At 46.9% G+C, this 72089-nt stretch overlaps 1 long non-coding RNA gene across 1 annotated transcript; it reads left to right on the top strand.

Annotated features, from left to right (window-relative positions):
• The first annotated feature begins 22475 nt into the window (after positions 1-22475).
• On the top strand, positions 22476-36673 carry LOC142922914 (uncharacterized). The gene is made up of 3 exons (XR_012940415.1): positions 22476-22927; positions 26193-26319; positions 36590-36673. It is a non-coding gene; the product is annotated as an uncharacterized LOC142922914 (long non-coding RNA).
• Positions 36674-72089: the final 35416 nt, after the last annotated feature.

Genomic DNA, 72089 nt, shown 5'->3' with positions numbered 1-72089 from the left:
TAAAAGTGTTGTGGTCAGATGAGACCAAAATGGAGCTCTTTGGCATCAATTCAACTCGCCGTGTTTGGAGGAGGATGAATGCTGCCTATGACCCCAAGAATACCTTCATCACCGTCAAACATGGAGGTGGAAACATTATGCTTTGGGAGTGTTTTTCTGCTAAGGGGCAGGACATCTTCACCGCATCAAAGGGACGATGGACAGGGCCATGTACCGTCAAATCTTGGGTGAGAACCTCCTTCCCTCAGCCAGGGCATTCAAAATGAGTCGTGGATGGGTATTCTAGTATGACAATGACCCAAAACACACGGCCAAGGCAACAATGGAATGGCTCAAGAAGAAGCACATTAAGGTCCTGGAGTGGCCTAGCCAGTTTCCAGACCTTAATCCCATAGAAAATCTGTGGAGGGAGCTAAAGGTTCGAGTTTCCAAACGTCAGCCTCGAAACCTTAATGACTTGGAGAAGATCTGCAAAGAGGAGTGGGACAAAATCCCTCCTGAGATGTGTGCAAACCTGGTGGCCAACTACAAGAAACGTCTGACCTCTGTGATTGCCAACAAGGGTTTTGCCACCAAGTACTAAGTCATGTTTTGCAGAGGGGTCAAATACTTGCTAATCAATTCATAACATAAATGCTAATCAATTCATAACATTTTTGACATGCGTTTTTCTGGATTTTCTTGTTGTTATTCTATCTCTCACTGTTCAAATAAACCTACCATTACAATTATAGACTGATAATTTCTTTGTCAGAGGGCAAACGTACAAAATCAGCACGGGATCAAATACTTGTTTCCCTTACTGTATATAGTAAAGTGAGTATATGGGCAGTGTTGGGTCTATGGTGCAGTGTTGAGACTATGGGCAAGTGTTGAGTTTATGGGCAGTGTTAAGTTTATGGGCAGTGTTAAGTCTACGGGCAGTGCTGAGTCTATGGTGAAGTGTTGAGTTTATGGTGCAGTGTTGAGTCTATGGGCAGGCTTGATTTTATGGGCAATGTTGAGTCGATAGGCAATGTTGAGTCTATAGGCAATGTTGAGTCTTTAGGCAGTGTTGAGTCTATGGGCAGTGGTAAGTCTATGGGTCTCTGTGTGAGGCAATGGGTCTGTGTGAGTCTACGGCGTTTCTGCATGAGTCTATAGGCCTCTGTGTGAGCTTATGTTTGCGTGTGAACTTCTACGGAGCCAACCATGGGTAATCGGAGGTGTCGGGGACGGCGTGGGAGGACAATACATTAGACACGACAATAACAAGCAGCAGTTCTAAAGCAATGACTTTGTGAATCTAGATCAGTGGTTCTTAACCTTGTTGGAGGTACCGAACCCCACCAGTTTCATATGCGCATTCACCGAACCCCTCTTTAGTGAAAAAAAATGTGATTTTTTTCAAATTCAAGACATAGATATGTTTTTTACTGGTACACAAAATGAGCCGTGCATGAACATTACCTTGTTCAAAGAATAAAACCAACACAATGCATAAACTCACAACAAATTACATACCTGGAAATCAATGTGACTTCTGCTGTTGCCTTTGAGAGATCAGTTCAGATATGCGTGGCTTCACCTTGGCAAGTGCCACTCTCATGTCATTTTCACAGCAAAGTCTGTTCCTTTTCTTCGTTTTTATGTCCAGCATCCTCGAAAAGGATTGCTCACAAAGATATGTTGTAACAAATGGTATAAAAAAATCCAGGGCTTTCTTAGCAATAACTGGATACTTGTTCATTTGTCGACACCAAAACGTTGAGAGCGTTGTTGTTCTGAAGAGTTGCTGTTGAACCTGGCTCTGCTGAATTTCAATTATTTCGTCGAGGAATTCATCATTGACATCTGCTGTTTCAACAGCAAACGTGAACGGCTGTCTCACCCATGCTGGATATGACTCTCTTGTAGGGAAATATCCGTCGAGAGACTTTGCAAGCTCATCTAAGTGCGTGGCAATTGTTTGCTTCAGTTCCGTGGATACAGAAATATCTCCGATTCCAGACACATCTTCGATCTTACTTACACAGTCGTCCAGAAGCAGGAAGTTTGCGAAGTTATTGTTCTCTGTTCGTCGTTTCCATAACGGTAGCTTTTTTTGAAAAGCCTTCAGGTGTTCTTCCGCTTCCATGATATTGACTCCACCACCCTGCATCTGCTGATTGAGATGATTGAGAGCTGCGAATATATCAGCCATGTACGCTAAAATGAGAATGAACTCAGGATTTTTGAAGCAATCTGCATGGCAGTGTTGGTGCTCTTGCAAAAACAGGGCTAATTCCACACGCATGGCAAAAACACGATTCAGCACCTGTCCCCGGGATAACCACCGAATATTAGAATGGAGCAGAAGTACCTCAAATTCAGAGCCCATTTCTTTACACAGCTCACTGAAGATGCGGTGCCTCAGAGCACTTTTTCGCACATAGTTCACACATTCCACCACAGTTTTTAATACTTCTGCCATTTTTGGAGGTAAGGTTTTTGTTGCCAACGCATGCCTGTGCAGAATACAATGCGTCACAATGATGTGTGGTGCATCGGCCTTTACTAGCGCACCAAAACCAGACTTTCTTCCCAGCATGACTGGAGCTCCGTCCGTACAAACTGCAGAAACCATATCCCATGAAAGATTGTTGTCTCTGAAGAAGTCATCCACAAGCTTCTTCACATCGGCTGCCTTCGTTGTTGTTGTAAGAGGCTTACAAAATAAAAACTCTTCTTTTATCATGTCGTCTTTCACATAGCGTACAAAAACAGCAAGCTGGCTTAGATCAGAAACGTCTGTGGTTTCGTCAAGTTGAAGGCTGAATTTTGCCGGGCTTGAAATCAGATCTGCGACTACTTGAGCCAAGATGTCTTTACTCATGTCTTCTATTCTGTCACTGACGGTGTCATTTGAAAGGGGAATTTGGGATAATTTACCTTCGGCCGCTGTTCCGAGTATCAGATTCGCCATCTTTAATGCAGCTGGTTTCACAAGTGTTTCACCAATGGTGTGTGGCTTGCCCTGCTTTGCAATCAGGTAAGCAACTTTGTACGATGCTGTCAGGATCGGTTTGTTAACAGGTACAAATCCAAGAGCAGGCAGAGTGGCCCTTTCATCGAATCTGGCTCTCTTCATCCTGAATTCAGCAAGTGTTGTGTTCTTGTATTCCCCATCTCCATGCAGCTTCAAGAAGTGTTCCTTTAGTTTTGCCGGTGCAAGACTAGAGTTGCTCAACTTGGTGTTGCAAATCATGCAGATAGGACGCTCACTCCCATCACGTTCCGTGATACATGAGAATCCATGTTGTACATATTCGTCCGACCACTTTCTTCTTTTGCCCGACATAGTTAGTATGGATAAAATATTAAAGAAATCACACGACGTACGACAACAACAGTCACACGTTGACTACTGAGTACGCACTAAATTCCCCGCAGCGCTGATTGGCCAAGCAGTGTAGCATGATCATCTGCAGCCAGTGATGGCCAAGCGGGCCGTGTGTGTCATCACAAATTTACACAATAATTCAAGTGTGTCCGGACCTCCGTGGCGGGGGCTCTGCCGAACCCCTGAGATCGACTCACCGAACCCCTGGGGTTCGATCGAACCCAGGTTACGAACCACTGATCTAGATGATGATTTACAAGTGCATGTCAGTCGTGAAACAGTGGATGGTGAGACACTGGGTAGTGAGACACTGGGTAGTGAGACACTGGGTAGTGAGACACTGAATGGTGAGACACATGTAGTGAGAGACTGGGTAATGAAACACTGGTAATGAGACACTGGGTAGTGAGACACTGGTAGTGAGACGCTGGGTAGTGAGACACTGGGTAGTGAGACACTGCTAGTGAGAAACTGCTTGTGAGACACTGGGTAGTGAGACACTGGGTAGTGAGACACTGGGTAGTGAGACACGGGTAGTGAAACACTGGGTAGTGAGACGCTGGGTAGTGAGACACTGCTAGTGAGACACTGGGTAGTGAGACGCTGGGTAGTGAGACACTGGTAGTGAGACTGGGTAGTGAGACACTGGGTAGTGAGACACTGGGTAGTGAGACACTGGGGTAGTGAGACACTGGGGTAGTGAGACACTGCTATTGAGACACTGCTAGTGTGACACTGGGTAGTGAGACACTGGGTAGTGAGACACTGGGGTAGTGAGACACTGGGTAGTCAGACACTGGGGTAGTGAGACACTGCTAGTGAGACACTGTGTAGTGAGACACTGGGTAGTGAGACACTGGGTAGTGAGACACCGGGGTAGTGAGACACAGGTAGTGAGACACTGGGGAGTGAGACACTGGGTAGGGAGACACTGCTAGTGAGACACTGCTAGTGAGACATTGGGGTAGTGAGACACTGGGTAGTGAGACACTGGGTAGTGAGACACTGGGGTAGTGAGACACTGGGTAGGGAGACCCTGGGTAGTGAGACACTGCTAGTCAAACACTAGTAGTGAGACACTGGGTAGTGAGACACTGGGTAGTGAGACACTGGGTAGTGAAACAGTGGGGTAGTGAGACGCTGGGGTAGTGAGACACTGCTAGTGAGACACTGGGTAGTGAGACACTGCTAGTGAGACACTGGGTAGTGAGACACTGGGTAGAGAGACACTGGGGTAGTGAGACACTGGGTAGTGAGACACTGGGTAGTGAGACACTGAATGGTGAGACACATGTAGTGAGAGATTGGGTAATGAAACACTGGTAATGAGACTCTGGGTAGTGAGACAGTGAGACACTGGGTAGTGAGACAGTGAGACTCTGGGTAGTGAGACAGTGAGACTCTGGGTAATGAGACAGTGAGACACTGGGTAGTGAGACACTGGGTAGTGAGACAGTGAGACTCTGGGTAGTGAGACAGTGAGACACTGGGTAGTGAGACAGTGAGACTCTGGGTAGTGAGACAGTGATACTCTGGGTAGTGAGTCAGTGAGACTCTGGGTAGTGAGACAGTGAGACACTGGGTAGTGAGACACTGGGTAGTGAGGCAGTGAGACTCTGGGTAGTGAGACAGTGAGACACTGGGTAGTGAGACACTGGGTAGTGAGGCAGTGAGACACTGGGTAGTGAGACACTGGGTAGTGAGACACTGGGTAGTGAGACAGTGAGACTCTGGGTAGTGAGACAGTGAGACTCTGGGTAGTGAGACACTGGGTAGTGAGACACTGGGTAGTGAGACACTAGGGTAGTGAGACACTGGGTAGTGAGACCCTGGGTAGTGAGACACTGGGTAGTGAGATACTGTTAGTGAGAAACTGGTAGTGAGACACTGGGTAGAGAGACACTGGGTAGTGAGACACTGGGTAGTGAGACACTGGGTAGTGAGACACTGGGTAGTGAGACAGTGCGACTCTGGGTAGTGAGACACTGGTTAGTGAGGCAGTAAGACTCTGGGTAGTGAGACAGTGAGACACTGGGTAGTGCCACTCTGGGTAGTGAGACACTAGGTAGTGAGGCAGTAAGACTCTGGGTAGTGAGACAGTGAGACACTGGGTAGTGAGACACTGCTAGTGAGACACTGGGTAGTGACACACTGTGTAGTGAGACACTGGGTAGTGAGACACTGGGTAGTGAGACACTGGGTAGTGAGACACTGGGTAGTGAGACAGTGGGTAGTGAGATACTAGGGTAGTGAGACACTGGGTAGTGAGACACTGGGTAGTGAGACACTGGGTAGTGAAGCAGTAAGACTCTGGGTAGTGAGACAGTGAGACACTGGGTAGTGAGACACTGGGTAGTGAGACACTGGGTAGTGAGACACTGGGTAGTGAGGCAGTAAGACTAGGCCATATAGTGGTCTGCTGTTGTCTCTGGATATACCATTATTACTCTCATAGCCATGTGTTTGTTTGCGTGTTCACCACAAGTACCGTGTGAGGTTAATGTTGTTTCTTGATTTCTTGTGAAAGGTTATCATCTATGTTGGTGTTTGAACACCTTAAAACCACTCTTGTTGTTTTGCCAGAAAGGGTGCAAACCTATTGTTACTTTGGAACTGGCAAAAAAAATGTGTCTCATGATACCCATCATTATTTTCATTGTTCTTGTTTCATAACTTTGATACTGGGCACAACAAAATAGAATGCCCCACGGACATCAACTGCTGCTCTCTCCATTCTCATTTCAGTCGTCAACGAGAGCCTGGCCGACACCACCGCCGCCAACACCGCCGCCAACACCGCCGCCAACACCACCACCAACATCGCCAACACCGCCACCAACACCGACGCCGCCAACACCACCACCAACATCGCCAACACCGCCACCAACACCGACGCGGCCAACACCGCCACCAACACCGCCACCAACACCGCCGCCAACGCCACCAACACCGCCGCCACCAACACCGCCAACACCACCGCCGCCAACACCGCCAACACCGCCAACACCGCCACCAACATCACCGCCAACACCGCCAACACCGCCGCCAGCGACACCGCCACCAACACTGCCACCAACACCACCACTGCCAACACCGCCGCCAACACTGCCACCGCCAACACCGCCGCCGCCAACACCGCCACCAACCCCACCGCTAACACCGCCACCACCACCACCACCAACACCGCCACCAACACCGCCACCAACACCACCACCAACACTGCCACCAACACCGCCACCAACACCACCGCCGACACCACCACCGCCAACACTGCCACCAACACCACCGCTAACACCGCCACCACCACCACCGCCAACACCGCCACCAACACCGCCACCAACACCACCACCAACACTGCCGCCAACACCACCGCCGACACCACCGCCGACACGACCACCGCCAACACTGCCACCAACACCACTGCTAACACCGCCACCACCACCGCCAACACCGCCACCAACACCGCCACCAACACCACCGCCAACACCACCAACACCGCCGCCGCCAACACCGCCACCAACACCACCGCCAACACTGCCACAGTCAACACCGTCACCGCCAACACCACCACCAACACCACCGCCAACACTGCCACCACCAACACTGCCACCAACCCCACCGCCAACACCACCGCCAACACCACCGCCAACACCACCGCCAACACTGCCACCACCAACACTGCCACCAACCCCACCGCCAACACCACCACCAACACCACCGCCAACACCACCACCAACACCACCGCCAACACTGCCACCACCAACACTGCCACCAACCCCACCGCCAACACCACCACCAACACCACCGCCAACACCACCGCCAACACTGCCACCAACCCCACCGCCAACACCACCGCCAACACCACCGCCAACACTGCCATCAACCCCACCGCCAACACCACCGCCGCCAACACCACCACCACCGCCACCACCGCCAACACTGCCACCACCAACACCACCGCCAACAGCACCACCGCCAACGGCACCACCACCGGTGAGGCTCTGTCGCTGAGTAAGTGCCAGCGACTAATTGTCGACGAGCGGCTTCCCGCATCGACGCCGGGCACACGAATGCGGGCCGGAGGCCGTCTCCGTTTATTGCTACAAACGACGCCCTGTCTCGATCATGGCACCTCCTTTGCCAGTGCCACAATATAACAATAGGGTTTTTCCCCCTCTTTTTTCTGGCAACGGAACTGAAACCTTTTTGCAAGGAATCATGTCACTGCATTAACCACAATACTCGTGGTCTGAATGGAGACAAAAAAACACTGATCATATATGCATTATATTTTTTTAAAATAAAAATAAAATTTCATTTTTTTAAAGTATTTTTTTATTTTGTATTTTTTTTTTAATTTGTTGTTTTTTACGTGACTTTACCGAATAGATCCAAAGAGTATGGATCCTTGCAGTCGCAAAAGCTGTAAATCTAGAATTTAAATCTCGAATGCATTATATTGTTGGTTCTTTCGGTAAAGTCACGTATAAAGGAAACAATAAAATAATAACAAAAAATATAACACGATAAAATTCTCACGACGTTTGGACTGCAACACAAGCAGCAATCATCATCAGGTGTGAAAAGCACAGCAAGAAAATTTGAAAGGATTTTCTTTGCTGTCGTTTTCACACCCGATGGTGATTGCTGCTTTGTGTTGCAGTTGTAAACGTCGTCATAATTTTATCGTTTTATATTTTTTATTATTTTATTGTTTCCCTTCTACGTGGTGACTTTACCGGAAGAACCAAGAATAATAATTTTATTGTTTTACAATAATTTTATCTTTTATATTTTTATTATTTTAGTGTTTCCCTATCTACACAGTGGTGACTTTACCGAAATAACCAAGAATAATAATTTTATTGTTTTACAATAATTGTATTGTTTTATATTTTTATTATTTTATTGTTTCCCTTCTACGTGGTGGTGACTTTACCGAAAGAACCAAGAATATGAATCCCTGCAGTCACGAAAGCTTTAAATCAAAATGTAATAAATGCATTGTCCTTGAAACTGATTGGTCCACACCAGAGACGGCTTTCTTTCGAGCCTCGTCTCAAACGGTGTTAGACCAGAAGGACGCCACAAGGCGAACAGCTCATTACTCTGATAGTGGCGTTGTCTTTTTAGCTGTTCGCCTTTTTTGGCGTCCTCTGGTCTAACCCCGTTTGAGACGAGGCTCGAAAGGGAGCCGTCTCTGGTTGTGGACCAATCGGTTTCAAGGACAATGCCACATATATTATCATAGTATGTTTTTTGTTTGTATTTTGACCACAAGTATTGTGGTTAATGCAGTAACATGATTCCTCGCACAAAGGTTTCAGTTTTGTTGCCTGAAGAAAGGGGGGAAACCCCTATGATTTTATGAGACATTTACATTTACGTGATATAACCCCAAAAAAAAACCTGTATTATGGATCCTGCAAGGAAATGGTGAAGACTATTTGGCCAAAACGTCCCCCATGCACCCTGTAGAACGTGGGATGAGCCCGCCCAATGTTGAGCACTTTCTTGCTCGACCGTCTGGTCGAGCACCAATTGGGTCGAGGCTCAAAAGATAAGCCGTCCCTTGGTGTGGATCAATCAGTTTCAAGGACAATGCCACATATATTATCATAGTATGTTTTTTTTTTTCGATTTTAAGCTTTCGTGACTGCAAGGATTCATCTTCTTCGGTTCTTTCGGTAAGGTCACGTAGAATGAGAATGAAATAATTAATTAATAATAAAAAAAATAACACAATAAAATTCTCACGACGTTTCGGCCACAACACAAGTGGCCTTCTTGTGATGAATATAATCTAGGGTGGGATACAGAGCACAGACCGCTATAGTGCGTGAGACGATGCGTAACGCCGGGCCTCAAAAAAGACCGAGTAGCATCGAAAAGCATCCAGCAGCATCCCAGTGCCTCATGTGACGATGACGACGACGACGATAATAATGGCTAGGAGATGTTAACTACCTCGCCTGGTATGCAGGAGGTCGTGGGTTCGATCCCGACCCTGACGATGCCTGCTGCTGCTGTTTATGTAGAGTCTGTGTGTTTCTCTCTCTCATAATCACGGTGGCTATGAGATGTTAACTACCTCGCCTGGTATACAGGAGGTCGTGGGTTCGATCCCGACCCTGACGATGCCTGCTGCTGCTGTATATGTGGAGTCTGTGTGTGTCTCTCTCTCATCATCACGGTGGGTAGGAGACGTTAACTACCTCGCCTGGTATACAGGAGGTCGTGGGTTCGATCCCGACCCTGACGATGCCTGCTGCTTCTGTATATGTGGAGTTTGTGTGTGTCTCTCTCATCACCACGGTGGCTAGGAGATGTTAACTACCTCGCCTGGTATGCAGGAGGTCGTGGGTTCGATCCCGACCCTGACGCTGCCTGCTGCTGCTGTATATGTGGAGTCTTTGTGTCTCTCTCTCATCACCACGGTGGCTAAGAGATGTTAACTACCTCGCCTGGTATACAGGAGGCCGTGGGTTCGATCCCGACCCTGACGATGCCTGCTGCTGCTGTATATATGGAGTTTGTGTGTCTCTCTCTCCCGGTGGTCGCGTGGATTTTTCCCCGGGTCTCCTCCGGTTTTTCCCTTCCACATTTAGAATCAACGTCGCTACGCGTTGAGAGGGTTTCCACGCGATGATGACAGCGATGATGATGATGAAGCCCACTTCATTGAGCTATCATTTGTGAAAGCCAGGTCGCTTCTGATAAAGAGCGACTACACAGCGGCTCGATGGTGTCCTCACCTGGTTAAATATCAACATCGTTTTAGTTTAATCTGTTGCTGCTACTGATATTGTTGTTGTTCAGATACCTCAATGCCGACCACTGCTCCCGCTGTTCTATCGACCGTCGCGAGTTGGGACTGGAGTGAGTCGCCTCTCGCCACGCCTTGAGCCAGAAAGCAAAACCTCGAGAGATGTTAAGAATAAGAAACAGTGACCGTTGTATGTACGCGTGTGTGAGTGTCGATTTAAAGCTTTCGCGACTGCAGGGATTCATCTTCTTGGTTCTTTCAGTAAAGTCGCCACCACGTAGAAGGGGAGTAATAAAATGATACAAATATTAAACAATAATAACATAAAATTCTCACGACGTTTCGGCCACAACGCAAGCAGCCGTCCTCAGGTGAAGAAACAGAGCTGTCGGGAAGACGGCGCTCCAATGTCGTGAGAATTTCCTTTTATTATGTTTTATATTTTGATTATTTTATTATTTCCCTTCTACTTGACTTTACCGAAAGAACCAAGAAGATGTGTATGTGTGTTGAACCCCTTTCGCACCGGACGTGGCCAAGCATGGCTAATCTGAGGTTCGGGGGAGGGACAACAAACTATGGGTCTTTGTGTGAGTCTATGGGTCTTTGTGTGAGTCTGGGTCTTTGTGTGAGTCTATGAGTCTCTGTGTGAGTCTATGAGTCTCTGTAAGGCTGTAAGCCTCTGTGTGAGTCTATGGATCTCAGTGTGGGGAGTCTATGGGTCTGCCTGAATCAATGGGTCTCTGCGTGAGTCTATGGGTCTCCGCGTGAGTCTATGGGTTTCTGTGTGAGTCTATGGGTCTCTGCGTGAGTCGATGGGTCTCTGTGTGAGTCTATGGGTCTCTGTGTGAGTCTATGGGTCTGTGTGTGAGTCTATGGGTCTCTGTGTGAGTCTATGGGTCTCTGTGTGAGCCTACTGGTCTTTGTGTGAGTCTATGGGTCTTTGTGTGAGTCTGGGTCTCTGTGTGAGTCTATGAGTGTCTGTGAGGCTGTAAGCCTCTGTGTGAGTCTATGGATCTCAGTGTGAGTAGTCTATGGGTCTGCCTGAATCTATGGGTCTCCGCGTGAGGCTATGGGTCTCCGCGTGAGTCTATGGGTTTCTGTGTGAGTCTATGGGTCTCTGCGTGAGTCTATGGGTCTCTGTGTGAGTCTATGGGTCTCTGTGTGAGTCTATGGGTCTCTGTGTGAGTCTATGGGTCTCTGCGTGAGTCTATGGGTCTCTGTGTGAGTCTATGGGTCCTCTGTGTGAGCCTATAGGTCTCTGTGTGAGTCTACGAGTCTCTGTGTGAGTCTATGAGTCTCTGTGAGGCTGTACGTCTCTGTGTGAGTCTGTGGATCCTAGTGTGAGGAGTCTATGGGTATCTGTGTGAGTCTATGGGGCTCTGCATGAGTCTATGGGTCTCTGCGTGAGTCTACGAGTCTCTGCGTGAGTCTACAAGTCTCTGTGTGAGTTTATGGGTCTCTGTGTGAGTCTATGGGTCTCTGCGTGAGTCTATGGGTCTCTGCGTGAGTCTACGAGTCTCTGCGTGAGTCTATGGGTCTCTGTGTGAGTCTATGGGTCTCTGCGTGAGTCTACGAGTCTCTGCGTGAGTCTATGGGTCTTTGTGTGAGTCTATGGGTCTCTGTGTGAGTCTATGGCTATCTGTGTGAGTCTACGAGTCTCTGTGTGAGTCTCCGAGTCTCTGTGTGAGTCTATGGGTCTCTGTGTGAGTCTACGAGTCTCTGTGTGAGTCTCCGAGTCTCTGTGTGAGTCTATGGATCTCTGTGTGAGTCTACTGGTCGATGTGTGAGTCTATGAGTCTCTGCGTGAGTCTACTGGTCTATGTGTGAGTCTATGAGTCTCTGCGTGAGTCTTCGAGTCTCTGTGCGAGTCCACGAGTCTCTGTGTGAGTCTATGGGTCTTTCTGTGCATCTATGGGTCTCTGTGTGAGTCTGTGGGTCTCTGTGTGAGTCTGTGGGTCTCTGTGAGTCTATGGGTCTCCGCGTGAGTCTATGGGTCTGTATGTGATAGGCTATGGGTCTGTGTGTGAGTCTACGAGTCTCAGCGCGGGTCTCCGCGTGCGATGTGTGTGCGTTTGAACTTCTCGTCTCGCCGAATCACCGCGCCGCCTCTGTCTCAACCCGCCGACCCCTGATCTCCCCGGACCCCCCCCCCCCCGCGAACCGTCCACGAAGACCCCCAGGTTCGACTCAGCGGCAGCGGCAGCGCGACGCCGTGCCAGGGCCTCCTGGAGCTGCTCCACGGCGGCTCGTGGGGCACCGTCTGCGGCGAGCGCCTCCCGGCGCTGGCCGACGTCGCCTGCCTTAAGCTCGGCTGCGGTCGCTTGGGCCGCCTGCTCAACGGCAGCGACGCCGGCGGAGGCATCGGCGTGGCGCCCGTGGCGTGGTGGAGCATCTCCTGTGCCCGGTGGCAGCCGGCGCCCACCCACTGTGCTGTGACGTCGGCGGGGGCAGATTGCGGCGGCGGCGGAGGCGGCGCGGCGATCGTCCAGTGCACGGGTGAACGAACGTTGGGGTGGGGGTCGCGGTGGGGGTGGGGGCGTGGGTGGGGGTGGGGTGGGGTTGAGTTTGGTGGAGTGGGTGGCGTGGGTGGGGTGGGTGGGGTGGGTGGGGTTGAGTTTGGTGGAGTGGGTGGGGTGGGTGGGGTGGGTGGGGTTGAGTTTGGTGGAGTGGGTGGGGTAGGATTGGGGTTCATTTTGTTGGGCTAGGGCTGGGGTGGATTGGGTTGCGGTGGGGTTGGGTGGGTGTGGTCGGGTGGGTAGGGTGCAGTGGGGTGGCTAGAGTGGGTAGGGTGTTGTTGGGTGGCTAGGGTGGGTAGGGTGTTGTGGGGTGGCTAGGGTGGGTAGGCTGTTGTGGGGTGGCGAGGGTGGGTAGGGTGGCTGGGATGGGTGTGGTGGGTTTTCTGGGTGGGGTTTGGTGGCTAGGGTTTGGGTGTTCGATTTTGCAAGCTTGGACAAGGCTCCAGCAAGCAAGAAGACCACGCCACGATGCACACCCCACATAGCACAGTAGTAGCAGCAGTAGTTAGGCCCTGAGTACAATGACATTGCTGGACCTTGCTCCGCATCTACATCGGCTGTGATAATTCCCACGCGATGATGATGTTGATGCCGATGTTGTTGTCGATGATGGCGATGGGTGATGTTGATGATGTTGTTGATGATGCTGTTGATGATGCTGTTGATGATGTTGATGACGGTGATGATGCTGGCGGGTGTATGTTGGTGATGATGCATGCCGATGCTGTTGACGTTGTTGTTGATGATGCTGACGTCGTTGACGCTATTTATTACGTTGGTGCTGATGTTGTTGACGCTATTTATTAATGTTGATGTTGTTGACGCTGCTGCTGCTGCTACTGTTGTCTCCCATCGCCTTCTCTATCCTCCCCACAGGCGCCGTGCTCCGTCTCTCCGGTGACCCTGGCACTTGCTCGGGCTCCGTGCAGTATTTCTCCAACGGCTCTTGGCACGACGTCTGTGCCTCCTCCTCCACTCCCTCCTCCTCCTTCTCCTCCACGTCCTCCTACACCTCTTCCTACCCCTCCACACCTCCCACCACCACCACCACCTCGAACCTCACGGCCAAAAACTCCACGACCACCACCACCTCATCACCCGCCTCCACCTCCTCACCCACCGGCGCCTCCTCCTCGAACCTCACGGCCGAAAACTCCACCACCACCACCGCCACAACCACCTCATCATCATCCTCCACCTCCTCCACCACCTCCACAACCTCGAACCTCACGGCCGAAAACTCCACCACCACCGCCACCACCACCAACACCACCGCCACCACCCCATCCTCCACCACTACCACCTCCACAACCTCGAACCTCACGGCCGAAAACTCCACCACCACCGCCACCACCTCATCATCCTCCACCTCATCATCCTCCAACTCGAACCTCACGGCTGAAAACTCCACCACCACCGCCACCACCACATCATCCTCCACTTCGAACCTCACAGCCGACAACACCACCACCACCAACACCGCCACCACCCCATCCTCCACCACCACCAACACCACCACCACCACCACCACCCCATCCTCCACCACTACCACCTCCACAACCTCGAACCTCATGGCCGAAAACTCCACCATCACCGCCACCACCTCATCATCCTCCACCTCATCATCCTCCACCTCGAACCTCACGGCCGAAAACTCCACCACCACCGCCACCACCACCAACACCACCGCCACCACCACATCATCCTCCACCTCGAACCTCACGGCCGACACCACCACCACCCCATCCTCCACCACCTCCACAACCGCGAACCTCACGGCCGACGTGGTCTGCCGTCTGCTTGGGTGCGGCAGCGGAGCTTGGAGCGTCGTCGACTCCCGACCTTCGATGGCCAACTCCTCGACCTCCTCGTCAGCCCGACCCATTGGGCTCTCCTGTCGGGGTGACGAGAGTAGCGTATTCGACTGCCAACTCGGCGGCCAGGACAAGTGCCCGGGCAGTGGCGCCTTGCACGTGGTGTGCGCAGGTGAATGCCTCAATAGTGGCTCGGACGGTAGCAGCAGCAGCAGCAACACCAGCAAGGTGTGACATTTTGAAACGTTTACGAAAGGAAGAATGGAACGGCATGGGGAGAGGGAGAGATAGAGAGAGAGAGGGGCAGACGTCAAATATACAGCAGCGGCGGGCATCGTCAGCTGTCGGGATCGAACCCACGAACTTCCTTCATACCGTATCTTAGCCACTGTAATGAGAGAGACACACACACAGAGTTCAAATATACAGCAGCGGCAGGCATCATCAGGGTCTGGATCGAACCCACGAACTTCCTGCATACCGTATCTTAGCCACTGGTAATGAGAGAGACACACACACAGACTTCAAATATACAGCGGCAGGCATCATCAGGGTCTGGATCGAACCCACGAACTTCCTGCATACCGTATCTTAGCCACTGTAATGAGAGAGACACACACAGACTTCAAATATACAGCAGCGGGCATCGTCAGCTGTCGGGATCGAACCCACGAACTTCCTGCGTACCGTATCTTAGCCACAGTAATGAGAGAGACACACACACACAGAGTTCAAATATGCAGCGGCAGGCATCATCAGGGTCTGGATCGAACCCACGAACTTCCTGCATACCGTATCTTAGCCACTGTAATGAGAGAGACACACACAGACTTCAAATATACAGCAGCGGGCATCGTCAGCTGTCGGGATCGAACCCACGAACTTCCTGCGTACCGTATCTTAGCCACAGTAATGAGAGAGACACACACACACAGAGTTCAAATATGCAGCGGCAGGCATCATCAGGGTCTGGATCGAACCCACGAACTTCCTGCATACCGTATCTTAGCCACTGTAATGAGAGAGACACACACAGACTTCAAATATACAGCAGCGGGCATCGTCAGCTGTCGGGATCGAACCCACGAACTTCCTGCGTACCGTATCTTAGCCACAGTAATGAGAGAGACACACACACACAGAGTTCAAATATGCAGCGGCAGGCATCATCAGGGTCTGGATCGAACCCACGAACTTCCTGCATACCATATCTTAGCCACTGTAATGAGAGAGACACACACACAGACTTCAAATATACAGCGGCAGGCATCATCAGGGTCTGGATCGAACCCACGAACTTCCTGCGTACCGTATCGTAGCCACTGTAATGAAAGAGACACACACAGAGTTCAAATATACAGCAGCGGCAGGCATCATCAGGGTCTGGATCGAACCCACGAACTTCCTGCATACCATATCTTAGCCACTGTAATGAGAGAGACACACACAGAGTTCAAATATACAGCAGCGGCGGGCATCATCACGGTCTGGATCGAACCCACGAACTTCCTGCGTACCGTATCTTAGCCACTGGTAATGAGAGAGACACACATAGACTTCAAATATACAGCTGCGGCGGGCATCGTCAGGTGTCTGGATCGAACCCACGCTCTCCTGTATACCTGGCGAGGTAGTTAACATCTCCTAGCTACTTACCTGTTGTATGGGAAAAAAGTGAAGCGGTGCATTTGGGAATGGTCGATGATCCTCTGTCATCCATAAGAGAGGAGGTTTTGTTGGGTTAGATCACATGAATATTAATGTTGTGTCGTTAAACCCGCCGCAGCCAATCAGTGACAGGTTTGTCACTTAAACAACACGTGACAATTCGTTACTTAGTTCAGCACGAACCGGTGCGTGTGTGTGTGTGTTGGAGAGTAAACCCACTACAATATTTAAATAGGAAGGGTTCGTTAAGTAAATAGAACGTGACAATTAGTTTATTAGTTCTTCATTAACCAGTGTGTGTGTAGGAGAGTAAACCCACTACAATATTTACAATCAGAAAGGGTTTGTCAAGTAAACAGAACGTGACATTTAGTTTCTTAGTTGTTCACTAACCTGTGTGCGTTTGTGTGTTGGAGAGTAAACCCACTTCAATATTTACAATTAGGAAGGGTTTGCCAAGTAAACAGAACGTGACAATAAGTTTCTTAGTTGTTCACTAACCTGTGTGTGTGTGTTGGAGAGTAAACCCACTACAATATTTACAATCAGGAAGGGTTTGTCAAGTAAATAGAACGTGACAATTAGTTCCTTAGTTCTTCACTAACCTGTGTGTGTGTGTTGGAGAGTAAACCCACTTCAATATTTACAATCAGGAAGGGTTTGTCTAGTAAACAGAACGTGACAATTAGTTTCCTAGTCCTTCACTAACCTGTGTGTGTGTGTGTGTTGGAGAGTAAACCCACTACAATATTTACAATCAGGAAGGGTTTGTCAATTAAACAGAACGTGACAATAAGTTTCTTAGTTGTTCACTAACCTGTGTGTGTGTGTGTTGGAGAGTAAACCCACTTCAATATTTACAATCAGGAAGGGTTTGTCAAGCAAACAGAATGTGACAATTAGTTTCTTAGTTGTTCACTAACCTGTGTGTGTGTGTGTTGGAGAGTAAACCCACATCAATATTTACAATTAGGAAGGATTTGTCAAGTACACAGAACGTGACAATAAGTTTCTTAGTTCTCCACTAACCTGTGTGTGTGTGTTGGAGAGTAAACCCACTTCAATATTTACAATCAGGAAGGGTTTGTCAAGTAAACAGAACGTGACAATTAGTTTATTAGTTCTTCACTAACCTGTGTGTGTGTTGGAGAGTAAACCCACTACAATATTTAAAATTAGGAAGGGTTTGTCAAGTAAACAGAACGTGACAATAAGTTTCTTAGTTGTTCACTAACCTGTGTGTGTTGGAGAGTAAACCCACTTCAATATTTACAATCAGGAAGGGTTCGTTAAGTAAATAGAACGTGACAATTAGTTTATTAGTTCTTCATTAACCAGTGTGTGTGTAGGAGAGTAAACCCACTACAATATTTACAATCAGGAAGGGTTTGTCAAGTAAACAGAACGTGACATTTAGTTTCTTAGTTGTTCACTAACCTGTGTGCGTTTGTGTGTTGGAGAGTAAACCCACTTCAATATTTACAATTAGGAAGGGTTTGCTAAGTAAACAGAATGTGACAATAAGTTCCTTAGTTGTTCACTAACCTGTGTGTGTGTGTGTTGGAGAGTAAACCCACTACAATATTTACAATCAGGAAGGGTTTGTCAAGTAAATAGAACGTGACAATTAGTTCCTTTGTTCTTCACTTACCTGTGTGTGTGTGTGTGTTGGAGAGTAAACCCACTTCAATATTTACAATCAGGAAGGGTTTGTCTAGTAAACAGAACGTGACAATTAGTTTCCTAGTCCTTCACTAACCTGTGTGTGTGTGTGTTGGAGAGTAAACCCACTACAATATTTACAATCAGGAATGGTTTGTCAATTAAACAGAACGTGACAATAAGTTTCTTAGTTGTTCACTAACCTGTGTGTGTGTGTGTGTTGGAGAGTAAACCCACTTCAATATTTACAATCAGGAAGGGTTTGTCAAGCAAACAGAATGTGACAATTAGTTTATTAGTTCTTCACTAACCTGTGTGTGTGTGTTGGAGAGTAAACCCACATCAATATTTACCATTAGGAAGGATTTGTCAAGTACACAGAACGTGACAATAAGTTTCTTAGTTCTCCACTAACCTGTGTGTGTGTGTTGGAGAGTAAACCCACTTCAATATTTACAATCAGGAAGGGTTTGTCAAGTAAACAGAACGTGACAATTAGTTTATTAGTTCTTCACTAACCTGTGTGTGTGTGTTGGAGAGTAAACCCACTACAATATTTAAAATTAGGAAGGGTTTGTCAAGTAAACAGAACGTGACAATAAGTTTCTTAGTTGTTCACTAACCTGTGTGTGTTGGAGAGTAAACCCACTTCAATATTTACAATCAGGAAGGGTTCGTTAAGTAAATAGAACGTGACAATTAGTTTATTAGTTCTTCATTAACCAGTGTGTGTGTAGGAGAGTAAACCCACTACAATATTTACAATCAGGAAGGGTTTGTCAAGTAAACAGAACGTGACATTTAGTTTCTTAGTTGTTCACTAACCTGTGTGCGTTTGTGTGTTGGAGAGTAAACCCACTTCAATATTTACAATTAGGAAGGGTTTGCCAAGTAAACAGAACGTGACAATAAGTTTCTTAGTTGTTCACTAACCTGTGTGTGTGTGTGTGTTGGAGAGTAAACCCACTACAATATTTACAATCAGGAAGGGTTTGTCAAGTAAATAGAACGTGACAATTAGTTCCTTAGTTCTTCACTAACCTGTGTGTGTGTGTGTTGGAGAGTAAACCCACTTCAATATTTACAATCAGGAAGGGTTTAGTTTCCTAGTCCTTCACTAACCTGTGTGTGTGTGTGTGTTGGAGAGTAAACCCACTACAACATTTACAATCAGGAAGGGTTTGTCAATTAAACAGAACGTGACAATAAGTTTCTTAGTTGTTCACTAACCTGTGTGTGTGTGTTGGAGAGTAAACCCACTTCAATATTTACAATCAGGAAGGGTTTGTCAAGCAAACAGAATGTGACAATTAGTTTCTTAGTTGTTCACTAACCTGTGTGTGTGTGTTGGAGAGTAAACCCACATCAATATTTACAATTAGGAAGGATTTGTCAAGTACACAGAACGTGACAATAAGTTTCTTAGTTCTCCACTAACCTGTGTGTGTGTTGGAGAGTAAACCCACTTCAATATTTACAATCAGGAAGGGTTTGTCAAGTAAACAGAACGTGACAATTAGTTTATTAGTTCTTCACTAACCTGTGTGTGTGTTGGAGAGTAAACCCACTACAATATTTAAAATTAGGAAGGGTTTGTCAAGTAAACAGAACGTGACAATAAGTTTCTTAGTTGTTCACTAACCTGTGTGTGTTGGAGAGTAAACCCACTTCAATTTTTACAATCAGGAAGGGTTCGTTAAGTAAATAGAACGTGACAATTAGTTTATTAGTTCTTCATTAACCTGTGTGTGTGTGTTGGAGAGTAAACCCACTTCAATATTTACAATCAGGAAGGGTTTGTCAAGTAAACAGAACGTGACAATTAGTTTATTAGTTCTTCACTAACCTGTGTGTTCGTGTTTGAGAGTAAACCCACTACAACATTTACAATAAGGAAGGGTTTGTCAAGTAAACAGAACGTGACAATAAGTTTCTTAGTTCTTCACTAAACTGTGTGTGTGTGTGTTTGTTGGAGAGTAAACCCACTACAATATTTACAATTAGGAAGGGTTTGTCAAGTAAATAGAACGTGACAATTAGTTTCTTAGTTGTTCACTAACCTGTGTGTGTGTGTTGGAGAGTAAACCCACTACAATATTTACAATCAGGAAGGGTTTGTCACGCAAACGTTGACACGACACAACATTTTGTATTTACACGATCTAACCCAAAATCCTCGATTGTCGATCTTGTTAAGTTGTTACATTAACTTAAAACCCACAGCCTTTCACAGCCAGTACAAGGATGCATATTTGTGTGTGTTTGGTAGTAAAGTGATAAGACTGAATGATAAACATTTGGTTATTGTTAAGTTATTAGATTTAAAGCTTTCGTGAATGCAGGGATTCATATTCTTGGTTCTTTCGGTAAAGTCATCACCACGTAGAAGGGAAATAATAAAATAATAAAAATTAAACGTCGTGAGAATTTTAATTGTTTTATATATTTTATTATTTTATTGTTTCCCTTCAACGTGACTTTAGCGAAAGAGCTAAGAATATGAATTACCGCAGTCACGAAAGCTTTAGAATCAAAATTCAACGTACATTGTCGTCGTCATTTTTAAGCGACGAAACCGGTGGGCTTCTCCACGGTTCTGGCTGTCGCCTGATGAAGCTGGTTGCAATCACTGGCGAAACGTCGTTACTCGGTTTGTAAACGTTGTCGCTTGGCTCTCGAACACACAACCGGTTATCGCGCTGTGCGAGTAACGACTTGGCCGCATTCTGTTTGCGTGAAAACCCTTATATCCTTAGCTCTTTCGGTAAAGTCACGTTGAAGGGAAACAATAAAATAATAAAATATATAAAACAATAAAAAATTCAATATATATTTTATTATTTTATTGTTTCCCTTCAACGTGACTTTACCGAAAGAGCTAAGAATATGAATTACTGCAGTTACGAAAGCTTTAAATCAAAATGAAAACCCTTGCTTAGTTGGCGGTGTGGTCGGGTGGTGGCGGGTTTACCGACACATTTATATATTTACACGATATAACCCACCCCCCCCCCAAAAAAACCTTACATTATGGATATCGGTCACGAAAGCCTACGTGATAAGCTTACTATCTATCGTGTTTGTGCGTAGAACTGTATGTTATAATCTTAGCTCTTTCGGTAAAGTCACGTTGAAGGGAAACAATAAAATAATGAAATATATATATAAAACAATAAAAATTCTCACGACGTTTCGACCATAACACACACCTGATGACGACCGTTTGTGTTATGGTCGAAACGTCGTGAGAAATTTTTTTGTTTTATATATATATTTTATTATTTTATTGTTTCCCTTCAACGTGACTTTACCGAAAGAGCTAAGAATATAAATTACTGCAGTCACGAAAGCTTTAAATCAAAATTGAACTGCATGTTGTTGTTGTAACGTCCTTACCCCATGGCCCCTGAACTGGACATCCGTGACAAAAGGGCTTTACAGCTCTTCGGATTCTATAAATGCTCCGATTCTGATCCAAACATCCGATTATGCACTGCCCTCAATGTAGGAGAAGTCGTGAGGCCTGCCCAACACTTTCTTACAGACGTCTCGGCGGTGTGCCATAGACTAGCAGTGGTACGCAGACCCCTAAGGGGTACACAGACCCCTAAGGGGTACACAGACCCCTAGGGGGTACACAGACCCCTAGGGGGTACACAGACCCCTGGGGGTACACAGACCCCTAGGAGGTACACAGACCCCTGGGGGTACACAGATCCCTAGGGGGTACGCAGACCGGAGACCCCTAGGTGTACGCAGACCCCTAGGGCTACACAGACCGGAGACCCCCTAAGGGTACACAGACCCCTAGGGGGTACACAGACCCCCTGGGGTACACAGACCCCTGGGGGTACGCAGACCCCTGGGGGTACACAGACCCCTAGGGGTACGCAGACCCCCTGGGGGTACACAGACCCCTGGGGGTACACAGACCCCTAGGGGTACGCAGACCCCTAGGTGTGCACAGACCCCTGGGGGTACGCAGACCCCTGGGGGTACACAGACCCCCTGGGGAGTACGCAGACCCCCTAGGGGGTACACAGACCCCTGAGGGTACACAGACCCCTGGGGGTACACAGACCCCTAGGGGTACACAGACCCCTGGGGGTACACAGACCCCTAGGGGGTACACAGACCCCTGGGGGTACACAGACCCCTAGGGGTACACAGACCCCCTATAGGGTACGCAGACCCCTGGGGGTACACAAACCCCCTAGGGGGTACACAGACCCCTAGCGAGTACACAGACCCCTAGGGGGTACACAAACCCCTAGGGGTACACAGACCCCTAGGGGTACACAGACCCCTGGGGGTACACAGACCCCTAGGGGGTACACAGACCCCCTGGAGGTACACAGACCCCCTAGGGGGTACACAGACCCCTGGGGGTACACAGACCCCTAGGGGGTACACAGACCCCTGGGGGTACACAGACCCCTGGCGGTACGCAGACCCCTGGGGGTACACAGACCCCTGGGGGTACGCAGACCCCTAGGGGATACGCAGACCCCCTAGAGGGTACGCAGACCCCTGGGGGTACGCAGACCCCTAGGGGGTACACAGACCCCTGGGGGTACACAGACCCCTAGGGGGTACACAGACCCCTGGGGGTACGCAGACCCCTAGGGGGTACACAGACCCCTAGGGGGTACACAGACCCCTGGGGGTACGCAGACCCCTGGGGGTACACAGACCCCTAGGGGTGCACAGACCCCTAGGGGTACACAGACCCCTGGGGGTACACATTACATACGTACAGCACTATACGCTACGCTGCAATACACGACGCTATGAAACACCGCGCTACTATACACGAGGCATTACATTGTAATACACTACACTGGACATCGGTGAAAAAGAGCTTCGAAGCTCATCGCATTCCTCCTGAAAGCCTTAATGAAGGTTCCCATTCTGTGGTCGTTGCTGAAATGGAATGCGCACATCGTTCTGTTTGCTAAAATATATCTATTTTTAAAATCGGTTGCTTCAGGATTTCCGACCGTTGCTACGACGCCTCTGCCGCCGACGACGTCACCGACGACGTCACCGATGACGTCATCGACGACGTCACCGATGATGTCACCGACGACGAGAACGAGTGCTCCTCCGTCGCAAGTGCCCACGAGCTACAATATCCGTGAGTGGATGTTGGTCTTCTATCACCCCCCCCACCCCCGCGGTTAGACACGGTGTGGCTACGTGCAGCGGTGCAATGTACACGCTACACTATACACTACACTATACACTACACTATACACTACAGTATACACTGCACTATACACTACACTACTATAAACTACACTATACACTACACTATACACTACTATACACTACACTATACACTACACTATACACTACACTACACCACTATAAACTACACTACTATACACTACTATACACTACACTATACACTACACTATACACTACACTACACCTTACACTATACACTACACTATACACTACACTATACACTACACTACACCACTATACACTACTATACACTACACTATACACTACACTATACACTACTCTATACACTACACTACACACTACACCACTATAAACTACACTACTATACACTATACATTACACTTTACATTACACTATACACAACACTGTACACTACACTACACACTACACTATACAATATACTACTATACACTACACTATACACTACACTATACACTATACAGTACCCTATACACTACACTATACACTACACTATACACTACACTTTACACTACACTATACACAACACTGTATACTACACTACACACTACACTATACAATATACTACTATATACTACACTATACACTACACTATACACTACACTATACATTACACTATACACTACACTACACACTACACCACTATAAACTACACTACTATACACTACTATACACTACACTATACACTACACTATACACTACACTTTACACTACACTATACACAACACTGTACACTACACTCCACACTACACTATACAATATACTACTATACACTACACTCTACACTAATATACACTACACTATACACTACACTATACACTGCACTATACACTAAGCTACGAATACCACTATACACTACACTATACACTACACTATACACTACTATACACTACAGACTATACACTAAACTATGCACTACTATACACTACACTATACACTACACCACTATACACTACTATACACTACACTATACACTACACTACTATACACTACACTATACACAACTATACACTACACTGTACACTACTATACACTACACTATACACTACACTGTACACTACTATACACTACACTATACACTACTACACTATACACTACACACTACACTATACACTACACTATACACTGCATTATACACTACTATACACTACACTATACACTACATTATACACTTCACTAAACACTACACTATACACTACACTATACAGTGAGGGAAAAAAGTATTTGATCCCCTGCTGATTTTGTACGTTTGCCCACTGACAAAGAAATGATCAGTCTATCATTTTAATGGGAGGTTAATTTTGAACAGTGAGAGGCAGAATAACAACAAATACATCCAGAAAAATGCATGTCAATAATGTTATAAATTCATTTGCATTTTGTTGAGGGAAAAAAGTATTTGACCCCATCTCAAGCAGAACAATTTCTGGCTCCCAGGTGTCTTTTATACTGGTAACGAGCTGAGATTAGGAGCACACTCTTAAAGGGAGTGCTCCTAATATCAGCTTGTTACCTGTATAAAATACACCTGACCCCAGAATCAATCAGTCAATCAGATTCCAAACGCTCTACCATGGCCAAGACCAAAGAGCTCTCCATGGATGTCAGGGACAAGATTGTAGACCTACACAAGGCTGGAATGGGCTACAAGACCATTGCCAAGCAGCTTGGTGTTAAGGTGACAACAGTTGGTGCGATTGTTCGCAAATGGAAGAAACACAAAAGAACTGTCAATCAACCTCGGCCTTGTGCTCCATGCAAGATCTCACCTCGTGGAGTTGCAATGATCATGAGAACGGTGAGGAATCAGCCCAGAACTACAAGGGAGGATCTTGTCAATGATCGCAAGGCAGCTGGGACCATAGTTACCAAGAAAACAATTGGTAACACACTACGCCGTGAAGGACTGAAATCCTGCAGCGCCCGCAAGGTCCCCCTGCTCAAGAAAGCACATATACATACCCGTCTGAAGTTTGCCAATGAACATCTGAATGATTCAGAGGACACCTGGGTGAGAGTGTTGTGGTCAGATGAGACCAAAATGGAGCTCTTTGGCATCAACTCAACTCGCTGTGTTTGGAGGAGGAGGAGGAATGCTGCCTATGACCCCAAGAACACCATCCCCACCGTCAAACATGGAGGTGGAAACATTATGCTTTGGGGGTGTTTTTCTGCTAAGGGGACAGGACAACTTCACCGCATTAAAGGGACGATGGACGGGGCCATGTACCATCAAATCTTGGGTGAGAACCTCCTTCACTCAGCCAGGGCATTGAAAAGAGTCGTGGATGGGTATTCCAGCATGACAATGGCCAAGGCAACCAAGGGATGGCTCAAGAAGAAGCACATTAAGGTCCTGGAGTGGCCTAGCAAGTCTCCAGACCTTAATCCCATGGAAAATCTGTGGAGGGAGCTGAAGGTTCGAGTTGCCAAACGTCAGCCTCGAAACTTTAATGACTTTGAGAAGATCTGCAAAGAGGAGTGGGACAAAATCCCTCCTGAGATGTGTGCAAACCTGGTGGCCAACTACAAGAAACGTCTGACCCCTGTGATTGCCAACACGGGTTTTGCCACCAAGTACTAAGTCATGTTTTGCAGAGGGGTCAAATACTTAATTCCCTCATTAAAATGCGAATCAATTTGTAACATTTTTAACATGCGTTTTTCTGGATTTTGTTGTTGTTATTCTGTCTCTATGCCTATCTCTCTGTCTCTCTCTGCCTCTCTCTCTGTGCCTCTCTGTTTCTCTGTCTCTCTCTGTCTCTCTCTCTATCTCTCTGTCTCTCTGTGTCTCTCTGTCTCTCTGTGTCTCTCTGTCTCTCTGTGTCTCTGTCTCTCTCTTTGTCTCTCTCTCTTTATCTCTCTATCTCTCTGTGTCTCTCTGTCTCTCTGTGTGTGTCTCTCTCTGTATCTCTCTGTCTCTCTGTGTCTCTCTGTCTCTCTGCGTCTTTCTGTCTCTCTTAGTCTCTCTCTATCTCTGTGTCTATCTCTGTCTCTCTGTGTCTCTCTGTCTCTCTGTGTCTCTCTCTATCTTTGCGTCTCTCTGTGTGTGTCTCTCTCTGTGTCTTTCTGTCTCTCTGTGTATCTCTCTGTCTCTATCTCTCTGTGTCTCTGTGTCTCTCTGTCTCTCTATGTCTCTCTCTGTCTCTCTGCGTCTGTCTCTGTCTCGGCAGCGTTCTCCGGCACGAGCGGAAACTTCTGCTCCCCGGGGTTCACGGACAACACGACCTCACGGGAGGTCATCTTCACCATCACCACCGGCTACTCCTTCATCATCAAACTTCGCTTCGTTAGCACGAGGTGGGTGCTCACCCACACTCGTCACCCACTCTCACCCACGCCCTCACCCACACCCTCACCCACGCTCACCCATACCCTCATCCACGTTCACCCACGCTCACCCACAACCTCACCCACACTCAACAACAACCACCATTCGCCACTAAGTGGTGGTGATGTCACCACGACTCTTGTGCCAGGCCATGTGCACGTTGGGGCCACGTGAAGTGTCGAACGCCCGCTGGCAGGAGGTCACGGGGCAGACCCAAGTGCCACGGGTTGACTGACTGAGATAACTGAGATGACTGGCTGATGCACCACCTGTGCCCCCTACTGTGCCAACTTGCTGTGCTTCAGCCAACTGGCGCTCCGCTCGTTGTTGTGAGCGTCGCTGCTCCGCCCTCCGTTGTTGTTGGAGGGCGACTACCTCCAACTGCACAGTAGCGTCCTTCACGAGCCTCCTCCACTGAGGCCGATCTTGACACTGCCGGTACCAGTCATCGGCAAGTCCACTCAGCTCCACGTCCTCCTGTACCACATCACTCCATCTCTTCTCTAGCCCGTGCCGCGCCCATTTAGCCCCCTCGATCCGGCCGAACAAAAGATGTTTAGGCATGCGGTGGCTGGGCATGCGGGCTACATGACCCAGCCAACGCAGCGTTGCCTGCCAGAGGAGCTCGCCGATGAGACTTTGTCCAGATTTTTCAAGGATTTGTGAGCTCCTCACACAATCCAGCATGGTTAAACTCAGGATGGATTGTAGGCAGGCCAGCCTAAATGTTTCTAACCGGCGAAGATGTTCCATTAGGGGGGTCCACGTATCGCATGCGTAGAGAAGGGACGGAATGACCGTGGCAGAGAAGACCTGAAGCTTCATGCGGAGCGACAGACCAGGTAGCTTCCACACAGCGTTACGCAACTGATCAAAAGATATTGCCGCTCGACTGATTCGGAGTGAGACCTCTGCTGTTAATCTGGAGCCAGTCATAAGCACACTGCCCAGGTATGGGAAACTCTCCACTCTCTCCACAACTCCCCTATCACCAATTGGGAGTTGTGGGGGTGGAGTGTCCGATGGTATAAAATACCCAGGCAGGTGCTTAGTTTTGGTGGGGCTGATGGTAAGTCCCCACCTCTTAGTGGCAAGCTCCAGGTTTAGCAGCAGCGCCTCCAACTCCTCCTCTGAGTGAGCAGCAATTAGCAGATCATCGGCATACATAACGTGATTGAGCAATAGGGAGCAGCCATCCTTTGACCGCACCCGGGCATCAATCAACCTCCCATTGTATCTGCATCAGATGGAAATTCATCCGCTACAGCTTTGAAGGCTTCACGAACTACGTGGTCGAAATAAATGTTAAATAATGTGGGAGCCAGAGGACATCCCTGTCGCACCCCAACGTGTACAGGGAATGGCTCCGACTCCCGTCCACGTAGTTTTACCTGGGCCCGCTCACCATCATGAAGGTTCTTAATGATCGTGAGCAGCAGGTCAGGGACTCCAAAAGCACGAAGAACAACCCAGAGCCCAGTCCTACTCATGGTATCATAGGCCTTGACAAGGTCAATAAAGCATAGATGTAGGTCTTGTTGGAATTCCCTACAACTCTGCTGTAGCAGACGGACAGAAAATATGGCATCTGTGCAGGACCGCCCTTTCCTGAAACCGCATTGGGGCTCCGCAAGCCTCTCCTCAGCATGCCTGGCGAGGCGATGTTGAATAATCCTTGCCAGGACCTTTCCCGGCACACTGAGGAGTGAGATACCCCTGTAGTTGTTACAGTCTGTGCGGTCCCCCTTCTTAAAGAGAGTGACCACCAGGGCATCCTTCCAATCCTGCGGAACCCGTCCAGTAGGTCCAGACTGTTGTTATGATGTCATGTAGGGCAGTCTGTGCACAAACGCCACCCTCCCTCAGCATTTTGCTTGGGAGATCATCTCTGCCCGCTGCCTTTCCTGGTCTCAGACTCTGGATCGCCTTCAGTACTTCCTCAAAAGATGGCACCTCAGCCAGCCACTCACAGGGGGTGACTTTTTCCTCCAATATTTGAGGCACCGCAGCCTCGACAGGGTCATCCCCACTTTGTCCCACGTTGTTTTCCAGGCTGAGAGATTTCTTCTCCCCCAGGACCTCACAGAAATGCTCAGCAAATCTTCAAACCTGTTCCTGGGGGTCAGAGATTGGATCACCGTTCCTTCCCCTAATGATGGTAACAGGCGTGGCGCTGCAGGTTACTTTTTTGATGAAATTAAAGAGCGATTGGTCACCCATACCTTCACCCACACTCACCCACGCTCACCCACACCCTCACCCACGCTCACCCACACTCACCCACACCCTCACTCACGCTCCTCACCCATAACCTCACCCACGCTCACCCACGCTCACCTACACTCACCCACACCCTCACCCACACTCACCTACACCCTCAACCATACTCATCCACGCTCCTCACCCACCCCCTCACCCATGCTCCTCACCCATAACCTCACCCACACTCACACTCACCCACGCTCACCCACACTCACCCACACCAAAACCCACACCCTCACCCATGCTCCTCACACATAACCTCACCCACGCTCACCCACCCCCTCAGCCACGCTCACCCACACCAAAACCCACACCCTCACCCATGCTCCTCACCCATAACCTCACCCACGCTCACCCACACCCTCAGCCACGCTCACCCACACCCTTACCCACGCTCACCTTCACCCATGCTCACCCTCACCCATGCTCCTCACCCACACTCACCCACACTCACCCACGCTCATCACCCACTCAGCAGCCCCGAGATAAACGAAACCTGCAATTTGTATGTTCACCAGCAGGGTAAGACACCCACCCCACACCACCCCTGCTGCTCTGTAGGAATTATGAGTGCATCGATTAATTATGAGTGAACGATTAGTTATTATTGAATGATGAGTGAATGATGAGTGATGAGTGAATGATGAGTAAATGATGAGTGATGAGTGAATGATGATTGAATGCTGAGGGAATCGACGAATTATTAGTGAATCGATGAATCATGAGTGAATCTATTAATTATGTAGATGTATAATTAATGCATAGAGACCCACAGACATGAGTGAAAATGCATAAAGACGCACAGAGACTCATATAGACACACAGAGATGCATAGAGACCCATGTAGATGCATAGAGACCCACAGACATAAGTGAAAATGCATAGAGACGCACAGAGACTCATAGAGACACACAGAGACTCATCGATTCCCATATAGATGCATAGAGACCCACAGACATAAGTGAAAATGCATAGAGACGCACAGAGACTCATCGATTCCCATATAGATGCATAGAGACCGAAAGACATGAGTGAAAATGCATAGAGACGCACAGAGACTCATAGAGACACACAGAGACGCATAGAGACCCATATAGATGCATAGAGACCCATAGACATGAGTGAAAATGCATAGAGACGCACAGAGACTCATAGAGACACACAGAGACGCATAGCGACCCATATAGATGCATAGAGACCCACAGACATAAGTGAAAAGACGCACAGAGACTCATCGATTCCCATATAGATGCATAGAGACCCAAAGACATGAGTGAAAATGCATAGAGACGCACAGAGACTCATAGAGACACAGAGACGCATAGAGACCCATATAGATGCATAGAGACACATAGACATGAGTGAAAATGCATAGAGACGCACAGAGACTCATAGAGACACACAGAGACGCATAGAGACCCATATAGATGCATAGAGACCCACAGACATAAGTGAAAATGCATAGAGACGCACAGAGACTCATAGAGACACACAGAGACACATAGAGACCCATACAGACGCATAGAGACCCACAGACATAAGTGTAAATGCATAGAGACACACAGAGACTCATAGAGACACACAGAGACGGATAGAGACACACAGAGACTCATAGAGACACACAGAGACGCATAGAGACCCATATAGATGCATAAAGACCCACAGACATAAGTGAAAATGCATAGAGACGCACAGAGACTCATAGAGACACATAGAGACGCATAGAGACCCATAGAGACGCATAGAGGCCCATAGAGATGCGTAGAGACCCATAGAGATGCATAGAGACCCACAGAGATACATAGAGACCCATAGAAATACGTAGATACCCATATAGATACAAATATAGAGACACATAGATATACATAGAGACCCATGAAGACCCAGACACTCATAGAGACTCATATAGATCCATTGAGATACATAGAGACCCATAGAGACCCATAGATATACATAGAGACCCATATAGATCCATAGAGACCCATAGAGATACGTAGCTACACATAGAGATACAAAGAGAGCCATATATATGCATATAGACCCATAGAGACGCATAGAGATGCATAGAGATGTATAGAGACCCATAAATATACATAGAGATCCATAGAGATAGATAGAGACCCATATATATACATAGAGACCCATAGAGACCCATAGAGATACATAGAGATCCATTGAGATACATAGAGACCCATAGAGACCCATAGATATACATAGAGACCCATAGAGATACATAGAGATCCATTGAGATACATAGAGACCCATAGGGACACATAGATATTCATAGAGATCCATTGAGATACATAGAGATCCATAGAGATACATAGAGACCCATAGAGACCCATAGAGATCCATTGAGCTACATATAGACCAATAGAGACTCATAGAGACGCATAGAGACCCATACACACCCATAGATATTCATGGAGACCCATAGATATACATAGAGATCCATAGATATACATAGAGCCCCATAGATATACATAGAGACCCATAGATTTACATAGAGACCCATAGAGACCCATAGAGATCCATTGAGATACATAGAGACCAATAGAGACCCATAGAGACGCATAGAGACCCATACAGACCCATATATATTCATAGAGACCCATAGATATACATAGAGATCCATATATATACATAGAGCCCCATATATATGCATAGAGATGCATTGAGATACGTAGAGACCCATAGAGATACATAGAGTCCCATAGAGACCCATAGATATACATAGAGATGCATTGAGATACATAGAGACCCATAGAGATACATAGAGACCAATAGAGACCCATATAGACGCATAGAGACCCATAGAAACGCATAGAGACCCATACTGACCCATAGATGATGATGAGAGAGAGACGCAGACTCCAAATATACAGCAGCAGCAGGCATCTTCAGGGTCGGGATGGAACCCACGACCTCCTGCATACCAGGCGAGGTAGTTAACATCTCCTAGCCACCGTGATGATGAGAGAGACACAGACTCCACATATACCTCCTGTATACCAGGCGAGGTAGTTAACATCTCCTAGCCACCGTGATGATGAGAGAGACACGCAAACTCCAAATATACAGCAGCAGGTGTTAGGGTCGGGATGGAACCCACGACCTCCTGTAGACCAGGCGAGGTAGTTAACATCTCCTAGCCACCGTGATGATGAGAGAGACACAGACTCCACATAGACCTCCTGTAGACCAGGCGAAGTAGTTAACATCTCCTAGCCACCGTGATGATGATGAGAGAGAGAGACACGCAGACTCCAAATATACAGCATCAGGCATTGTCAGGGTCGGGATGGAACCCACGACCTCCTGTATACCAGGCGAGGTAGTCAACATCTCCTAGCCACCGTGATGATGAGAGAGACACGCAAACTCCAAATATACAGCAGCAGGTGTTAGGGTCGGGATGGAACCCACGACCTCCTGTAAACCAGGCGAGGTAGTTAACATCTCCTAGCCACCGTGATGATGAGAGAGACACAGACTCCACGTAGACCTCCTGTATACCAGGCGAGGTAGTTAACATCTCCTAGCCACCGTGATGATAAGAGAGAGAGAGACGCAGACTCCAAATATATAGCATCAGCAGGCATCGTTAGGGTCGGGATGGAATCCACGACCTCCTGTATACCAGGCGAGGTAGTTAACATCTCCTAGCCACCGTGATGATGAGAGAGAGACACAGACTCCACATAGACCTCCTGTACACCAGTCGAGGTAGTTAACATCTCCTAGCCACCGTGATGATGATGAGAGAGAGAGACACGCAGACTCCAAATATACAGCATCAGGCATTGTCAGGGTCGGGATGGAACCCACGACCTCCTGTATACCAGGCGAGGTAGTCAACATCTCCTAGCCACCGTGATGATGAGAGAGACACGCAAACTCCAAATATACAGCAGCAGGTGTTAGGGTCGGGATGGAACCCACGACCTCCTGTAAACCAGGCGAGGTAGTTAACATCTCCTAGCCACCGTGATGATGAGAGAGACACAGACTCCACGTAGACCTCCTGTATACCAGGCGAGGTAGTTAACATCTCCTAGCCACCGTGATGATAAGAGAGAGAGAGACGCAGACTCCAAATATATAGCATCAGCAGGCATCGTTAGGGTCGGGATGGAATCCACGACCTCCTGTATACCAGGCGAGGTAGTTAACATCTCCTAGCCACCGTGATGATGAGAGAGAGAGACACAGACTCCACATAGACCTCCTGTATACCAGTCGAGGAAGTTAACATCTCCTAGCCACCGTGATGATGATGAGAGAGAGAGACACGCAGACTCCAAATATACAGCAGCAGGCATTGTCAGGGTCGGGATGGAACCCACGACCTCCTGTATACCAGGCGAGGTAGTCAACATCTCCTAGCCACCGTGATGATGATGAGAGAGACACATACTCCACATATACAGCAGCAGCAGGCATCGTCAGGGTCGGAATCGAACCCACGACCTCCTGCATACCAGGCGAGGTAGTTGACATCTCCTAGCCACCGTGATGATGATGAGAGAGAGACACAGACTCCACATAGACCTCCTGTAGACCAGGCGAGGTAGTCAACATCTCCTAGCCACCGTGATGATGAGAGAGAGAGACACGCAAACTCCAAATATACAGCAGCAGGTTTTAGGGTCAGGATGGAACCCACGACCTCATGTAGACCAGGCGAGGTAGTTAACATCTCCTAGCCACCGTGATGATGAGAGAGAGAGACACAGACTCCACATAGACCTCCTGTATACCAGTCGAGGAAGTTAACATCTCCTAGCCACCGTGATGATGATGAGAGAGAGAAACAGACTCCACATAGACCTCCTGTACACCAGTCGAGGAAGTTAACATCTCCTAGCCACCGTGATGATGAGAGAGAGAGAGACACGCAGACTCCAAATATACAGCAGCAGGCATTGTCAGGGTCGGGATGGAACCCACGACCTCCTGTATACCAGGCGAGGTAGTCAACATCTCCTAGCCACCGTGATGATGATGAGAGAGAGAGACACAGACTCCACATAGACCTCCTGTAGACCAGGCGAGGTAGTTAACATCTCCTAGCCACCGTGATGATGAGAGAGAGAGACGCAGACTCCAAATATACAGCAGCAGCAGGCATCGTCAGGGTCTGGATGGAACCCACGACCTCCTGTATACCGGGCAAGGTAGTGAACATCTCCTCGCCACCGTATATCTCTCTCTCCACGTGGTCGCGTTGAATTTTTTCCAGGTCCTCCGGTTTTTCACTCCACATTTAGAATCAACGTCAGTGAGTGAGTGGATGAGTGAGTAGGTGAGTCAGTGGGTGGGTGAGTTAGTGAGTGAGTCAGTGAGTGAGTGGATGAGTGAGTAAGTGAGTGAGTGAGTCAGTGAGTGCGTGAGTTAGTGAGTGAGTCAGTGAGTGAGTGGATGAGTGAGTAGGTGAGTGAGTGAGTCAGTGAGTGTGTGAGTTAGTGAGTGAGTCAGTGAGTGAGTGGATGAGTGAGTAGGTGAGTGAGTGAGTCAGTGAGTGTGTGAGTGAGTGAGTGGGTGAGTGAGTGCGTGAGTGAGTGGGTGAGTCAGTGAGTGGGTGAGTTAGTGAGTGAGTTTGTGAGTGAGTAGGTGAGTGAGTGAGTCAGTGAGTACGTGAGTCGGTGAGTGAGTGCGTGAGTTGGTGAGGGGGTGAGTTATTGAGTAAGTGAGTCAGTGAGTGAGCGAGTGAGTGCGTGAGTCGGTGAGTGAGTGAGTCAGTGAGTGTGTGAGTTAGTGAGTGAGTCAGTGAGTGAGTCAGTGAGTGCGTGAGTCGGTGAGTGAGTGAGTTAGTGAGTGAGTGAGTCGGTGAGTGGGTGAATCAGTGAGTGGGTGAGTCAGTGAGTGAGTGAGTCAGTGAGTGGGTGAGTCAGTGAGTGAGTGAGTGGATGAGTGAGTCGGTGAGTGCGTGAGTCAGTGAGTCAGTGAGTCAGTGAGTGAGTAGGTGAGTGAGTGGATGAGTGAGTGAGTCAGTGAGTGAGTCAGTGAGTGAGTCAGTGAGTCAGGGAGTGAGTGGATGAGTGAGTGAGTCAGTGAGTGAGTGAGTCAGTGAGTGAGTGAGTCAGTGAGTGAGTCGGTGAGTGAGTGGATGAGTGAGTGAGTCAGTGAGTGAGTGAGTAGGTGAGTGAGTGAGCCGGCGTAATTTTCGCATCGCATTGGTGAGCCACGATCGCGACATTGAACCACCTTGGTTAACACACCCACCAACCCCCCATCCATACACGTACACCTGATCTTTCACCGGAAGATCTAATCATCTTGGTCACCCACCAACCCACACGTCCGTCCGTCCGCACGCACGCGTCTGCCCTGAACGCCTCTCTGCCCTCCCCGATTATATTTGCGCTGCTGCTTCTGCTCTTGTTAATCCGGCTGTTATGGATTGACTTATGCATCTAGCGAAGGACGCTTGGTTTAGTGGCGTGTGTGTGTGATGTGTGTGTGTGCGTGCGTCGCTATTGTAAAGTTTTAATGACGTTTGTTGGGAAAAGTGTCACGCTGTTGTACGTAGCATTGTTTTTAGAAAGTTTTAGAGGGGCTTGGTTTAGCCCGATTTTGATTAGGCGCTTTTGTGACTGCAGGAATTACTCTTTGTTTTTTTTTTACTGTAAAGTCACGTGGAAATAATAAAAAATAAAATGATATAATAGCATACGACGTTTCGATCGCAACCCAAGCAATCATCATCAGGTATATCTGCGGTTATGTGTTTCCTCTACCTGATGATGATTGCTTGTGTTGCGATAGAAACGTCGTATGGTAATTTTATTTTGTATTATTTCTGCGTGACTTTACCGAAAAAAAACAAAGAGTTGGCCCGTTATTTATTTATTTGGTACGGATTTGCGCCTTAAAATTTCGCTCTGTATTGCGTTACGATTGTTATTAGGACCAAACATCGAAATGGAAGTTTACTTGCACTACTTGTACGCCTTTTTTTCCTCTCTGTGTGAGAGACCCGTAGACTCACACAGAGACCCGTACACTCACACAGAGATAGAGAATCACACAGAGAGACCCGTAGACTCACACAGAGACCCGTAGACTCACACAGAGACCCGTAGACTCACGCAGAGACCCGTAGACTCACACAGAAACCCGTAGACTCACACAGAGATAGAGAGAATCACACAGAGAGACCCGTAGACTCACACAGAGACCCGTAGACTCACACAGAGACCCGTAGACTCACACAGAGACAGAGAGAATCACACAGAGAGACACGTAGACTCACACAGAGACCCGTAGACTCACACAGAGACCCGTAGACTCACACAGAAACCCGTAGACTCACACAGAGATAGAGAGAATCACACAGAGAGACCCGTAGACTCACACAGAGACCCGTAGACTCACACAGAGACCCGTAGACTCACACAGAAACCCGTAGACTCACACAGAGATAGAGAGAATCACACAGAGAGACCCGTAGACTCACACAGAGACCCGTAGACTCACACAGAGACCCGTAGACTCACACAGAAACCCGTAGACTCACACAGAGATAGAGAGAATCACACAGAGAGACCCGTAGACTCACACAGAGACCCGTAGACTCACACAGAGACCCGTAGACTCACACAGAGACCCGTAGACTCACACAGAGATAGAGAAAATCACAGAGAGACCCGTAGACTCACACAGAGACCCGTAGACTCACACAGAGACCCGTAGACTCACACAGAGACCCGTAGACTCACACAGATACCCGTAGACTCACACAGAGACCCGTAGACTCACAGAGAGACCCGTAGACTCACACAGAGACCCGTAGACTCACACAGAGACCCGTAGACTCACACAGATACCCGTAGACTCACACAGAGACGCTTAAACTCACACAGAGATAGAGAGAATCGCACAGAGACCCGTAGACTCGTTTGAATTGCATTGTTTACCTACGTGTGCGACGTTCAGACCTGCGCGCGGTGAATCGTTATTTGCTGACGATGGCAGGCTGAGCGCCTCCGAGCCGTGCGCCATCGACAGCGTGGAGGTGCTCGACGGAGCCTCGCTGGCCGCCGAGAGTCTGGCCCTGCTCTGCTCGATGCCCCTGGGCTCCACGGGGAAGCAGAGCATCGTGTCCACGGGCAGCAGCCTCACGCTGGCCCTCCGAGCCAATGACTCCCTGGAAGGTAGAGAGGAAGCGTCGTGTTTAAGTTCCCGACAGCCGCGCCTCTGATTGGGCATGGTGCGAGAGGAATTCAACACACACACAGAGACCCGTAGACTCACACAGCAGAGACCCGTAGACTCACACAGCAGAGACCCGTAGACTCACACAGAGACCCGTAGACTCACACAGAGACCCATAGACTCACACAGAGACCCGTAGACTCACACAGAGACCCGTAGAGTCACACACAGAGACCCGTAGACTCACACAGCAGAGACCCGTAGACTCACACAGATACCCGTAGACTCACACAGAGACCCGTAGACTCACACAGAGACCCGTAGACTCACACAGAGACCCGTAGAGTCACACACAGAGAGCCGTAGACTCACACAGCAGAGACCCGTAGACTCACACTGAGACCCGTAGAATCACACACAGAGAGCCGTAGACTCACACAGCAGAGACCCGTAGACTCACACAAAGACCCGAAGACTTACACAGAGACCCATAGACCACACAGAGACCCGTAGACTCACAGAGAGACCCAGAGACTCACACAGAGACCCGTAGACTCACACAGAGACCTGTAGACTCACACAGAGACCCAAAGACTCACACAGAGACCCGAAGACTTACACAGAGACCCATAGACCACACAGAGACCCATAGACTCACACAGAGATCCGTAGACTCACAAAGAGACCCATAGACTCACACAGAGACCCATAGACTCACACAGAGATCTGTAGACTCACACAGAGACCCGTAGACTCACACAGAGAGAGAGAGAATCACACAGAGACCCGTAGACTCACACAGAGACCCGTAGACTCACACAGCAGAGACCCGTAGACTCACACAGAGACCCGTAGACTCACACAGAGACCCGTAGACTCACACAGAGACCCGTAGACTCACACAGCAGAGACCCGTAGACTCACACAGAGACCCGTAGACTCACACAGAGACCTGTAGACTCACACAGAGACCCATAGACTCACACAGAGATGCGAAGACTTACACAGAGACCCATAGACCACACAGAGACCCGTAGACTCACATAGAGACCCATAGACTCACACAGAGACCCGTGGACTCACACAGAGACCTGTAGACTCACACAGAGACTCATAGACTCACACAGAGACCCGAAGACTTACACAGAGACCCATAGACCACACAGAGACCCATAGACTCACACAGAAATCCGTAGACTCACACAGAGACCCATAGACTCACACAGAGACCCATAGACTCACACAGAGACCCGTGGACTCACAGAGAGACCTGTAGACTCACACAGAGACTCATAGACTCACACAGAGACCCGAAGACTTACACAGAGACCCATAGACCACACAGAGACCCATAGACTCACACAGAAATCCGTAGACTCACACAGAGACCCATAGACTCACACAGAGACCCATAGACTCACACAGAGATCTGTAGACTCACACAGAGACCCGTAGACTCACACAGAGATAGAGAGAATCACACAGAGACCCGTAGACTCACACAGAGACCCGTAGACTCACACAGAGACCGATAGACTCACACAGAGATACATAGACTCACACAGAGACCCGTAGACGCACACAGAGGCATGTAGACTCACACATAGACCCGTAGACTCACACAGAGATAGAGAGAATCACACAGAGACCAGTAGACTCACACAGAGACCCGTAGACTCACACAGAGACCCATAGACTCACACAGAGATACATAGACTCACACAGAGACCCGTAGACGCACACAGAGACATGTAGACTCACACAGAGATACATAGACTCACACAGAGATACATAGACTCACACAGATACAGAGAATCACAGAGAGACCCGTAGACACACACAGAGACCCGTAGACTCACACAGAGATACATTGACTCACACAGAGATACATAGACTCACACAGAGACACACAGACTCACACATAGACCCATAGACTCACACAGAGATCCATAGACTCACACAGAGACCCGTAGACTCACACAGAGATAGAGAGAATCACACAGATACAGAGAATAACAGAGAGACCCGTAGACTCACACAGAGACCCGTAGACTCACACAGCAGAGACCCGTAGACTCACACAGCAGAGACCCGTAGACTCACACAGAGACCCGTAGACTCACACAGCAGAGACCCGTAGACTCACACAGAGACCCGTAGACTCACACAGAGACCCGTAGACTCACACAGAGACCCATAGACTCACACAGAGACGCGAAGACTTACACAGAGACACATAGACCATACAGAGACCCGTAGACTCACACAGAGATAGAGAGAATCACACAGAGACCCGTAGACTCACACAGAGACCCGTTGACTCACACAGAGACCCATAGACTCACACAGAGATACATTGACTCACACAGAGACCCGTAGACGCACACAGAGACATGTAGACTCACACAGAGATACATAGACTGACACAGAGATACATAGACTCACACAGATACATAGAATCACAGAGAGACCCGTAGACGCACACAGAGACCCGTAGACTCACACAGAGATACATTGACTCACACAGAGACATGTAGACTCACACAGAAATCCGTAGACTCACACAGAGATACATAGACGCACACAGATACAGAGAATCACAGAGAGACCCGTAAACTCACACAGAGACCCGTAGACTCACACAGAGATACATAGACTCACAGAGAGATACATCGACTCACACAGATACAGAGAATAACAGAGAGACCCGTAGACTCACACAGAGACCCGTAGACTCACACAGAGATACATAGACTCACACAGATACAGAGAATAACAGAGAGACCCGTAGACTCACACAGAGACCCGTAGACTCACACAGCAGAGACCCGTAGACTCACACAGCAGAGACCCGTAGACTCACACAGAGACCCGTAGACTCACACAGCAGAGACCCGTAGACTCACACAGAGACCCGTAGACTCACACAGAGACCCGTAGACTCACACAGAGACCCATAGACTCACACAGAGACGCGAAGACTTACACAGAGACACATAGACCATACAGAGACCCGTAGACTCACACAGAGACCCATAGACTCACACAGAGACCCGTAGACTCACACAGAGATACATAGACTCACACAGATACAGAGATTTACAGAGAGGCCCGTAGACTCACAGAGGGACCCGTAGACTCACACATAGAACTGTAGACTCAGACTCCAAATATACAACAGCAGGTGTTAGGGTCTAGATGGAACCCACGACCTCCTGTATACCAGGCGAGGTAGTTACCATCTTTTAGCCACCATGGTGATGAAAGAAAGAGACACAGACTCCAAATATACAGCAGCAGGCATCTTCAGGGTCGGGATCGAACCCACGACCTCCTCTATACCAGGCGAGGTAGTTAACATATCCTAGCCACTGTGATGATGAGAGAAAGAAACACAGACTCCAAATACACAGCAGCAGCAGGTATCATCAGGGTCGGAATCGAACCCACGACCTCCTGTATACCAGGCGAGGTAGTTAACATCTCCTAGCCACCGTGATGATGAGAGAGAGACACAGATTCAACATAGACCTCCTGTATACCAGGCGAGGTAGTTAACATCTCCTAGCCACCGTGATGATGAGAGAGAGACACAGACCCCACATAGACCTCCTGTATACCAGGCGAGGTAGTCAACATCTCCTAGCCACCGTGATGATGAGAGAGAGACACAGACTCCACATAGACCTCCTATATACCAGGCGAGGTAGTTAACATCTCCGAGCCACCGTGATGGTGAGAGAGAGACACAGACTCCAGATAGACCTCCTGTATACCAGGCGAGGTAGTTAACATCTCCTAGCCACCGTGATGATGAGAGAGAGACACAGACTCCAGATAGACCTCCTGTATACCAGGCGAGGTAGTTAACATCTCCTAGCCACCGTGATGATAAGAGAGAGACACAGACTCCACATAGACCTCCTGTATACCAGGCGAGGTAGTTAACATATCTTAGCCACCGTGGCGCCCCAACAGCAGTGGTGTAAGACATTGCACAGAAGCGACCGGCCCATCACAAATGATAGCTGCTAAACAAAGTGGCTCGTCGTCATCATCATCATCACGTGGTCATCTATAGCCGCAGCCAGATACTCATCTATTCTGAGTGCGGAATGAGAAAAACCCGGATGACCTAGGAGGAAAATCCACGTGACCACGGGGAGAGAGATACATGCACACTCAAAATATACAGCAGCAGGCATTATCAGGGTCGGGATCGAATCCACTACCTCGTGTACACCAGGCGAGGTAGTTAAACATTTACCCAGCCGCTGTGTCACGTAAACAAAGTGCTTTCGATCAACGCAACGAACATCATTAATATAATAAGAATAGGGGGTTTCCCCTTTTTTCTGGCAACAAAACTGAAACCTTTTTACACGGATTCATGTCTGCATTAACCACAATACCTGCAGTCAAAATGCAAACGAAAAAACATACTAAATTTTTATTTAAAGCTTTCGTGACTGCAGGGTTTCATATTCTTGGTTCTTTCGGTAAAGTCACCACGTAGAAGGGAAACAATAAAATAATAAAAATATAAAACACGTGACTTTACCGAAAGAACCAAGAATATAAAAACATACTATGATTATATATGATGCATTGTCCTTGAAACGTATTGGTCCACACCAAGGGACGGCTTTCTTTGGAGCCTCGACCCAATTGGTGCTCAACCACATGACGCCAAAAGGCGTTACACAGCTCAAAGACAATGCACTATAAGTTTCAAGGACAATGCATATATTCATCTTCTTTGGTTCTTTCGGTAAAGTCACGTAGAATGAGAATAAAATAATAAAATAACGCGATAAAATTCTCACGACGTGTGTTATTTTATTATTTTATTCCCATTCTACGTGACTTTACCGAAAGAACCAAAGAAGATGAATCCTTGCAGTCACGAAAGCTTTAAATCGAAATGCATATATTATCGTAGTATGTTTTTGTTCGCATTTTGACTGCAGGTATTGTGGCTAATGTAGTAACATGAATCCTTGTAAAAAAAGGCTTCAGTTTTGTTGCCAGAAAAAGGGGAAAAACCCTGTTATTACATTTTGGTACCGGCAAAGGAGGTCTAATGATGTAGATGCTCACCCCGAGCCCTCGTTACTTTGATAGTGGCATTGTCTTTGAGCTGTGTGACGCCTTCTGGCGTCATCTGTTCGAGCACCAATTGAGTCGAGGCTCAAAAGAAAGCCGTCCCTTGGTGTGGACCAATCAGTTTCAAGGACAATCCATCATATATTATCATAGTATGTTTTTTTGTTTGCATTTTGACTGCAGGTATTGTGGTTAATGCAGTAAACATGAATCATTGTAAAAAAAAAAGGTTTCAGTTTTATTGCCAGAAAAAGTGGAAAAACCCCTGTTATTATATTTTGGTACCAGCAAAGGAGGTCTAATGATGAAACGTTATTATTGTCGTCGTCGTCACTTGGAGAGGCATTCCCGGCACACCGCAGAGGGCTGCACCTCACACAGCAAGGCCCGATGAGGATTATCCCTCGTTTTCTTGTTTTCCGATGAGCAGAAGTTACATTTTGAGTGTGGATCGTCTCCTAAAGATTAGTACTCGGGTACCAGACAAACGTTTGACAATGGTCAACAAAGATGTAAATTCTAAGTTTTGCTGGCTGCTTAACACGTTGTAGTAGTGGTAGTAGGAGGCTTTCGCGACCGATATCCATAATAGGGGTGAAGCCAGCCATATGTACAGGCACAATTTCAACCGAGAGGATGGTTATGAGCCCAGCAATCATTGGAAAGATGTCATCAACCACTTTGGTTCGTGACTTGATTTGTGTTTTCTTGTCAACCTCCACCGTCAGCAGTGTGGGTGTGTGGAGCGAGGTGCAATGCTCTGATTGGTGTAAACCTCCTGCCAGTGTTGGTGCCCTCTTCTACATTAACATGAGCTGCCCCGCCCATCTCTAAACCTTAATAAACAGCTCTCTGATTGGTGTAGACCTACTGCCGGTGTTGGAGCCCTCTCCTACATTAACATTAGCTGCCCCGCCCATCTCTAAACCTTTAAAGCAGCTCTTTGATTGGTGTAGACCTACTGCCGGTGTCGGTGCCCTCTCCAACATTAACATTGGCTGCCCCGCCCATCTCTAAACCTTTATAAACAGCTCTCTGATTGGTGTAGACCTACTGCCGGTGTTGGAGCCCTCTCCAACATTAACATGAGCTGCCCCGCCCATCTCTAAACCTTTATAAGCAGCTCTCTGATTGGTGTAGACCTCCTGCCAGTGTTGGTGCCCTCTTCAACATTAACATTAGCTGCCCCGCCCATCTCTAAACCTTTATAAGCAGCTCTCTGATTGGTGTAGACCTACTGCCGGTGTCGGAGCCCTCTCCTACATTAACATTAGCTGCCCCGCCCATCTCTGAACCTTTATAAGCAGCTCTCTGATTGGTGTAGACCTCCTGCCAGTGTCGGAGCTTTCTCCTACATTAACATTAGCTCTAAACCTTTATAAACAGGTTTCTCTCAGAGGCTAACCTCCCTGTTTCTGATGACGGCCGCTTGTGTTGCGATAAAAGTGTCGTGATATTTTTAATCACGTTTTTTTCTATCTACGTGACTTTACCGAAAGAACCATGAAACATAATAGAGGTGTTTTTTTATTTAAAGCTTTCGTGACTGCAGGGATTCATATTCTTGGTTCTTTCGGTAAAGTCACCACCACGTAGAAGGGAAACAATAAAATAATAAAAATATAAAACAATAAAATTATTGTAAAACAATTAAATTATTATTCTTGGTTCTTTCGGTAAAGTCACCACCACGTAGATAGGGAAACAATAAAATAATAAAAAATATAAAACAATAAAATTATTGTAAAACAATAAAATTATTATTCTTGGTTCTTTCGGTAAAGTCACCACCACGTAGAAGGGAAACATTAAAATAATAAAAATATAAAACAATAAAATTATTGTAAAACAATTAAATTATTATTCTTGGTTCTTTCGGTAAAGTCACCACCACGTAGAAGGGAAACAATAAAATAATAAAAATATAAAACAATAAAATTATTGTAAAACAATAAAATTATTATTCTTGGTTCTTTCGGTAAAGTCACCACCACGTAGAAGGGAAACATTAAAATAATAAAAATATAAAACAATAAAATTATTGTAAAACAATTAAATTATTATTCTTGGTTCTTTCAGTAAAGTCACCACCACGTAGAAGGGAAACATTAAAATAATAAAAATATAAAACAATAAAATTATTGGTAAACAATTAAATTATTATTCTTGGTTCTTTCGGTAAAGTCACCACCACGTAGAAGGGAAACATTAAAATAATAAAAATATAAAACAATAAAATTATTGTAAAACAATTAAATTATTATTCTTGGTTCTTTCGGTAAAGTCACCACCACGTAGAAGGGAAACGATAAAATAATAAAAATATAAAACAATAAAATTATTGGTAAACAATTAAATTATTATTCTTGGTTCTTTCGGTAAAGTCACCACCACGTAGAAGGGAAACATTAAAATAATAAAAATATAAAACAATAAAATTATTGTAAAACAATTAAATTATTATTCTTGGTTCTTTCGGTAAAGTCACCACCACGTAGAAGGGAAACGATAAAATAATAAAAATATAAAACAATAAAATTATTGTAAAACAATTAAATTATTATTCTTGGTTCTTTCGGTAAAGTCACCACCACGTAGAAGGGAAACATTAAAATAATACAAATATAAAACAATAAAATTCTCACGACGTTTCGACTGCTACACAAGCAATCATCATCAGGTGTGAAAACCACAGTTTCAAATTTTCTTGCTGTGGTTTTCACACCTGATGATGATTGCTTGTGTTGCAGTCGAAACGTCGTGAGAATTTTATTGTTTTATATTTTTATTATTTTATTGTTTCCCTTCTACGTGATTTTTACCGAAATAACCAAGAATAAGAGGTGTTTTTTGGTTGGGTTAGGTCGTGTAAGTATAAATGTGTCGTTAATCCCACCACCACCACCACCCGACACAACCAAACAGTAAGGGTTCGTCACGTAAACAAAACGTGGCCAATTTTTTACTTAGTTCAGCACTAACTGGTGTGCGTTGGGGAGCAAACCCACAACAACGTTTACAATTCAAGTTAACGTGACGTTTCGCTGGTAATCACAATCAGCAGCTTCATCAGGCGGTTAGCCATATGAGGCTGGTTTTAATGAACTAATTGGTCACGTTTTGTTTAAGTGACAACCTCTACACAAATTAGGCTGTGTCGGGGCGGTGGTGGTCGGTTCAACGACACAGCATTTATACGTACGTAATCTAACCCAAAAAAACAACCCTCTATCATGGATAATATTGGTTAGCGAAAGCCTCTCCCTTACTACTACAAATACGTGTTAAACTAAATAGCATGTGCTACCCGTGGTCACGTGCATTTGTCTCCAGGTTATTTCTCTCCACACCACTGCCACAGCCTACGCTAGCACCACGGTGGCTAGGAGATGTTAATTACCTCGCCTGGTATGCAGGAGGTCGTGGATTCGACCCAAGCCTGCCAATTACTGCTGATGTATATTTGGAGGCTGTGTTTCTCTCTCTCTCATCATCATAGTGGCTAGGAGATGTTAACTACCTCGCCTAGTATGTAGTAGTTTATAGTAGTGTAGTAGTATATAATGTAGTGTAGTAGTATATAATGTAATGTAGTAGTATATAATGTAGTGTAGTAGTATGTAATGTAGCGTAGTAGTATATAGTAGTGTAGTATATAATGTAGTGTAGTAGTATATAATGTAGTGTAGTATATATTGTAGTGTAGTAGTATATCATGTAGCGTAGTAGTATATAATGCAGTGTAGTCATATATAGCTTTGAGTAGTGTAGTAGTATATAATATAGTGTAGTAGTATGTAATGTAGCGTAGTAGTATATAGTAGTGTAGTATATAATGTATCGTAGTAGTATATAATGTAGTGTAGTAGTATATAATGTAGTGTAGTAGTTTGTAATGTAGTGTAGTAGTATATAGTAGTGCCGTATATAATGTAGCGTAGTAGTATATAATGTAGTGTCGTAGTATATAATGTAGTGTAGTAGTATATAATGTAGTGTAGTAGTGTATCATGTAGCATAGTAGTATATAATATATCACGAGCACCAAGGGTGAGTCTCGACGAGCAGAGACACCTTTATGTCGCGGTCTCAGTGGGGGTCATTTTTTAGTTTTACTTGGTTACGGTAACCTGGTTATGGTAACTTGGTTATGGTAACTTGGTTACAGTAACTTGGTTACTTTGTTACGGTAAACTTGGTTATGGTAACTTGGTTACGGTAACCTGGTTACGGTAACTTGGTTATGGTAACTTGGTTACGGTAACTTGGTTACTTTGTTATGGTAAACTTGGTTATGGTAACCTGGTTACGGTAAACTTGGTTATGGTAACCTGGTTACATTAACCTGGTTACTTTGTTATGGTAAACTTGGTTATGGTAACCTGGTTACATTAACCTGGTTACTTTGTTATGGTAAACTTGGTTATGGTAACCTGGTTAGGGAACCTTGGTTATGGTTAACTTGGTTATGGTAACTTGGTTACGGTAACCTGGTTACGGTAACCTGGTTACTTTGTTATGGTAAACTTGGTTATGGTAACCTGGTTAGGTAAACCTGGTTATGGAAACTTGGTTAGGGTAAACCTGAACATTAAACCTGGTTACGGTAAACCTGGTTATGTTAAACTTGGTTACAGTAAACCTGGTTACAGTAAACCTGGTTATGGTAAACCTGGTTACAGTAAACCTGGTTATGTTAAACCTGGTTACAGTAAACCTGGTTATGTTAAACTTGGTTAGAGTAAACCTGGTTATGGTAAACTTGGTTATGTTAAACCTGGTTATGTTAAACCTGGTTATGTTAAACTTGGTTACAGTAAACCTGGTTATGTTAAACCTGGTTATGTTAAACCTGGTTATGTTAAACCTGGTTATGGTAAACCTGGTTACAGTAAACCTGGTTACAGTAAACCTGGTTAGAGTAAACCTGGTTATGTTAAACCTGGTTACGGTAAACCTGGTTAGAGTAAACCTGGTTATGTTAAACCTGGTTATGTTAAACCTGGTTATGGTAAACTTGGTTACAGTAAACCTGCCATCTGCCGTCTGCTGTCTGCAGCCTGCGGTGTGAAGGGGTTCCAGTCACCGGCTCCCTGGGCGGCTGGGGTGGTGCAGTATAACGCGACGCTGTGCCACGCCACGCTTGTCAAGCCCTCTTGGTTCCTCGCGACCGCCGGCTGCGTCAACCTGCTCATAAACAGGTCGGGGTGCAGGCCGCGGTGTGAGTCTATGGGTCTCTGTGTGAGTCTATGGGTCTCTGTGTGAGTCTATGGGTCTCTGTGTGAGTCTATGGATCCCTGGGTGAGTCTATGGGTCTCTGTGTGAGACTTTGGGGCTCTGTGTGAGTCTATGGGTCTCTGTGTGAGTCTATTGGTCTCTGTGTGAGTCTATGGGTCTCTGTGTGGGTTTTTGTGTCTCTGTGTAAGTCTATGGGTCTCCGTGTGAGTCTATGGGTCTCCATGTGAGTCTATGAGTCTCCGTGTGAGGCTATGGGTCTCTGTGTGAGTCTATGGGTCTCTGTGTCAGTCTACTGGTCTTAGTGTGAGTCTATGGGTCTCTTTGTGAGTCTATGGGTCTCTGTGTGAGTTTATGGGTCTCTGTTTTGGTTTTTGTATCTCTGTGTGAGTCTATGGGTCTTTGTGTGAATCTATGGGTCTCTGTGTGAGTCTATGGGGCTCTGTGTGAGTCTATGGGTCTCTGTGTGAGCTATGGGTCTCTGTGTGAGTCTATGTGTCTCTGTGTGAGTCTACTGGTCTCTGTGTGAGTCTATGTGTCTCTGTGTGAGTCTACTGGTCTCTGTGTGAGTCTATGGGGCTCTGTGTGAGTCTATGGGGCTCTGTGTGAGTCTATGGGGCTCTGTGTGAGTCTATGGGGCTCTGTGGGAGTCTATGTGTCTCTGTGTGAGTCTACGGGTCTCTGTGTGAGTCTATGAGTCTCTGTGCGAGTCTATGGGTCCCTGTGTGAGTCTATGGGGCTCTGTGTGAGTCTATGGGTCTCTGTGTGAGTCTATGTGTCTCTGTGTGAGTCTACGGGTCTCTGTGTGAGTCTATGGGACTCCGTGTGAGTCTATACGTCTCTGTGTGAGTCTATGGGACTCCGTGTGAGTCTATGGGTCCCTGTGTGAGTCTATGGGGCTCTGTGTGAGTCTATGTGTCTTTGTGTGAGTCTATGTGGCTCTGTGTGAGTCTGTGTTTCTGTGTGAGTCTACTGATCTCTGTGTGAGTCTATGAGTTTCTGTGTACGTAAGTCTGTGGATCTCTGTGAGTCTATTGGTCTCAGTGTGGTGAGTCTATGAGTCTCTGCTGTGTGAGTCTATGTGTTTCTGTGTGAGTCTACTGGTCTCTGTGTGAGTCTATGGGACTCTGTGTGAGTCTATGTGGCTTTTTGCGAGTCTATGGGTCTCTGCTGTATGAGTCTATGGGGCTCTGTGTAAGTCTGTGGGGCTCTGTGTGAGTCTATGGGTCTCTGTGTGAGTCTATGGGTCTCTGTGTGAGTCTTTGGATCTCTGTGTGAGTCTATGGGTCTCTGTGTGAGTCTCTGTGTCTCTGTGTGATTCTATATGTCTCTGTGTGAGTCTATGGGTCTCTGTGTGAGTCTAATCGTCTCTGTGAGTCTATTGGTCTCTGATGTGAGTCTATGGGTCTCTTTGTGAGTCTACTGGTCTCTGTGTGAGTCTATGGGGCTCTGATGTGAGTCTATTGGTCTCTGTGTGAGTCTATGTGTCTCTGTGTGAGTCCACTGGTCTCTGTGTGAGTCTACTAGTCTCTGTGTGAGTCTATGGGTCTCTGTGTGAGTCTATGGGTGTCTGTGTGAGTCTATGGGTGTCTATGTGAGTATATGGGTCTCTGTGTGAGTCTACTGGTCTTTGTGAGAGGCTATGGGTCTCTGTGTGAGTCTATGGGTCTCCGTGTGAGTCTATGGATCCCTGTGTGAGTCTATGGGTCTCTGTGTGGGTCTTTGTTTCTCCGTGTGAGTCTATGGGTCTCCGTGTGAGTCGATGGGTCCCTGTGTGAGTCTATGGGGCTCTATGTGAGTCTAAGGGGCTCTGTGTGACTCTATGGGTCTCTGTGTTAGTCTATGGGTCTCTGTGTGAGTCTATGGGTCTCTGTGTCGGTTTTTGTGTCTCTGTGCGAGTCTATGGGTCTCCGTGTGAGTCTATGGGTCTCCATGTGAGTCTATGAGTCTCCGTGTGAGTCTATGGGTCTCTGTGTGAGTCTATGGGTCTCTATGTGAGTCTACTGGTCTTTGTGTGAGTCTATGGGTCTCTTTGTGAGTCTATGGGTCTCTGTGTGAGTCTATGGGGCTCTGTGTGAGTCTATGGGGCTCTGTGAGAGTATATGTGTCTCTGTGTGAGTCTACGGGTCTCTGTGTGAGTCTATGGGTCTCTGTGTGAGTCTACTGGACTCTGTGTGAGTCTATGGGTCTCTGTGTGAGTCTACTGGTCTCTGTGTGAGTCTATGGGTCTCTGTGTGAGTCTATGGGTCCCTGTGTGAGTCTATGGCGCTCTGTGTGAGTCTATGTGTCTCTGTGTGAGTCTGAGTCTCTGTGTGAGTCTATGGGTCTCCGTGTGAGTCTATACGTCTCTGTGTGAGTCTATGGGTCTCCGTATGAGTCTATGGGTCCCTGTGTGAGTCTATGGGGCTCTGTGTGAGTCTGTGTCTTTGTGTGAGTCTATGTGGCTCTGTGTGAGTCTGTGTTTCTGTGTGAGTCTACTGATCTCTGTGTGAGTCTATGAGTTTCTGTTTACGTAAGTCTGTGGGTCTCTGTGAGTCTATTGGTCTCAGTGTGGTGAGTCCATGGGTCTCTGCTGTGTGAGTCTATGTGTTTCTGTGTTAGTCTACTGGTGTCTGTGTGAGTCTATGGGTCTCTGTGTGAGTCTATGTGGCTCTTTGCGAGTCTATGGGTCTCTGCTGTATGAGTCTATGGGGCTCTGTGTAAGTCTGTGGGGCTCTATGTGAGTCTATGGGTCTCTGTGTGAGTCTATGGGTCTCTGTGTAAGTCTTAGGATCTCTGTGTGAGTCTATGGGTCTCTGTATGAGTCTCTGTGTCTCTGTGTGATTCTATGGGTCTCTGTGTGAGTCTATGGGTCTCTGTGTGAGTCTATGGGTCTCTGTGTGAGTTTACTGGTCTCTGTGTTAGTCTATGGGGCTCTGATGTGAGTCTATGGGTCTCTGTGTGAGTCTATGGGTGTCTGTGTGAGTCTATGGGTGTCCATGTGAGTCTATGGGTCACTGTGTGAGTCTACTGGTCTCTGTGTGATTCTATGGGTCTCTGTGTGAGTCTATGGGTCTCTGATGTGAGTCTATGGGTCTCTGTGTGAGCCTACTGGTCACTGTGTGAGTCTATGGGTCTCTGATGTGAGTCTATGGGTCTCTGTGTGAGTCTACTGGTCTCTGTCTGAGTCTATGGGTCTCTGTGTGAGTCTATGTGTCTCTGTGTGAGTCTACTGGTCTCTGTCTGAGTCTATGGGTCTCTGTGTGAGTCTATGGGTCCCTGTGTGAGTCTATGGGTCTCTGTGTGAGTTTATGGGTCTCTGTGGGAGTCTACTGGTCTCTGTGTGAGTCTATGGGTCTCTGTGTGAGTCTATGGGTCCCTGTGTGAGTCTATGGGTCTCTGTTTGAGTCTATGGGTCTCTGTGTGAGTCTATGGTTCTCTGCTGTGAGTCTATGTATGTACGTTGAACTTTTTTTGTACGTAGCCAACCGTGGCTAATCGGAGGTGCGCCGGGGGAACTAAACACAACAAACGAGACCGTGAGAAGAGAGAAAGAGACGCAGATTACAAATATACATCAGGGCTCAGGATCGTACCCACGACCTCTAGCACACCAGGCGAGGTCGTCAACGTCTCCCCAGCCACCGCTGCACGGCAACAAAAGTTCGTCGCGAATAAAGACGTCGTTGGCTGCCGCCGATTTCAGGAGCGACCCGCAGCCCCCGAGTGTCCGGCTGAGCGGTGGCGTGGACCTGCGGGTGCTGAGCTACACCGTTCACGACCGGTACAACGCAGCACTGCTGAAGGTCGCCACTCCCGTGACCAACAGGAGCCCGGCCTGCCTGCCAGACTACCAGCGGCCTACGCACTACTCCGGGAAGACCTGCTTCATCGAAGGTGATCCCGCCTACTCGCTTACTCCCTCCGCTACCCTCTCCTCTCATCCCCTCTCCTTCCCTCCCTCCCCCTCCCCTACCGTCTTTTCCTTTTTTTACGATAAGAGGAAACAAGAAGATGCTCGGTGTAGTCGGCACTTTGCTTCGTTTATCATTTCGTTTTCTTCTTTAATGCTCTGCTTTATGTAACCCCCCCCCCCACCCGCCCGTTTGAAATGAAAGATTTCACGAAAGATTTCAAGCTCTGCTCTCCTTACCTCTTCCCTCTCTCTCTACCACCTCTCTCTACCTACCCCCTCTCTCTACCTACCCCCTCTCTCTACCTACCCCCTCTCTCTACCCCCTCTCTCTCTACCCTCTCTCTTTCTCTACCTACCCCCCTCTCTCTACCTACGCCCTCTCTCTCTACTCCATGTCCTTGTTCCCCCTATGTTTTGTATGTAATATTTGTAATATTATTATGTATTTTTAACTACGACAAGTGCTGCATCGGCACGCAGCCCTTCCCGCAGTGCTACGGCCTCCGACGGGTAGCTCACAATCTGCACGCAGAGCTCTCTACCGTCATCTGCCACCGAGCCACACGGCCCTCCTCCAGCGCCCACCGCTCCTTGAAGGGCCGGCACGGCGTGGGTCAGCCGCGCACGGCGGAACTCCGGCCCACACACCCTGGCTCCGACCGGACTGGCTCCGACCGGAAAGCGCGGAGGACGCCCAGGCCGCCTGGCCGGACGTTTCCCCTCCAGGGCCACCTTCCTCGCCCTGTGCACGGCGAGCTTGGCGTGGCCGACGAGCACGTTGACAGGGCCCCTGAAGATGTTGGGGTCCGTCGCCCTTCGGGTATCCGAAGATGAGAGGACCGTCGGGGAGAAGTGGAGGCTGAACCTTAGGAGGATGTTTTCTCAGGGACCTTGAACACAGCGAGTCCAGGCTCTTGCGCCCCGCGTATCGGCGCACCACCGTCTCCGCTTTACCGCGGGACCGGCGCTCCGGGGACGTGTCGGTGAAGCTTCCGCTCCCTTCCCCTTCCGTCTCCCTTCCCCTTCCCGTCCCCTCACATTGCTTCCGCCGCCGCTGCTGCCCGTGCGTTGGTAACGACTTGGGGGCTATTCAAAGCCAGGATCATCGGCGCTCTCGCTTCACCTCGGCCGGGTAACATTTGAAACATTTTTGTTCGATTCTCTGCCCTCCCTTCGCGTTGGCCAGCACTCGACCAGAGGCAGATGCAGGTGCAGATGGCCACGGAGGGCAGCTGCGGAGTTTCCAGCATCTCAAGCCAAAAGATCTGCACCCAGCCTCCTAGGAGCTGCGTGGTGCCATTGCCGGTGAGTCTAGAATAGTGTACACTACACTATACACTACACTATACACTACACTATACACTACACTATACACTACTATACACAACTATACACTACACTACTATACACTACATTATACACTACACTATACACTATACTACTATACACTACACACTACACTACTATACACTACACACTACACTACTATACACTACACACTACACTACTATACACTACTATACACTACACTACTATACACTACACAATACACTACACTATACACTACACTACTATACACTACTATACACTACACTATACACTACTATACACTACGCTACTATACACTACACTACAATATACACTACTATACACCACACTACTATACACTACACTACTATACACTACACTATACACTTCACTACTATACACTACACTGCTATACACTACTATGCACTACACTATACACTACACTACTATACACTACTATACACTACGATACACTACACTACTATACACTACTATACACTACACTACTATACACTACAGTATACACTACACTATACACTACACACTACACTATACACTACTATATATATACTACACTATACACTAAAATATACTACACTATACACTACACTACACACTACACTATACACTACACTAGTATACACTACACTACTATACACTACACTATACACTACACTATACACTACTATACACTACACTACTATACACTACACTATACACTACACTATACACTACACTATACACTACGATACACTACACTACTATACACTACACTATACACTACACTATACACTACAACACTACAGACTACACTTTACACTACTATACACTACGATACACTACACTATACACTACACTACTATACACTACACTATACACTACACTACTACACTACACACTACACTATACACTACACTACACACTACACTATACACTACACTATACACTACACTATGCACCCCACTATACACTGCACTACACACTACACTACATACTACACTATACACTACACTATACTACACACTACACTATACACTACACTGTACACTACACTATACACTGCACTACTATACACTACACACTACACTATATACTACACTATACACTACACAATACACTACTATACACTACACTATACACTACACTATACACTACACTACACTATACACTACACTACTATATACTACATTACTAAATACTACAGTATACACTACTATACAATACACTGCACACTACATTATATACTAAAATATAAACTACACTATACACTTCACTATACACTACACTACTACACATCACACTACACTATACACTACGCTACACACTGCCCCATCACCGATTTGGAGTTGTGGGGGTGGAATGTCCGATGGTACAAAATACCCAGGCAGATGCTTAGTTTTGGTGGGGCTGATGGTAAGGCCCCATCTCTTAGTAGCACGCTCCAGTCTCAGCAGCAGCGTCTCCAACTCCTCCTCTGAATGAGCAGCTATTACCAAATCATCAGCATACATAACGTGGTTGAGCAATAGGGAGCCATCCCTTGACCGCACCCGGGCATCGATCAACCCCCCATTATATCTATACCATATGGAGATTCTCCCGGTACAGCTATTGAAGGCTTCACGAACTACGTGGTCAAAGTAGATGTTAAATAATGTGGGAGCCAGAGGACATCCCTGTCGCACCCCAAGGTGTACAGGGAATGGCTCTGACTCCCGGCCATGTAGTTTTACCTGGGCCCGCTCACCATCATGAAGGTCCTTAATGATCGTGAGCAGAGGGTCAGGTACTCCAAAAGCACGAAGAACAACCCAGAGCCCAGGCCTACTGATGGTATCATAGGCCTTGCCCAGGTCAATAAAGCAGAGATGTAGGTCTTGTTGGAATTCCCTACACCTCTGCTGGAGCAGACGGACAGAAAATATGGCATCTGTGCAGGACCACCCTTTCCTGAAACCGCATTGGGGCTCTGCAAGCCTCTCCTCAGCGTGCCTGGCAAGGCGATGCTGAATAATCCTTGCCAGGACCGTTCCCGGCACACTGAGGAGTGAGATGCCCCTGTAGTTGTTACAGTCTGTGCGGCATCCTTCCAATCCTGCAGAACTAGTCCAGTGGTCCAGACTGTTGTTATGATGTCATATAGGGCAGTCTGTGCACAAACGCCACCCTCCCTCAGCATTTCGCTTGGGAGATCATCTCTGCCCGCTGCCTTTCCTGGTCACAGACTCCAGTTAGCCTTCAGTACTTCCTCAACAGATGGCACCTCAGCCAGCCACTCACAGGGGGTGACTTCTTCCAATATTTGAGGCACCGCAGCCTCAGCAGGGTCATCCTCACTTTGTGCCACGATGTTTTCCTGGCTGAGGGGTTTTCCCTCCCCCAGGACCTCACTGAAATGCTCAGCAAATCTGCAAACCTGTTCCTGGGGGTCGGAGATTGGATCACCATTTTTTCCCCTAATGATGGTAATAGGTGTGGCGCTGCAGGTTACTTTTTTGATGGAGTTAAATAGAGATTTGTGATCACGGGCCACTGAGGCAGACTCCATCTCCTCAGCAACCCGCGACCACCACCCATCCTTGCATTGCCTCACGGCTCTCCGAACCTCCGAGCGAAGGCTGCGTAAGCCTCCTCATTCTCTGACGTGGGATTCTGTAGCCGATGACAGTGGGCCTGTCGCTTTTTCTCAACCATCCTGAACACGTCCTCTGTCAGCCAGGGTCTCTGGGGAGGTCTGGACCGCGTACCCAAAGCAGCCATTGCAGCTGCATGAGTCACAGTCCTAAACGTCACCCATTTACCCTCGACATCAGGAGGAGTCGGGTACGATGCCAATCCCTGCCGCAAGCGATGATGAAATTCTCGCTTGCAACTTTCATCAGATAGCTGAGACCAGGCCACTTTAGGTTGGAATGGGTCCTGGGTGTACACCCACCACCGGAGTGGAAGAATGGCAGGTGCATCTTACAGATGACTAGTCGATGGTCAGAGGGCAAATCAGCTCCACGGTAGGTCCTGGTGTCAAGGACATGGGCTCGCATCCGCTGGTCCGTCACTATGCAGTCCAGCAGATGTTCCGGCTTGGACCTGGCATGCATCCATGATGTTGTGTGGATGAGCCGATGCCGGAACAGCGTGTTGGTAATTACAAGCCCATGGGCTGTACAAAAATCTAGCAGCCTCCTACCATTGTTATTGAGCTGATCTTGCCCATGCCCTCCAATCACTCCAGACCAGGTGCCAGCACCATGACCAACTCGGGCATTGAAGTCACCCAACATGATGACTATATCCCGAGGGGCCACTTTAGCCAGCACCTTTGACAGGAGGTCATAGAAGGCATCTGACTCATCGGCTTTGCCTGTATCCCTCCACGGATGTTCATCTTCGGTGGGGGCATAAGTGACCACGACCACCATTCCTCACCTGCGGTTGATGGGAAGGCGAGCCCAAAGTAGCCTGGGGCTTACAGCTTCCCACACCTCACTGCCACGCTCCCACGCCCCCTTCATTCTTTTATTCAAAAGAAGAGCCACACCCTGTTGTTTGGCACTCTGCTGCCCCGAGTAGAGGACTGTCCACCCCTCATGGTGGCAGGAGCCAGAACCGGTCCACCGGACCTCCTGACTGCCACATAGATCCAGGCGGTACCGGTCCAGCTCCTGACAGAGGAGTGGCAGGCTCTCCTCCGCAGTGAGCGTTCGAACATTCCACGTCGCCACCCGTAGTGGTTTTTCCTTGTTTCTGGAGGAGCCCCGAGGGTAGATATTCAATCTCCTGGCTCCGCCAATTGGGGTTTGGCCAGGAGACGTCATAGACGCCTGGCCCTCCGGGGCTTCCGGCACAAGCTTATTAGATATATACTTAATTCGCGGTTTAGTGGTAATTAATTGACGGTGGAGGGGTTACCAGCCCCTCGCACCCGTCCAGAGCCCCCGTTTAGCCCCTGTGGTGGACACAGATGCAATGAGGGGAGGAGCCAATCGAAATTGGACCTCCCCCCACAGCACTGGCATACACACACTCACTCATACACACTCACTCATACACTCACACAAGTGCTGTTAGCGAGCACCTATGAAGGCCGGAACAGCACACAAGGGGGTGGGTTGCCAGCACCACGCCCGACCGCCTTTGTCTCCCCAGTGGTGATATTCCTACACCGCACCTGGGTACTCATTTGAGGCTGAGTCGACCAAGGGGAGGTCCGAGACCGGTTCAGATAATCGTCACTGGTGCTGTTGGCCGTGAGCTGGGATAGAACCCGGGTCGCCGGGTTCGTAGTGCAGCGTAGCGCCGACCGCTACACCACCGCTCCCCACAAACACTCACCCACACACTCGCATATATACCCACGCGTGTTTTTTTTGTCGTTGGCATTTCTCTCCCCTCCGAAGTCGAACGCCTCCGCTGCTCTGATGTGCAAGCAAGAGGACGGCAAGTGGTACGTGGTGGGCATCTACGAGTCGGGCTCCCGTTGCAGGGGCCAGGCGGAGTGGGGGGTCTTCGCCAGGGCGTGGAAGCTCCGGAGGTTTTTCAACAACACGATGGGCGACGTACAATAACGCGCGCCCGTTCGTTCGTTTGTTCGCATGCCCGCCCGTTCGCATGCCCGCCCGTTCGCATCATAGTTCATAGTTTCATTTATTTGGTATAGCCCTGTGAGCCATTCGGCTCTTGAATCGGGTGCAACCGCAACAAACAAAAAACATGAACAAGAAAAACATCTTAAAGTGACTTTGTGTGACTGTGCAAACATAAAAATCCAGGAAAAAAAAATCAAGATATTCCTGAAATAGCACCGTACACCAACGCTGGGTGCAAAAAAATCCCAGTGGGATGCAAGTCAAATAACAACAACCTTTCGCTCGCGCATACACGCACCCCGCGTGCATGCGCGAGCAGAAATGGCATGAGTCCGTGCCCAACACTTAAATCTGTTCCCCGTGCATTCAATGCGCTTCGTTAAAAAAAAAAAAAACTCCTCACCCACGATGATGGAGGTTTCTGTGCTTTTCCTTGGGGTTAGATCACGCGAAGTGTATAAATGCCGTGTCGTTAAAACTCCCCACTGCTGCCCCTACGCACAGCCCAATTTAGTACGGGTGTTGTCACATAAACAAAACGTGGCCAATTAGTTCCTTATTTCAGCACTAATGGGTGTATGTGTGTTGGAGAGTAAACCCACTACAACTTTTACAATCAGTAAAGGTTTGTTCAAATAAACAAAACGTGGACAATTAGTTACTTAGTCCAGCACTATCCGGTGTGTGTGTTGGAGAGTAAACCCACTACAACGTTTACAATCAGTGAAGGTTTGTTCAAATAAACAAAACGTGGACAATTAGTTACTTAGTCCAGCACTATCCGGTGTGTGTGTGTGTGTGTGTTGGAGAGTAAACCCACTGTGACATTTACAATCAGTAAGGGGTTGTCACGTAAACAAAACGTGGCCAATTCGTTACTTAGTTCACCACTAACCTGTGTGTGTTTCTGTTTGATAAAACAGAAAACAACAATAACATCAAAGTATCATCATCAATCTTGATTTGAAGCTTTCGTGACTGCAGGAATCCATACTCTTTGGTTCTTTCGGTAAAGTCAAGTAGCTAGAAATAAAATAAAACAAAACACGACGTTTCGATTGCAACACAAGCAATCTTCATCAGGTGGTAAAACCACAGCAAGACAAAAAAAATCTGATTCCCACCACCATTCGGCACAGAAGAATTCCCTCATCAAAACACTACACAATAGGGCCCACTGCATTTCCGACCAACACCACCTAGCCAGTGAACGGGAACACGTACACCAGGCCCTCAAGATGAATGGGTACTCGGACCGCATTCATCGCAAAGCTGTTTCGCCAACCATGGAGAAACATACCACTGAGAAGCAGATAAAAACCATCACGTACCATACATAGCCGGCGTTACCAAAAAGATTTCCAAAATCTTAAACAAACACAAGATCCAGGTCAGATTCAATACAGTACACAAAAATCCGTGATCTAATCCCATCTGTGAAGGATGTCATTCCTGACATGCAATACCCTGGAGTCTACAAACTGAGTTGTACCTGCGGCAGCAGTTACATCGGGGAAACGAAACGACATGTCTCGGACCGCGTTCACGAACACAAGGCAGATCTGAAACACGGCAGAACCAATACCTCTGTCGTGGCTGACCATTGTTATAACGCTTTGGGCTCGCATGATATTGTTTTTTTCCGAGACCAAGGTACTCTGAAAACCTTTGGGCTACTATCAAAGGTTTGTTCATGAAGCCATTCGCATATATAAACACAGGCATAACTTCAACCGGGAAGATGGATACAAATTGAGCAATCATTGGAAGGATGTTATTAACCAGGTAAACCCTTAACTTTTTAATTTAAAGCTTTCGTGACTGCAGGGATTCATAGTCTTGGTTCTTTCGGTAAAGTCACCACCACGTAGAAGGGAAACAATCTTTTTTCATATTTTTATTATTTCATTGTTTCCCTTCTATGTGACTTTACCTAAAGAACCAAGAATTCGAAACCCTTAACTGTTTATGGTTGTATCCATCATATCTGCCGGGTACTTGTCTATTTTTCCGAGTTAATTTCCCCCCCGCCGCATCCTCAGCTTTCCCAGCCTTTCACTTCTAGCCCCGCCCACTTCCCCCCTCCCCCCCAGCCTCACGTCCTCACTCCTCCTAGCGCTCACGCAGTGCCCCTACCCTTCCCCCTACCCCACACCTCCCCCCTCTCTCTCCCCCGTTGCTCCTCCCCCCTTCTTGCCTATATAACCTCTTGCCACGGCAGCTCTCTCGCCCACTTCAGCAGTTGTTTTCCTTGCTGCGCTTTTACCACCTGATGAAGGTCGCTCGCGGTGCCATCGAAACGTCGAGATTTGTTTCCATTGTATTTCTACCTACGTGGCTTTACCGAAAGAACCGAAAAGAGCGTCATCATCAAGGTCTCGCATTCACCACGCGTCGTCATTGCTTGCGATGAATCAATGCAACAGGCGCATTTTTTTACGATGATGACGATAATAATCATCATTGATGATGATAATCATCATCGTCGTCGTAATAATGTCTTGCATTGGTTTTTTTTTAAGACTGCCTCGGCCGAAATAATTGGAATTGTGGAGGTGGGAAAACATCCTTAGGAGACCGGGAAAAAAACCCCACACAATCACCACCGTGGGGAGAGAGACGCAGACTAAAAATATACAGCAGCAGCAGGTGTTAGGGTCAGGATCGAACCCACGACCTCCTGCATAGCAGGCGAGGTAGTTAACATTTCCTAGCCACTATGATGATGATGAGAGGGAGACGCATACTCCAAATATATAGCAGGAGGTGTTAGGGTCAGGATCAAACCCACGACCTCCTGCATAGCAGGCGAGGTAGTTAACATCTCCTAGCCACCGTGATGATGAGAGATGAAGAGAGACACGCAAACTCCAAATATACAGCAGGCGTTCTGGGTCGGGATCGAACCCACGGCCTCCTTCATACCAGGCGGGAATGGGGGTGAGGGGAGATCGAGGGGGTGCTGGGGGGGGGACAATGGCAAAAATATCCACACACAGACAACTACAGCAAGTTAGGCGTCGGCATTGCTCGCTCGGGTTCAGGAGTCGCGTGTGTCGCGAGGTTTCGGGCGTGAGCTTCGTTCTGGAAATTGGAGACAAAAAAGTAATAAAAAGAAAACGGTTCTGCTAACTGCATTGGTGGGAGGTGGTCTTCTTTACGTTGTGTGGTGTGGTGGTGGTGATGTTGATGGTGATGATGTTGACTTTGTGTGGAGTTGGAGTGGTGGTGATGTTGATGGTGATGATGTTGACTTTGTGTGGAGTGGTGGTGGTGATGTTGATGGTGATGATGTTGACTTTGTGTGGAGTGGTGGTGATGTTGATGATGTTGACTTTGTGTGGAGTGGTGGTGGGGATGTTGACTTTGTGTAGAGTGGTGGTGGTGATGGTAACTTTGTGTAGAGTTGGAGTGGTGGTGGTGATGTTGATGGTGATGATGTTGACTTTGTGTGGAGTGGTGGTGGTGGTGATGTTAATGGTGATGATGTTGACTTTGTGTGGAGTGGTGGTGGTGATGTTGATGGTGATGATGTTGACTTCGTGTAGAGTTGGAGTGGTGGTGGTGATGATGATGATGTTGACTTTGTGTTGAGTTGGAGTGGTGGTGATGTTGATGGTGATGATGTTGACTTTGTGTGGAGTGGTGATGTTGATGGTGATGATGTTGACTTTGTGTAAAGTTGAAGTGGTGGTGGTGATGTTGATGGTGATGATGTGACTTTGTGTAGAGTGGTGGTGGTGATGTTGATGGTGATGATGTTGACTTTGTGTAGAGTTGGAATGGTGGTGATGATGTTGATGATGTTGACTTTGTGTTGAGTTGGAGTTGTGGTGATGTTGATGGTGATGATGTTGACTTTGTGTAGAGTTGGAGGGGTGGTGGTGATGTTGATGGTGATGATGTTGACTTTGTGTGGTGTGGTGGTGGTGATGTTGATGGTGATAATGTTGACTTTGTGTTGAGTTGGAGTGGTGGTGATGTTGATGGTGATGATGTTGACTTTGTTTGGAGTGGTGGTGGTGATGTTGATGGTGGTGATGTTGACTTTGTGTGGAGTGGTGGTGGTGATGATGTTGATGGTGATGATGTTGACTTTGTGTGGAGTGGTGGTGGTGATGTTGATGGTGATGATGTTGACTTTGTGTGGAGTAGTGGTGGTGATGTTGATGGTGATGATGTTGACTTTGTGTGGAGTGGTGGTGGTGATGTTGATGGTGATGATTTTGACTTTGTGTGGAGTAGTGGTGGTGATGTTGATGGGGATGATGTTGATTTTGTGTGGAGTGGTGATGTTGACTTTGTGTGGAGTGGTGGTGGTGATGTTGATGGTGATGATGTTGACTTTGTGTGGAGTGGTGGTGGTGATGTTGATGGTGATGATGTTGACTTTGTGTGAAGTAGTGGTGGTGATGTTGATGATGTTGACTTTGTGTGGAGTGGTGGCGGTGATGTTGATGGTGATGATGTTGACTTTGTGTGGAGTGGTGGTGGTGATGTTGATGCTGATGATGTTGATTTTCTGTGGAGTGGTGGTAGTGCTGGTGGTGATGTTGATGGTGATGATGTTGACTTTGTGTTGAGTGGTGATGGTGATGTTGGTGGTGATGATGTTGACTTTGTGTTGAGTTGGAGTGGTAGTGATGATGTTGATGGTGATGATGTTGACTTTGTGTGGAGTGGTGGTGATGTTAATGGTGATGATGTTAACTTTGTCTTGAGTGGTGGTGGTGATGTTGGTGGTGATGATGTTGACTTTGTGTTGAGTTGGAGTGGTGGTAGTGTTTTCAGTTTTCAGTTTAATTTATTAGGAATAACCCTGTGAGCCATGCGGCTCTTCACTCGGGTGCAACCGCAAAAAAACAAAAACATGAACAAGAAACACCTTAAAGTGACTACACGGAACAGAAACATACAGGAAAAAACAGCAAAGTCTTCCAGAAAAAAAACACCGTATTTCAACGCTGTGTGCAAAAATCCCAGTGGGATGCAAGTCAAACAATAACAACCATAATAAGACAATGCAGATGAAACTTATCAGGCTAACTCTGTACTACAAGAAACATACATGGCTAAACCAAAACGTCTTCAAAATCACCAAAATAAAGCTGTGAAAGCAATGCAACAGTGATCATAGGAACTGTCATTCAAATTTAACAAAAAACAATATACATAATATGTACGACCAAACTTTGCACCGATAGCTGGCTGCATGAGTCACTCCATAACAGCAGGATTATCAGTAGCAGCATCACATTTTTTTCAATACACCTTTAAAGATCAGCACACTCTAATCAAAACTTAAGATCATACTTTGCAGCGGTCATCCGGAGCGATACATTTGATTTCAGGCAATTCTGAAAATCAGTGGCAGCTAGAGGTGTACAACTACTCTAGAGCAGTTTTTAGTGAAGATCTATCTCATAGATAGTGACCCAAGTTGCAGTTTATTGGCTATATCATTCCAGACCCTGGGGGCATCAATAGTAAAGGCCCTTCCTCTCAGTATTTGTACGGCAAAAAGGAATGTGAAGCTGGTAAATGAGCAAAGACCTTAGGTCACATTTGTTCTTCGAAACAGTGAGGAGATCCAGCAGATAGTCTGTTGATTTTTTTGTAAGTACATCGTGAATAAATAAGATCTGGTGTACAAGCTGTCGATCATTAAGAGATGTTAAGTTTGACCCAATGTAGAGATCACAGTGGTGAGTCCTATATGGGCAGTTCAATGCAAATCTTAAGGCCGAGTAATAAATTGAGTCAAACTTCTTCAGTACAGTACTTGAGGCTGATTTGTACACGATGTCACAGTAATCAAGTAGAGGCAGTATGGTAGCTTTTATCAATTCCAAACGGAACATAGGGGGGGAGCAGTGCTTGTGTCGATACAGAAAACCTATTTTAAATTTTGTCTTTTTACCAATATAATCAATGTAATCTTGAAAATTCAGTTTGTAATCAAAGATGACCCCAAGATACTTATAGATCTTGACTTGCTCTATTTGATGATTATTTAAGGAATATAATTGGGAAAAATATCTTCCTGCAATTTAGTCCTGGTGAGAAGTATAGCACCTTGGTTTTGGAGGTATTCAGGACTAGTTTAAGAGCAACTAGCTGATGTTGTAGTTTGTTGAAATCACCCTGGAGCTGAGCAATCACGTCATCCAGAGAGCGGCCAGCAGTAATCAGTATCGTGTCATCTGCAAACAGATTTACCCTGGAATAATCCAGGTCAGTGCCCAAGTCATTGACATAAAGAGAGAACAAGAGGGGGCCAAGGATGGAACCCTGTGGAACCCCTTTTGTATTCTTAACACTGTTTGACCTCCAACCATCTACGAATACAGTTTGGGTGCGAGAAGAGAGGTAATTTTTTAACCATTCTACTGCGTGTTTGGAGAAACGGAGGCAACTTAGTTTACTAAGCAGGGTGTTGTGGTCGACTGTATCAAAAGCTTTGGACAGGTCAAGAAAAAGACAGGCACAGTACTGCTTATTATCAAGGCTACTGTAAATGTGATTAAGAGCGTTTAATGCAGCAGGTGTGGTGCTGTATTTTTTCGGAACCCAGATTGGTTCCGATGTAATAGTTTGTTGTCGGACAGGAAACTGCTTATTTGGTATTTCAAACATTTTTCAAGAATTTTCATCAATGGGGACAAAATTGAGATAGGTCCGTAGTTATTTGGATAATCTTTAGGGCCCCCTTTGTGAAGTGGCGAACATAGGAATATTACCATTCTAGAGGTACTGATGCTTCTTTCATGGACAGATTGAAAATATGAGCTATAGGTTTGTAGATTAGGTGACCAACAGTTAGCAGAGCAAAGACGGGAATACTATCCGCTCCAGTAGAGGAGGACCCTTTGAGGTAGGACAGTTGTTTCAGAACATTACTTTCGTGGATAGGCTGGAAACTAAATTCGTTTAATGTTTGGACAGGAGTTTAGGAAATTGCATGAGCCGGGGTGACTCCCAGTACATTATCAAAAAGATTACCAGCTTCAGAAAAATGAAGGTTAAAATTGTGGACAATTTTTTGGGGCTCTGAAAAATATTCCCCATTTCGGTTAAGCACAACAGGCAGATTATCTGTGTTAGATGCCTTTTCGATACATTTGATTGTTTTCCAGAAGAGCCTGGCATTTCCATGTGATTCCAGGAGAGTGGAGGAAAAGTAGGCATTTTTTGCATGCTGTATTTTTTTGACGCATCTATTCCTTGAAAACCTGTATTCTAGCCAGTCATTGACCAAATTACTTTTCTGAGCACATGCCCAAGCCTTGTCTCTAGTTTTCATGAGCTTAGTAATCAAAGGATCAAACCATGGTGGGCGGTTGCCTTTAATTTTAAATCTAACCAACGGAGCATGTTTGTTAAGAATTTGGATAAACGTGTAACCGAAGGTCTCCCAAGCCGTAGTCAGGTTTGGAGATATCACAGACCTTGTCAATATCCGAGTGAAGCACATCATTAGTAAATGCCTGAGTGCTGAAGTGTCTCACAGAGTGCTTATCAACCAATTTAGCGGGGGGCTTTGGGTCTGGCTGATGATCTCACCCGGGTCCGAGTGGGCCAGTGGTCGGGGCTCGTAGCCGGAGGACCTAAGAGCTCTAGCCCGGTGTTAACACGCGCGAGTCCAGAGGCTGTTACCTAACCAGGTGATAAGTAAAACGGGCTGTTGCCTTAGTGAAGGCTGGGAATGTTGCTGTTGATTTGGCCATGTTTTTTTTATTTATTGTAGTACGGAGTTAGACTGATGGCCTTAAACTAAGTTTTCTTGTTGTTGTTGTTTGACTTGCATCCCACTGGGATTTTTGCACACAGCGTTGGTGTACAGTGCAAATTCAGGAATATTTTGATGTTTTTTTCCATTAATTTTCTGTTTTGCACATGCACGCAAAGTCACTTTAAGATGTTTTCTTGTTCATGTTTTAGTTTTTTTGTTTGGTGAGGTTGCACCCGATTCAAGAGCCGAATGGCTCACAGGGCTATACCAAATAAATGAAACTAAATGAAACTAAATGAAACTATGTTAAGCGTTTATTGAATAAACACGTTGCGTCTACAAGTCGTCTCCGATAACTCACTACAAATGTAGAGGAGTAGAATGGGGAAGTGGCGTCACGTGTGCTGTCCAGGGCGATGACGTGAGGTCACGTGTGCCGTCCAGGGCGATGACGTGACGTCACGCGCTCGGGGCAGCAGAGTGACGTCACGGCTCCACAAAGATATAAGTGGGGGGGGGCGTGACGTAAGCGGGGTTGTAGCTGGAGAGTGGGGTCGGAGAAGGTGTGGAACGGGGAGCCAGGGGCTAGAGGGTAGGGATAGGAGAGGGCACAGTGCCAGGGCTGGACGTGGCTGGGCTCCTCGGTCGGCCGTGTTGGCTGATCCCACAGCCGGCGCAGAGGAGACAGCACAGGGCAGCCGGCTGTGTCGGGACCTAGCCCGGGGACCCCCCTAACCCCTGGGAAGCTGTTCACCCCCTGTGTATTAAATATTGTTAGCTCTTTCGGTGAAGTCACGTTGAAGGGAAACAATAAAATATATATAAAACAATAAAAATTATCACGACGTTTCGACCATGACACAAAGGGTCATCATCAGGTGACCGTTTGTGTTATGGTCGAAACGTCGTGAGAATTTTTTATTGTTATATATATTTTATTATTTTATTGTTTCCCTTCAACGTGACTTTACCAAAAGAGCTAAGAATATGAATTACTGCAGTCACGAAAGCTTTAAACCCCTGTGTATTGTTAAAGATTTGTAATAAACCCTTGGCGGAGGCCCTTAACTTACCTTAGCCTCCGAGTGAGTCGTCGGGAACTCCTTTACACATACAAACAAAACGGTTATCAACAAGAGTCCAGGGGCGGAGCCAGGGGGGTGACAGGAGGGGTGACATTCTGCGTGTAAGTGTACGACACTCGGTCTGGCGGACTCCGTTGCAACTGCATTGTCAGAGCGTGTGTCCGCCAACCGATGGCGTCTAAGTTCAACAGCCTGACTCTCTCTAAATCATTCTTGAAATTAACATTTGTTGAATGTCACCCCGGGCTGAAAATCCTGGCTCCGCCCCTGAACATGACGAACGTTGAATTAATCAGCGGTATGGTTTCATTGCTGTCTAAAGGTCTCAACTTTGCCGTTGCCCCATATGAAATCTGTGTCGATGAGATCGTTGTTGATGTGGAATCAGCAGTTAGACATTTCCCACATACACTGAGATGACTGTGCATGAGGTTGCCAAAATGATTAAGAACAGTAAATTTCCAAAAAAATATATATGTTATTTTCAGTGACGCAAAGCCTTAAGAGAATCGAGAGCAAATAAAGATATCCAAATTCTTGCCGCTGATAAGGGCCGATGGACTGTTGTGATGTCCCGTGAGGACTATGATAATAAATTCAAACATTTACTCGATTAAAATTAAACGAGACCCAACCAACACCTTGGTAGGTTTAAACAACGGTAATTATTGCCAAGTAATCGACTCCTAAGGAAGAGCAATACCTGATCAAACCAAGGGCGTCAAAACGCCCGAGACTTTATGGGCTACCAAAGATTCACAAACCTGATGTCCCATTAAGACCCATAGTTAGTCAAATAGACTCTGCCACATACAAATTAACATGAGTAGTGGTACCCCAAACTTTCGCAGCTCTTAAAAATTCCCTTTTCACACCATCAATAGGTAAACTCCCCCTCCCCCCCGCCCCCCCCCCCCCCCCGCGCCAACCGGCATGTTCACCCGCATGTACACCACCTCTACACCGTTCATCATGCTAAGTCGGCCAATCAAATGCTAATGTTTATGCTAATTCCTTTGTCAAGGCACCTTGTTTCCTCGCACACAGCTTAAAGGTCGCGGTCTGAGCTTGGCTCTGTTTCACTTCAGCGCTCTCCTCGAGACAGCCTGGTCCCTTCACCTGATGAAGGCCGCTTGTGTTGTGGCCGAAACGTCGTGATTTTTGTTGTTTTATTTTTTACCTACGTGACTTTACCGAATAGAACCAAAGAGTAACACGAGGCAATGAAACAAATACAACCGTACATTGGTAGGACCTCTTCATTCATTAAAAGCTCTGAACATCTCGTAAATGTAATTATAGATATAACGCTTATCCCGAATGATATTCTCGTAAGTTTTGATGTGACTTCTCTGTTCACGAGGGTTCTGGTCAAGGGTCTATTAAAATACTCGACACTCTGGTGACGAACGCAGGTTCAGCCAAAGATATCCCACGATTAGCTGAACACTGTCTAAAGAACACCTACTTATTGTGGCAAGGTGCCTTCTATAAACAAAAGGAAGGAGCAGCAATGGGCTCTTCTTTGTCTCCTGTGATAGCGAATTTGTACTCGGAAGATTCTGAAACAAAAGCAGTATTTTCAAGCGCACTAAAACCCTCTTCTTGGTTTGGATACGTGGATGGCAACATTGGTGGGTCTGGCCACATGGCAAAGATACACTTAACTAATGTCTAAATCATCTCAACTCGCAAAACCCATCCATCCAGTTCACCATGGAAGTGGAAGCTGACAGAACAACTCACATTTCTGGATATTCTGCTCAGACGTGGTCGAAACGATAAAATAACATACGGCATTTACCAAGAGAAAATGCACACTGACGCCTATCTTAAATGCAGTCACACCATCATCGCTTACAGAAATATGCTTTCATCAAGACACTCATACATCGGGCTAAGGAAGTGTCAGATGGTGATGGTCTGAGAAGTGAAATTAAACGTATATGAAGCGCTGTAATTGAATGGTTACAATTATGCACAAATCAACAGGGCATTGAATTCCGAAACCAAATAAAAATAACACGAGCATTGAAACTGACCAAGTGATTAAAACTAAAAAAATAATACCCTATATTGTGGGAGTAACTGATCAACTAGCCAGATGTTTGGAAAAACAAAACATCCGAGTCAGATTTGGCACGGTACATAAAATACAAAAAATGATATCTGGTACGAAAGATGTATTACCGAAGTTATCGACAGAAGGTGTGTACCGGATTACTTACACTTGTGGCAAATGCTATGTAGGGAAAACAAGACGAATGATCAGCACGAGACTAAAATTAACACGCGTGCCAACAAGGACACTCAATTGCTTTTGATAATATTAAAGTTCCGCGCAAAACTAGTTACTACTGGCGACGACTAATTTGAGAATCTATCGAAATTGAGATAAATACAATTTTCTTTTAACCTGACCATCAAATAACACATTGTTTAAATGCATGCCTATACAGGTCACCAAACTTCAATCGGGATTACCGTCGGTACTGCTATTTTAGTACACACAACCAACGGGGAGTACAATAACAAATGGGCTTGCATAACGCGCATGCATAATGTATCATAATTGATTACCATATAAATAACCCTAGCGGCAAAAGATGCCCATTGTCATTCATATGCATTCATTAACACTCCCCCCTCCCCACTCAATTTCACGCAAGAAGCGCACACAAGTGACGTCGTTACATCTACCCCTCTATTTAAGGAGCGAAACAGGGGGATTTCCCCACGATTCTGGCTGCTGCCTGATGAAGCTAGTTGTAATTACCGGTGAAACGTCGTACTCAGATTCCAAATGTTGTGGCTTTGCTCTAGTAACGGTTTTTGGCACGTTCTGTTCACGTGACAAACCGCTTACTAATTGGCTGTGTCGGGTGGTGGCAGGTTTAGCGACACGTTTAAATATTACGCGATCAAACCCATAACAGTACCTGGATTATGGATGTTGTTGATGGTGTTGTTGTTGATGATGTTGATGGTGTTGTTGTTGATGATGTTGATGGTGTTGATGGTGTTGTTGATGTTGATGGTGTTGTTGATGATGTTGATGGTGTTGTCGTTGATGATGTTGATGGTATTGATGGTGTTGTTGTTGTTCATGATGTTGATGGTGTTGTTGTTGATGATGTTCATGGTATTGATGGTGTTGTTGTTGATTTTGATGGTGTTGATGTTGTTGTTGTTGATGATGTTGATGGTATTGATGGTGTTGTTGATGTTGATGGTGTTGTTGTTGATTATGTTGATGGCATTGATGGTGTTGTTGTTGTTGTTGATGATGTTGATACTGTTGTTGTTGATGATGTTGATGGTATTGATGGTGTTGTTGTTGATGTTGATGGTGTTGTTGTTGATGATGTTGATGGTGTTGTTGTTGATGATGTTGATGGTGTTGTTGATGATGTTAATGGTGTTGATGGTGTTGTTGTTGATGATGTTGATGGTGTTGATGGTGTTGTTGTTGTTGTTGATGACGATGAAGATGTTACGGAAATAACACAGGAGTTGTGTAAAGATGTTCAAACGCCAAAATAAACCTTTTGCAAGGCATGAAGTTACCGTGTTAACCACACACACGGTACTCGTGGTGAACATGCAAACAGACATGGCTCTGATAAGATATGACACATTGTCTTTGAATCTGATTTGGCCTAGACCAGACACAACATCCTTCTTTAGGGTCTATTCTCACCAGTGTCAGACCAATTATAAATGCTGTGTCGTTAAACCCGCCACCACCCGACACAGCCCAATCAGTAAGCAGTTTGTGTTACGTTAACAAAACGTGGACTATTAGTTACTTTGTTCAGCACTCACCGGTGCGTGCATGTGTGTGTTCTGGAGAGTTAACCCACAACATCATTCACGATCCGAGTAACCCTGGTCACTTATCGCCGGCAAGAACAAACGTAACCACGACCAGCAGCAGCAGCATCATTAGGCGGACAGCCACAGAGTTACATAGGAATCCTTCCTCCTATCTGGGTCTTAAGCAGATGGGGGAGGTGGTAATTGTGGTGTGTTCACTTGTAGGTCAATCAGGGTGTGCAAAAACCAGAGGGGTGGGGGAGGTGTTGGTTAATGTATGCCACGTAAATGATAATGGCTGACCAATTAACCGGTTGGGTTATTCATAGGGTAAATCAACAACCGTGCTTTGTATTTGTGTGCCAACACCATTGACGATTATCTGAACCGGTCCTGGGCCTCCCCTAGGTCGACTCAGCCTCAAATGAGTACCTGGTGCGGTGTGTAAGCATCGCCACTGGGGAGACAAAGGCGGCCGGGCGTGGTGCTGGCTACCCACCCCCTCGTGTAGCCGTTTCGGCCTTCATAGGTGCTGCTCACTAACAGCACTTGCCCCTACAGTCTGTTAAGGCTATACGGGGGATCTTTGTCTTTGTGTGTTGTATGTGTACACTGTGTGTGTGTGTCACAGGTGGTGCATCGACCAGTCATCTCAGTCAGTCGAACAGCGACACCTCCTGCCAGCGGGCGTTCGACACTTCACGTGGCTTCTAGATTTGAAGCTTTCGTGACTGCAAGGATCCATACTCTTTGGTTCTATTCGGTAAAGTCACGTAAAAAAAACAACAAAACATAAAAAATTCACGACGTTTCAGCCACAACACAAGTGGCCTTCATCAGGTGAAGGGTCCAGACTGTCTAGAGGACAGCGCTGGAGTGAACACAGCCAAGCTCAGGATTCGTTCTGCCGTGTTTCAAATCTGATTTGTGCTCGCGAATTCGGTCAGAGACATGTCGTTTCGTCTCCCCGATATAGCAGTCACCACAGGTGCAGATCAATTTGTAAACTCCGGGGTACTGTAAGTGAGGAATGACATCCTTCACAGAACGAATTCTTCTGCAGAGAGGGGGGTAGAGAGAGAGGGAAGGGGTAAGAAGAGCAGAAAAAAAAGAAAAACATATTTTGTTGTTGGGTCTTTCATTTAAAAGGGGGGGTTACATAAAGCAAAGAATAAAAAAACGAAATGATGAACGGAGGATCTTCTTGTTTCCTCTGATCGTTAAAAAATAAATAAATAGAGCAACGCCTATGAAGGGCGGCACTGGGGCACACGAGGGGCGCGGGTGTCCAGCACCACGCCCGACCGCCTTTGTCTCCTCACCGGCGAAGTTTACACAACCACTACCACTACCGCTCCGACACACACACACAAGCAGCCACCTGCGGAGGTCCCCCGCATGAACTTGCACAATCGCTAGTGGCGGCTTGTGACATTCTAGATTTAAAGCTTTCGTGACTGCTAGGATCCATACTCTTTGGTTCTATTGGGTAAAGTCACGTAGGTGAAAAATAAAATAACAAAAAATCACGACGTTTCGGCCACAATACAAGCGGCCTTCATCTTGTGACATGTCCAATAGGTGGCGCTGTTGCGAGTGATCTTGTGGCTATATGGTGTTCTTATAACAGGGGGGGGTTTCCCCCTTTTTTTCTGGCAACAAAACCGAAACCTTTTTTTGCAAGGATTCATGTCACTGCATTAACCACAATACCTGCAGTCAAAATGACAAAACAACAACAACAAAAAACATACTATGATAATATTATATTCTTGGTTCTTTCGGTAAAGTCACGTTGAAGGGAAACAATACAATAATAAAATATATATATAAAACAATAAAATTCTCACGACGTTTACGACTGTAACACAAACAGTCATCATCAGGTGTGAAAAAAACCAACGGCAAGAAGCATTTGAAAGAAGTGGCGGTTTGTATTTATTAATTTATTTTCCAAACGGCGTATTTATTAATTTATTTTCAAACGGTGTTTGCATTTTTCGATTTAAAGCTTTCGTGACTGCAATGATTCATCTTCTTTGGTTCTTTCGGTAAAGTCACGTAGAATGAGAATAAAATAATAAATTGATAAAGTAAAATAACACAATAATATTCTCACGACGTTTCGGCCACAACACAAGCGTCCTTCATCAGGTGAAGGGGGCGAGACTGTCTGGTAGGACAGCGCTTGTGTTGTGGCCGAAACGTCGTGAGAATATTATTGTGTTATTTTATTTTATCAATTTATTATTTTATTCTCATTCTACGTGGTGACTTTACCGAAAGAACCAAAGAAGGTGTTTGCATTTATTTATAAAAAAAAAACGTTAGCACCACGGATAGCGATTTGACAGTGTGTTTAAAAGGACGAGTCCATCTATGCTCGGATAATCGTCGCTTGGCATTGGCCCCGCGGGCTGGAGTCAAACTCAGGTCGTCAGGTTCGTGGCGGCGGCGGTGGCGGCGGCGGCAGCGGCGGCATCGCGCCAACCGCTCCACCACCGCTCGCTCGCGGTCCGAACGCGCCACTGAACACCCTTGGCTGATCATTAGCTTG

This window comes from Petromyzon marinus, unplaced genomic scaffold (assembly GCF_048934315.1).
Source record: "Petromyzon marinus isolate PM22_M1 ecotype Great Lakes invasive population unplaced genomic scaffold, UKy_Petmar_22M1.pri1.0 PM_Scaffold_21, whole genome shotgun sequence".
Classification (NCBI taxonomy): domain Eukaryota; kingdom Metazoa; phylum Chordata; class Hyperoartia; order Petromyzontiformes; family Petromyzontidae; genus Petromyzon; species Petromyzon marinus.
Note: the sequence above shows the minus strand (reverse complement) of the source record. Positions and strands in the feature narration are given on the sequence as shown.